We start from the raw sequence: 57,300 nt of genomic DNA, 5'->3' as shown, positions 1-57,300 counted from the left end.
ATTGTGAGTGGGTCCCTAAGCTCAGTAAGTGACAGCAGCACAGAGCATGTGCAGTGAATCAGCAGAAAAGAAGATGGGGAGCTACTGGGGCATCTTTGGAGACACAGATCTTTACTGCTAAAGGGCTGTGGTTGTCTTGGGCTGGTACAGAAGCACAAAACATCATGTACAACATTTCTAGCTACTTCTTTAGTTTAACCTACCTTGTCCTTTAACAAGCATGATTTTATTTGCAATTATCTCTCTATAAAGAGTCACATTTATAGGTCTTGTGTTATCAAACAATCAATGCAATACTTCTTATAATGAAATTTTTGTTTCACCCAGCCCCCCCCCCAAGGTGCAGACATAAAAAGAATATATATTTAAAATGACATAAATAGAAACCTTCTCTATTAAACAGTCAGTTTAGTACCTGATATTCCTGTGTCATCCTATTCTCTTCCTGCAGAGACTCTTGCACATAAAGGTCCCTGGGAGTTGCGAGTGGAGAGTTTTTGTTACTGCATTCCCCTAGAGAAGAAATTCTGTCAGAGAATTCATGCAGGACATTGCCTATATCTGACTGGGCAGCGCAGATTTACTTCTCAGTTGCATTTTCAATTTCCATGGCAAAAAGGCAAAAAATAAATAAATCTTGAAACCAGAACAAATGAATACATGATGCAATGGCAAATGTATAAAACTAAAAAGGGAAAATGATTAGAATATCTAACCTGTAAGGAGAGCTGGTTGCATTTTATCCCCTGCAGGATTCATACACTTGCCCTCATATTCCTTCTCAAGTAGTTCAAGATTTAAAGAGTGTTGCCCTATTAAAGGAGAGGGGAAAGGCTAAAACTAAGTAAGCCTTATCAGAAAGGTCTATAAAAATACACCAGTAAACCCTCAAAGTAATGCTGCTCTGAGTCCTCTGTCAAAAGAAACACCACATTTCTTTCCTTCTATTGTGTACTCATGGGCTTCTGTATCAGACTTCCTGTTTTCAGCTTAAACCTCCAGGGCTAGGGCTTGAGCATGCTCAATTTGTTCCTCTCCCCCCCCCCTCTCTTCTCTGCTGTAATCTAAGCCCAGAGCTATGCGTGAGCAGGAGAGACTCAGGCAGGAAGTAATGTCACACCAAGCTAATATGGCAGCGGCTATCCTAAACAAACAGAGAAAGTGTCTAGAGCGGTTACTCAGATATGGTAAAGCCTTCTGCAGAATAAATAAAGTCTTATAGCTTGCACTATTGTGGCTAATCTATTAACAAAAAACTGCATTGGTAGTGTTTAGTGATGTGCCTGCTACCCATCCGAGCCCAAGCCCGACTTCCTTTTATAGACTAGGGCTGTCCCGCCAATGACATCACAAAAACAAAGAGCTGGGGCGAGAGGCGCGCATCTATAAACACTCAGCCCATAAGTCAGAAGCCGGCATTTGGAAGGTCACGGGCGGTGTGTGAGAGTAGGAGGCATCTCACCTGTGCTGATCTCTGTAGGAATTTGCTCATAGTCACACTGCTGTGGGAAGGTCCCCTCCTCTTGTTTAACCTGGAACACAACAGCACACAAGTCACTTGCACCATATTTCTGGTTACATTTCAGCAATCAGGTCTCTCGAGACAACTGCCTTTTACCCTAACTATAGAAATCCACATTCATGTTTTTATAAATGCACTTATCTCTCAGACACAGTCATTTATAGAACGTCTTAAATCCTGCAGTCCGTACCTTATATTCCTGTGTCATCTTATTCTCTTCCCCCAGAGACTCTTGTGCATAAAGGTCCCCTGGACTGAGCGGAGAGTTTGTGTTACTGGATCCCCCTATGGAAGTTATTAAGTCAGTGAATTCACATAGAAATATATTATATATTATTAATATAATATTTTTTGCCTTAAAGGGGTGGTTCACCTTTAGATTAACTGTTAGTATGATATAGAGAGTGATATTCTGAGATAATTTGCAATTGGTTTTCATTTTTTATTACTTGTGGTTTGGGAGTTATTTATCTTTTTATTCAGCAGCTCTGCAGTTTCAGTAATCTCATTGCTAGGGTGCAAATTACCCTAGCAACCATGCAGTGATTTCAATAAGAGACTGGAATATGAACAGGAGAGGCCTGAGTAAAAAGATGAGTAATAACAAGTAGCAATAACAATAAATGTGTAGCCTTATAGAGCATTTGTTTTTAGATGGGGTCAGTGACCCCCATCTGAAACCTGGAAAGAGTCAGAAGAAAAGGGCAAATAATTCGAAAACTTTAAAAAAATAAATAATGAAGACCAATTGAAAAGTTGGTTAGAATGTTCTAAAACATAATAAAAGTTAACTTAAAGGTGAACCATCCTTTGTTTACTTTGCTTCACCTTTAAATTAATAAAAAAAAAAAGAATGATAAGACTAACCAGCAGGGGGACCGGGGTCCATTCCTCTTTCAGGAGGATCTTCACAATCCATCTCACATTCTGGGATTGTCTCATTCCTGGTGATCTCAGGATTTAGAGTGTCACGGCCTGGTAGGGAAGAGGCAATTCTTATGTTAACTGTAGCATATGACTTACTGTATTGTAGCTACAATCGACTGTATTTAAAGGGTAAGAATAACTTGTTATGCATGACAGGTTATGTGTGCAATTTTCAGATTTTTTTTTAGATAAAAGGAAATGGGTTTTACCCTTTTTGGCACATGTTCAGACTAAAAGTTATTGTGAGGTTAACATCACCAGGTCACTTGCTTTGCCCCATTGAAGCTGCTGCTGCTTGTAGGAAATCCCTTCTATAGACAGGGAATTGCTCCACCACCCATTTAATTGAATATACTGATGGCTGTAGTAACAAAGGGATACTGTCATGGGAAAAAAAAATTTTTTCAAAATGAATCAGTTAATAGTGCTGCTCCAGCAGAATTCTGCACTGAAATCCATTTCTCAAAAGAGCAAACAGATTTTTTTATATTCAATTTTGAAATCTGACATGGGGCTAGACATATTGTCAATTTCCCAGCTGTCCCCAAGTCATGTGACTTGTGCTCTAATAAAGTTCAATCACTCTTTACTGCTGTACTGCAAGTTAGAGTGATATCACCCCCCTCCTTTTTTCCTCCCAAACAAAAGAACAATGGGAAGGTAACCAGATAACAGCTCCCTAACACAAGATAACAGCTGCCTGGTAGATCTAAGAACAACACTCAATAGTAAAATCCAGGTCCCACTGAGACACATTCAGTTATATTGAGGAGGAAAAACAGCAGCCTGCCAGAAAGCATTTCTCTCCTAAAGTGCAGGCACAAGTCACATGACTGGGGGCAGCTGGGAAATTGACAAAATGTCTAGCCCCATGTCAGATTTTAAAATTGAATATAAAAAAAAATCTGTTTGCTCTTTTGAGAAATGGATTTCAGTGCAGAAATCTGCTGGAGTAGCACTATTAACTGATTCATTTTGATAAAAAAAAAAATTCCCATGACAGTATCCCTTTAAGGCATCATTCCCTTAAAAAAAGTTGCTTCTGGCTAGGGGTGCACCGAATCCACTATTTTAGGATTGGGCCCGAATCCTTTATGAAAGATTCAGCCGAATACCCAACTGAATCTGATCCCTAATTTGTACATTTAAATTATGGAAACAAGGGGGAAGAAAACAGCATGTGCAGCACACAGTTAAAAATGCTTGACTTCCTTGTTTGTGTGATGAAAGGTCACGTGATTTTTTGGAATCAGATTCAGTTCAGCCAGGCACTGGCTGAATCCCAAACTGAATCATGGATTGGGTACATCCCTACTTCTGGCTCACTCCCTTCCCTTGTAAACTGCCATAAGAGAGTTCTAGGCCCATCCACTGTGTGAGTAACAGACTCCCTGCACCTCCCCCGGTAAGCTGCTAAAAGGGTCTGGCACAGCGCTTGGGCCATGTGTTGGGTGTGTTCCTGGCCAATACTAAATGGGTTTCCCAGAATCCTCCCTCTTTCCACCCTGGCCTTCTTAGCTCTAGAGATTTGCCAATGGGGCGCTCAAATGTCCCTGGTTTTGCTCTTGTCCCGTTTTCTATACGAAATATGTGAAAACAACAAATAAAGTTTATTATAAGATTGCAATCTTATTTGTGAGGCCAGTGGTTGCTAAATGTGTCTCACTCACACTTGTATTCAGATACTAGCAGTGCTGGAGCAAGGGAAGGGCCACTCCCATGATAGTGTTCTAGTCCCACCCACTGCTTAGGTCATGTGATTAGTGTATTTTTAGGGTTGTAATGAAGAGAGACACTTACCCAGGGGGCTGGGGCTCTGCTGATTCTCCATCTGGTACAGCTGATCCTCCGCTGAGAAGCCAAAAGAGACATCTTTACAGCGATTAAGGACCTACAAAGAGAAACACACTCTCATCCTTCCGCTCTCTAGACATTCCATTGCCCATATAGAACTTTCTTGTCTCTCTCACCTCTCCGGTCAGCAGATGGACAATAGTGTGAGTGAGCGCTAGGATATTCCCATCGTGGATCTGGCGAGGGGTTGGGATGGGATTCCTCACTGGACAGATCCCCTCTGATATGCAGGTACCGACACTCTCTTTGTTTGGCTCCTTCTGCTTCTTCACTACAATATAATCCTGTAAATAGGAAACAAATACATTTTTCAGTGGAACCAGCAATAACCCAAGTGTGCCCCCCTGCAGTGCGGGATGAATAAATCTCACCCCTCATGGTGCAGAATAAAATGTCATTCCTGAACCAACAAGTGTATTTAGTTGTAATATTGGTGTGTAGGTGCATCTCAGGTCATTTTGCCTGGTCATGTGATTTCAGAAACAGCCAGCACTTTAGGATGGAACTGCTTTCTGGCAGGCTGTTGTTTCTCCTACTCAATGTAACTGAATGTGTCTCACTGAGACCTGGATTTTACAATTGAGTGTTGTTCTTAGATCTACCATGCAGCTGTTATCTGGTGTTAGGGAGCTGCTATCTGGTTACCTTCCCATTGTTCTGTTGTTAGACTGCTGGGGAGGGGGGTGATATCACTCCAACTTGCAGTACAGCAGTAAAGAGTGACTGAAGTTCATTAGAGCATTGACTGGGGCTGCTGGGAAACTGACAATATGTCTAGCCCCATGTCAGATTTCAAAATTAAATATAAAAAAATCTGTTTGCTCTTTTGAGAAATGTATTTCAGTGCAGAATTCTGCTGGGGCAGCACTATTAACTGATGTGTTTTGAAAAAAAAGAAAACATTTTTTCGCATGACAAATGGGGATGTGTATAAAGATAAAAGATCCCTGTAGTGACTGTATGCAGAACATAACCAGTAACTCCCTATTCACTGTCTGGAACATGCCAGTCACATGGAACATACAGGGAGTGGAGAGCGATCTATTGGCCACTAAGGCAGATGGTCCCATGGGTGATTGGCTGTTTGTAATCTGTTCTCAAACAACCAATCCAGTGAATGCCCCTGGGATGTCAGCTGGGCACGGGGGTACATTTGTACAGGGTCTGGGCCTATAGGGGGGCCTGGCTGTGCTGCACTTTTCGAATTAGCCGGGTCCCCCTTGACTGGGGGTTCCACAGAGTTGAAGTCCAGAAGCCGTGAACAGAGCGAAGCCACGAAAAGACCTGAAGTTAAAGTCCTGAAGTCACGAAAGGAGCCTAATCATGGAGCACTGAACACCAATGTATTTTTATTTTATCAAACCCCTGGCCAACAATGTATTATTTTATTACTATACAGGCCCCTGGCCTCCAATGTTTTATTTTTTTTTAAATATTCTATGGGGCCCCCGACCACCAATGTTTCTTTTTAACTTGAAAGGGGAGCCCTGGCCACCAATGTTTTTTTAAAAAACTTTTATGCGGGGCCCTGAGCGAAGCCACGAAAAGACCTGAAGTTAAAGTCCTGAAGTCACGAAAGGAGCCTAATCATGGAGCACTGAACACCAATGTATTTTTATTTTATCAAACCCCTGGCCAACAATGTATTATTTTATTACTATACAGGCCCCTGGCCTCCAATGTTTTATTTTTTTTTAAATATTCTATGGGGCCCCCGACTACCAATATTTCTTTTTAACTTGTAAGAGGGGCCCTGGCCACCAATGTTTTTTTAAAAAAACTTTTATGCGGGGCCCTGGCGTCTTTTTTTTTTAACTTATAGGAGGGCCCTGGCCACCAATGATTTTTTTAACTTATAATGGGATCCTGACCACTAACGGATTTTTATAACTTGCATGATGGGGGGTGTTTACTGTTTTTAGCTCTGCCTTTGGGACATTTTACCGTGGCGTGGGCGGGATCTGGGGTGGAGCTTGGGGGCTGGGCGGGACTCTGGATTTCTGATGGCAGCCCTGTATTGCAGCAGTGACACCGTGGGGCTCATCTCCCAGATAACTCCCCGTCTGTATCAGAAACATCATTTTTATTGCATGAGTCTTACGGTTTCCCTTTATAATAATAATAATAATGAGCCGTCCCAGTGACACAGAATTGTCAGGACACAGCAGCTCTACACAGTCTCACCCATGTCCCAAGTACTACAGACACTGCTCTGGGCCCCAGGGAGGCAGAAGTTCATATTCGGGGGGCCCATTAGTTGTGTGTTACCCCCTCACCTCTCCAGTAAGGAAGAAAATGGTCTCCAGGGTGAGATTCAAGATCTTCTCAGCCACCTGCTTTGTGTCCATCACTGTGGCCCCCAGCTTGGCAAGTGGCCCCTTTAGTGGATCAGTCAGACTGCTGAGACCTGGGGAAGGGACGAGTTTATTAATAATTGTACAACAGGAGTAGCCCCCAGGTGCATGATGGGACAGACTGATACTCAGCCCCAGGTGCATGATGGGACAGACTGATACTCAGCCCCAGGTGCATGATGGGACAGACTGATACTGAGCCCCAGGTGCATGATGGGACAGACTGATACTCAGCCCCAGGTGCATGATGGGACAGACTGATACTGAGCCCCAGGTGCATGATGGGACAGACTGATACTCAGCCCCAGGTGCATGATGGGACAGACTGATACTGAGCCCCAGGTGCATGATGGGACAGACTGATACTGAGGCCCCAGTGTATCTTCCCCGGGGCAGGGTGAGACGGGTCGCCGATCCTTACCTGCAGGAGGCGGGGCCCAGGACAGCGGCAGTCACTTCCTCACAGGAACAACAACGAGACTGGAGAAACTGAGGAAGCGATGATGTCACAGCCATGTGACCATGATATGGGCGGTCTGAAAGTGACTAAGTGACACGCATAGCCACGCCCCCTTCTACCGGCACGGGAGCCTATTGATAAGGGAACAGCCGCTCAGCCCCACCCAGAGGAAGGAATATGAGAAGAGCTGCACCTCCTCCGTGTTTAAAATCCATCTTTTCCTTCAAGTGGCGGTATCACCGGCTCAATGTGTCCTGTGTATATCCTTCCGCCTTCCCCATGTTTCCATTCACTCCTCGGCCTCCCCTGTACACATCCGCCTCTCTCTCTCCTTCTTCCCCTCGTGTCCGTGTGTGTGTCAGGCTCTTGTTTCCTTATTGTGCGCTCTGTCTCCCGATGTCTCCCTCCCCTCTGTCCCCGCCCACCCGCACTTCTTTTTATCTTCTTCCACTTCCCAATCTCCTCATCCTTTTCTCCCACATTATTAGCCACTTTTTGCGCCACTCTCGTCCCTTTTCTTCCCCCCTCTCTCCCAGTGTCACCATTTAAGGCCCAGGTGTCAGTGGTCTCTTCTGATTGTTAAAGGGATACTGTCATGGGAAAAAATTTTTTTCAAAATGAATCAGTTAATAGTGCTGCTCCAGCAGAATTCTGCCCTGAAATCCATTTCCCAAAAGAGCAAACAGATTTTTTTATATTCAATTTTGAAATCTGACATGGGGCTAGACATATTGTCAATTTCCCAGCTGCTCCTGGTCATGTTGTAAGTTTCTATATATAGTATATCATTATTAATAATATAAATTATATCAATATTAATAATATACCTCAACCCACTTACTAGGGTTTCTGGTTCTTTTGAGCAAGCAGACAATGAATCCACACCAATGAGCGTATAGTAAAGTGATGTATTGTAAAATAAATCAATTGACTGTTCTACATAAATGATTACACTAAGACTAAACAAAAATTACATTATTTACAGTTACACATTACACAAGTCTACATAGTTGTTACCAAAAAGGCAGGGGAATAGAGTTCGGCTTCATCTCTGCCTTCCCCTCTGGTCTTCATTCCTCACATGTCTTGTCCAAGGCTCCTCTGGCTTCTCCAGCTCTCTAGCTGCCTCCTCTCAGCTGCCCAGCTCCCTCTCTCCTGCCCAGCTTCCCCTCACATTTGTCCAGTGTTCCTTTATCCTGGGTTCTCACCTGCCCCCACAGAAACCCTCCCAATTGCTAAGATGCTGTGATAAACCCCCAACTTGCCTACATCCTGTTGAGCAAGTTTTCTCACATACACAATCAGTTTTATGGTCCCCACAGCAAACATAGACCTTAGTAGTCACAGGAAAACCTTTGTTATGATAATCAGGGCTTCATGTAAGTTCCCTGAACAACCGCTTTCATATTAAATAACAAAATCAAGATGGCAATTTCTTACAATGTGACTTGTGCTCTGATAAACTTCAATCACTCTTTACTGCTGTACTGCAAATTGGAGTGATATCAACCCCCAGCAGCCAAACAAAAGAATAATGGGAAGGTAACCAGATAACAGCTCCCTAACACAAGATAACAGCTGCCTGGTAGATCTAAGAACAACACTCAATAGTAAAAACCCATGTCCCACTGAGACACATTCAGTTACATTGAGAAGGAAAAACAGCAGTCTGCCAGAAAGCATTTCTCTCCTAAAGTGCAGGCACAAGTCACATGACCAGGGGCAGTTGGGAAATTGACAAAATGTCTAGCCCCATGTCAGATTTCAAAATTGAATATAAAAAAATCTGTTTGCGCTTTTGAGAAATGGATTTCAGTGCAGAATTCTGCTGGAGTAGCACTAAACTGATTCATTTTGAAAAAATTGTTTATTCCTATATCAGTATCCCTTTAACATTTGGCCTATTTCATGGTCATTCTTTATTTCTATGAGAACAAAAAGGCTAAATAGATGTAATAATAGATTATAGTATTATAGTATGTAAAGAAAAGAGACTGGGAGAGGAGGAATAATAGTACTGAGAGTGGCCCCTGGTCTAAGGTTTTTGGGTGGTCCCTGGTGACACCGGCTTTGCTTCGGGATTCAGCCAAGATTCTGCCTTTATCAGCAGGTTTCTGATTCAGCCGAATCCTAATTTGCATATACAAATTGTGGGGAGGGAGGGATTTCACGAGACTTTTTGTTACAAAACAAGGAAGTAAACCAATTTTTTCCACTTTTTCCTTTCCCGCCCCTAATTTGCATATGCAAATTAGGATCCGGGTCGGTATTTGGCCGAATCTTCCAAGATGGATTCGGCCGAATCCAAAATAGTGGATTCGGTGCATCTCTACCACCATTCCACCCTGTCACCACATTATACTATATGTGCTGTTTCTCTTCTTGGCCTGTCCCGTTGCTATGTGCTGCGATCTGTCCCGTTGCTATGTGCTGCGATGCCTGGCAGCTGTAACTATTAGATGGAAAGTCTTTAGCAGCTGAAAGTCTTTACAGTATGTGATCTGGGTTTCTCCCACCTCAGCATTACTTCTCTCTTCCCAACTCATGATAAGAGATGTTGAAGCAAAGGCAGGGCCAGAAATAGGGGCACAATAAGCTGCTGCTGGAGGGTGGGAGCAGTCCCAGAAGGAGGAGGACGACTGAGTCTACCAGTCATCATAGAGGCTACTAAACAGCCAATCACAGCCATTTTTTGGCACCCCTGGAATTTTTGCATGCCTGTGTTGCTCCCCAACTCTTTTTATTTTTGAATGTGGCTCACAGATAAAAGAGGTTGAGGACCCCTGGTCCAAGTGATGCCCGAGTCCCCTCCTTCACTAGTATGTAAATTATTTCTGCATCAGGACTGGCTCTTGTTGGTAGCTCCTCCCACAATCACATCTTTTTCTTCTCTAACTTGTAGGTGACTGTTGAAATCTAATTGCTGATTGGTTGCTATTGGCAACACTGTAGAAATGGATTAGTCAGCACAGCTACTCACACCTTTTCTTTTGGTGTCGTGGTGCACGTTCCCCAGTGGCCACTCTCCACTCATAACTGTGATGCCCAGAGATCTGTAATAAAGGCATTTTTGTCTGGAAAAGATTGAGTGGTGCTGTTCTGTTCTACTGCTATTGGCAACACCACCACTGATGTTTTCCACAGCATGGCAAATTAACCCCTAACTGTCTGTTAAAATGTACTTCCTAGATCACCTAGGGATTTTCACTCTGTGTTGAGCCAACTGGCAGGTATTAGCAGTCTAAAAATGCAAAAAAAAAAAAAACACTAAAAGTAGAAAAAATACTAAATGTAAAATACTAAATTTCTCAGAAGCACCATGACTAAGTTTATTTTTCCACACTAACAAGTATCGGCTGTGTAATTTGACATGTTTTGGATGGTTTAAAGGGGAAGTTCTAGAATTCTAGATTTTTTAAAATCACTGACCTGTATTTTTCTAGCCTGCTAGTAGGCAATACACGCAGATATATTATCATTAGCCGACAGGAATCTTCTCCCCTGTCCGAACGGCACAAAAAAATTGTGTCTGTGCCCAGCTTTAGTTACGCCTGTAGTGAAGCTTCTTTTTTTTTCTTGTTTATTTAAAATAACTTTATTTTCTAATTTTTTTTTAATGTAGGGAGGTTTGGGGAGGCTTAGCCCATGTTTTGGATCACATCTCGGTATCACCACTTTCCAACATCCTTCTCATTATAACTTGAAAAAGGAAATTTGATTGACAAGGTCTTTGTCTCACAAATAAACTTTCATTCTTGGTTTAATTATTTTATAGTAGAAATCATTATCACATAAAACCATGGTGTAATAATTTAGAATAAAAAAGGAGAATCTCGAGAGCAAATTCATATGTAATTTGGGCAAAAATAGAGACGCTGGGTGTCCTAATAAAGAATGGAATTGCATTTTCTGTTCATCAGGACTGACAGGTCATTAGTGAAAATTGTGTCTTTAACAAATGAACATTCTGTTTGCAGGTAAATAATGGGTCCAGGTAATTAATGGGTCCCAAGAGATGAAGATGTTTTAATGGCTGGAACATGCAAATTCTTTGTCAGCACAATATTCCTCAGGTTAATAGGTGTACGTTCCATTGTGGCTAGTGATGGGCGAAATTTAGAAAAATTTGCGGATTTCCCGCGAAATAGCCAAAAATTCACAAAACGGCACCTCATCTAGTTTTTTACGCACATTCACATGGAGCACATTCGCCGGCGAAAATCCACCGGGACCGGGATTTTTCACAAATCGTGGGAATTCTTGCCTGGCGAATATATTCGCCAATCACTAATTGTGGCCACCTTTCACTCTAGAACAATCAAAAACATAGTGAACATAGTGAACTTTTTTCATAGTAGTAAAAAGCCTTTATTATCACATGGCTCAAACCAAGTTCAGCAAATTTTCACGCCACTCCTTGGCTTTTTTTTTTTTCAATGGCTGGAACAGACATATGGGACTGTCCTACTAGTGTTCTGCTTCACAGAGGGACCAAGTGGCACTAATTAGAGAAGATTTCTAAAGAAAGTGTCAGTACAGGGAACCTTGAGAGAATTTCATTGTAATCAGATGTTTAATAAACACTGTGTTAAACTGTGATACAACAGGAGTAAAGAATCAGAGTGACTGGGAGCAGAGAGAACAGTGAAAAGGATCTAATGTCTGATTCAATATCATCATGGAAATAAATTAAAGGGGTTGTTCACCTTTAAATTAACTGTTAGTAGGATGTAGAGAGGGATATTCTGAGACAATTTGCAATTGGTTTTCACTTTTTATTATTTGTGGTTTTTCAGTTATTTAGCTTTTTATTCAGCAGCTTCAGCAGTTTGTAATTTCAGCAGTCTGGTTGCTATGGTCCGAATTCCCCTAGCAACCATGCATTGATTTGAATAAGAGACTGGAATATGAACAGGAGAGGCCTGAATAGAAAGATGAGGAATAAAAAGTAACAATAATAATACATTTGTAGCCTTACAGAGCATTTGTTTTTAGATGGGGTCAGTGACCCCCCATTTGAAAGCTGCAAAGAGTCAGAAGAAAAAGGCAAATAATTAAAAAACTATAAAAAAAAATGAAGACCAATTGAAAAGTTGCTTAGAATTGGTCATACTGTGACATACTAAAAGTTAACTTAAAGGTGAACCACCCCTTTAAACTGTGAAATCAAGACTGCTCCAATTGTTGTTTAATTACTGTTTTTCTTCTTTTTCAATGTTTTAACATTTTTAGAGAGAACGTAGTTTTACATTTACCGTATATACTCGAGTATAAGCCGAGGTACCTAACTTTACCTAAGAAAACTGGGAAAACTTATTGACTCTAGTATAAGCCTAGACACAACTACAGCCCTGTCTCCCAGCAGCGCACATTCTGCCAAAGTGACCCCCCCAGCGATCAACCGAACTTCTTTGCAAAGTTGATGGTGACAGAGAATTGCCAAACGGATTACTGGGTGCATTGTCCCACTACCATGTGCAGAGGGCACTGTGTGATATTGCCATCACTGTTATTCTTTCATATAACCAACAGAGGGCGCTGTGTGATATTGCAGTCACTGCTATTCTTTCATATAACCAACAGATGGCGCTGTGTGATATTGCAGTCACTGTTATTCTTTCATATAACCAACAGAGGGCGCTGTGTGATATTGCAGTCACTGTTATTCTTTCATATAACCAACAGAGGGCGCTGTGTGATATTGCAGTCACTGCTAATGTTTCATATAACCAACAGAGGGCGCTGTGTGATATTGCAGTCACTGTTATTCTTTCATATAACCAACAGAGGGCGCTGTGTGATATTGCAGTCACTGTTATTCTTTCATATAACCAACAGAGGGCGCTGTGTGATATTGCAGTCACTTATTCTTTCATATAACCAACAGAGGGCGCTGTGTGATATTGCAGTCACTGTTATTCTTTCATATAACCAACAGAGGGCGCTGTGTGATATTGCAGTCACTTATTCTTTCATATAACCAACAGAGGGCGCTGTGTGATATTGCAGTCTCTCCCCAAGCGACCTCTGTTGGTATAGGAATGATTAGCAGTGACTGCAATCTCAGCTAGCTCCCGTTGACTCGAGTATAAGCCGAGGTAGACTTTTTCAGCACATTTTGGATGCTGAAAAACTTGGCTTATACTCGAGTATATACGATATGTAACTTTATCAGATAGGTAAAGGAAAGGTTAAGAAAGAGAAAAGAACAAAGATATCTTGGTCTAGCGAAAGGGCCGAAAGAAGAAAAAGAAATAGATGAAATTAAAAGTAACTTTTGCGGGAATGTCATGTTTTATAAAGGTTTAGTATTGAGCAGTACATGTTCTAGGGTGGTTTCTGCGAGGTCCCCTGAGTATCATAAAATTACTGGTTTTCTTAAATTCACTCTTGACCCATCTTGTTCCCTTCTAGAATGTCAAAAAATGATCTTCAGGTAGCTCAAGGTTGCTTGTCTATTCTAATCCTTTTAGACCTATCATTTACATTTCAGTTCCATTTTTTTTAATTTCTTGGTATCTGTAGTAACCAGGCTGCATTGTGATTTATTCTTACCTTTCACACTGATCTTTCTATGTGGGTTATACATGAATCAAAACAATCTCGGTTTCAACATTTCAAAATCTGAACTGAACCATTCCTCCCTTTTTTTCTACTGACATCATTAAAGGGATACTGTCATGGGAAAAAACTTTTTTTCCAAAATGAATCAGTTAATAGTGCTGCTTCAGCAGAATTCTGCACTGAAATCCATTTCTCAAAAGAGCAAACAGATTTTTTTATATTCAATTTTGAAATCTGACATGGGGCTAGACATATTGTCAATTTCCCAGCTGCCCCAAGTCATGTGACTTGTACTCTGATAAACTTCAATCACTCTTTACTGCTGTACTGCAAGTTGGAGTGATATCACCTCCTCCCTTTTTCCCCCCCAGCAGCCAAACAAAAGAACAATGGGAAGGTAACCTGATAGCAGCTCCCTAACACAAGATAACAGCTGCCTAAGATCTAAGAACAACACTCAATAGTAAAAACCCATGTCCCACTGAGACACATTCAGTTACATTGAGAAAGAAAAACAGCAGCCTGACAGAAAGCATTTCTCTCCTAAAGTGCAGGCACAAGTCACATGACCAGGGGCAGCTGGGAAATTGACAAAATGTCTAGCCCCATGTCAGATTTCAAAATTGAATATAAAAAAATCTGTTTGCTCTTTTGAGAAATGGATTTCAGTGCAGAATTCTGCTGGAGCAGAGCTATTAACGGATTCATTTTGGAAATTTTTTTTTTCCCATGACAGTATCCCTTTAACCTTGTGAACTGAGCAAGCTGCTAGAGGTTATCTTTGACTCTTCTCTCTCCTTCTTAAGATTTTAAGACCAATAGGTGAGGTTCTTATCCATGCCCTCCTCTCATCCCACACAGGCTTCTTGCTCTTAAGTGGCCTCCATAACTCCTACCTTGCCCCATTGTAGTCTGCCTTAAACCCTGCCTCTACAATCATCCTTCTCCTACCTCCTACTTTTGCATGCTATGAGACATATGAAGACATTTAGAAGAACTAGGTCTTGAGGGATTCAAAGGTAAGACTGGAACTTCCCAAGACTGAACTCTTGGGCAGACAGAAAGAAATCCATTTCTCTACATTATCAGAGTCTATTCTAATCAATATTTAAAAATATTTCCCCATTCTGTAGCTATTCCTCAAATTTTACAAAATTCCCATAAAACTATGGCAGCATAGGTATTCCTCTGTACTAAGCACAATTCAGCAGGAACAGTCCCTAAGTTTGCTCATAGTCTGTACAGAGAGATCCCATAAAACTATGGCAGCATAGGTATTCCTCTGTACTAAGCACAATTCAGCAGGAACAGCCCCTAAGTTTGCTCATAGTCTGTACAGAGAGATCCTATAAAACTATGGCAGCATAGGTATTCCCTGTACTAAGCACATTTCAGCAGGAACAGTCCCTAAGTTTGCTCATAGTCTGTACAGAGAGATCCCATAAAACTATGGCAGCATAGGTATTCCTCTGTACTAAGCACAATTCAGCAGGAACAGCCCCCTAGGTTTGCTCATAGTCTGGTCATGAGCCTCAAAGATGTGTTAAATGACTACACAAAATAAGGGCTATGATACATGTGACTAGTCTGTAACCTCACTGGTTTGGTAACCTCACACCCCCAATATGATCACCAGCCCCACTCAAATTAAAATTCAGGGCTGGATTTAAGGGAGGACATTTGTCATTGGCTATTAGAAGTGCAATAAACCGATTGTCTTTAGTATGAGGGAAATGCTGCAGTAATTATCCGTTTACTGGGAATGACATTTGATCCCCATTTGAACCTTATTGTGGGATACGGAGAGTTGCAAAATAAAAACAGAGAAGGGGCAACAACATCTGTGTATTTTATTTTCTATATTTTTCAACTTCCTATTGAGGCCCATCTACTCAAACTCCAGTAAAGATTTCCATGGATCTATGCGCCACTGTATCACTATTGAAACCATCCAATGGAACTATTTGGGTCATAGGTGGAGGGTGATCTTTTTTTATTTGGGGAGACTAATGGTGGCCATACATGGGCGGACTTAAAGGGGACCTAAACCCCCACAAATGAATTTATGTAAATCTGTTCAGAACTGTGCTCTGAGCTTTTTTAGGATTTAACTTATTTTTTTGTTTTTATCAGTTTCTATTGTTTTAGCAGTTTTATACAGTTTTATACAGTCAGCAGCTCTCTACAATACTCAATGTCAGCGACACTAAGGGGACTATTAACAAGTTTTTTAAATATATTAATAGTAAAAAGATGCAGGTTGAGAGCGTTGCTTTAAATTTATTTTAGTGGGGCATGCAATGTTTCAGGGACAACAAGCCCCACTAAAATAAATTTAAAGTGGACCTGTCATCCAGACACAAAAATCTGTATAATAAAAGTCCTTTTCAAATTAAACATGAAATCCAATTTCTATTTTTTTATTAAAGCATTCATAGCTGCTGTAAGCTCATTTAAAAATCTCACCTGTCAATCAAATATTGTCTGCCCCTCCTCTATGCCAGTGGCATAGAGGCGGGGCAGACAATTACTTTCACTTTCCATTCAGCACTTCCTACATGTCACTGATCTCCCCACATTCCCCCGTTCTCTTTACCGTTTAATTGTGTAGCCAGGGCAAGAAAATGTACATCAGGTTCCCCATTCTGGTGCACAAACAAGATTCTGAGATGATACAAGACTTGTCTTAATAACAGTGTCCCACAAAATGGCTCCTGCCTGCTTGTTATAATTATGAATTCCCAGACTGAAGGAAACAAGATTCAAATAATTTATATAGTGTAATTAAAGTTCATTTTGCTTGACTAATATGATAAAATAGGATTTGGAATGTTTTTTTTTGGTGACGGGTCCCCTTTAAAGCAAGGGTTTCACCCTGCCAGCATTACCTGTGGGCCAGTGAACTTTTTTGCTCTGGATTGTTGATGATGATTGCCATTTATGACAAAAAGTCACATGATTTCACTACCCGTCCCTGATTTACATATGCAAATTAGTATTCGGTTTGGCCAGGCACAAGGATTCGGCTGAATCCGAATCCTTCATAAAAATGCTAAATCCCGAACCAAATTCTGGATTTGGTGCATCCCTAATAAAAATTAATGTAAACAAGGCTCCAGGGCCTGATGGCATACACCCCCGGGTTCTAAGAGAACTTAGTTCAGTTTTAGACCAGCCCTTATTTCTGATTTTCTCAGATTCACTGTCATCTGGTATGGTGCCTATGGATTGGAGAAAAGCTGATGTTATTCAAATATTTAAAAAGGGATTACGATCTCAGTCTGGCAATTATAGGCCAGTAAGTTTGACATCTGTGATGGGCATATTATTTGAAGGCTTGTTAATATATTTAGTCCTAGTGAATGGCATTATGAGCAACAATCAGCATGGCTTTCTGAAGGATAGGTAGCATTTGATTGCTTTTTATGATGAGGTAAGTAAGATTCTGGACAGTGGGGGGGCAGTAGAGGTGATCTATTTGGATTTTGCCAAAGCGTTTGATACTGTGCCCCACAAACGACTGCTTTCTAAACTAAGGTCTGTTGGGCTTAATGAAGTCGTTTGCACGTGGATAGGAAACTGGCTACAGGATCGGGTACAGAGGGTGGTTGTTAATGGGACATTCTCTACTTGGAGTAAGGTTGGAAGATAGCTCATAGTACAAGTTGATCCAGGGACTGGTCCGATTGCCATTTTGGAGTCAGGAAGGAATTTTTTCCCCTCTGAGGCAAATTGGAGAGGCTTCAGATGGGTTTTTTTTTTGCCTTCCTCTGGATCAACTGGCAGTTAGGCAGGTTAAAAAAAAAAGTCAAAAGGTTGAACTTGATGGACGTGTGTCTTTTTTCAACCTAACTTACTATGTTACTATGTTTTGTGAAACATCACCAGTGATTCTGCTTTAAATACCATATGTTGGTTTATTGTGAGTTAGCCAATGATTAAGGGTCCCTTGCTGATGCAAAACGTGTAAGGCTTTTTGTATTTATATATTCATAATGTAAAATAAAATGTTAACAGTTTTTGGCTCCTGGTCTCAACTACTTGGTCATGATTGGTGCCAGCCTGCAACTAAGTATTGCTGGGCCTAGTCCTCTTGCTGAAGGTCTGGGGCATGGACACCCGGACCCACCTCCATATCTGGTATCTCTTAGAGCTTAAGTGAACTGAATTCAATATATTTTAATGTTTTGTGACTTTGAGGGCCGTGACAGATGGGGAGCTTCATCACAGCGGGAAATCTCTGCCCCAAGGGGAATATCTTGAGCCCCATAATATCTGCCCCCCAGATTCAATTAATTCATTGTATCCAAAACACATTACATATCAGGTAATGGCACAAAATAATACCTTGTTCAGCATTTTTGCATTAAATTCCGGGATCACCACATGGATAGTTGTCTTTACATGGTTTATCCCTGGTCAGAGAGGAGATTCCCATTCCCATCTTTTCTCACTTATCCCTGCTCCTATAGCTTGTAAGCTTATGACCCAGGCCTCCCCCAGGTGCCTACATGGTGTAACCCTGGGCAATGCATTTTTATAAAAGAAAATCTTAAGGAAAGGAGGTTAGTGTTTTGCCAACAAATTGGACCCCCACCCTCCACGGTGATTTGGGGTTTCACTGTCCTTTAGATATTTTTTTCTTGTACACATAATTAAAAACGCTTCACTTTTGATATCCACATGCACAGTACATTGCACAATTATTATCTACAAGCCATTCCACTGGCACCTGACATTATTCCTTCCCCAGCCATGGTAGCACAGCAGTGCAGCAAAGCGAGATTGCCACCTACAACAGAGAAAATAAGACACAACTGTGGAGAATTGTAATTGGATCATGTTCATGATTTATATTATATTATGATCTCTACCTGGATAATAAAGTATTTACCTACCAATCTAAACAAATGAATATTTAAGCACAAAGAAGGCGTTTCACTACTCATCCGAGCAGCTTCTTCAGTACAACTGACTGGTGTGGGAAGTTCTCGGCATATAAACGCTTCCACTAATCCAATCACAATGGCACATTGTAACTCTTCAAAGAGGTGAGATCTGAAGAGGTGTAGATTCTGTGTAGTTACTGTGATTCAGTTCGTCCGGGCAAAAGGATTCAGCCAAATCCGAATCCTGCTGAAAAAAGGCAGAATTCTGGCCAAATCCCAAACTGAATCCTGGATTCTGTGCATCCCTAGTTTTGACTAATGTCCAGTCTGGGTAGCCACATGCTTTCAAAGCTCCTCGGAAATCTTTATGCTCCTTGTCCTTGGACTCTGTATCAGTTGTCATATTTTCCAAACTGAAGAAGCTGCTCGGATGAGTAGTGAAAAGTCTTCAATGATCAATGAGCAAGTCTAGTTGTTTTAGAATTACTTATACTAGATATAACATGACCTGGATGAATGAAAATCTTCATAGTCACAAATAAGAGTTTTATAGAAATAACATTTTTATAGCTCATTTCGAGAAGTAGGAGCTTGAGGGCGTATTCCGTCCTTGTTTGTGTCTCCATTGGTGTTTAACAAGATGTGGCATCTGAGCGAAAGATTTGCCACAATCGGAACAGAAGTAAGGTTTTTCGCCGGTGTGAGTCCTGTGGTGAGCGAGGAGACGGGCGTACTGGGTATAACACTTGCCGCACTCAGAGCAGACAAATGGTTTCTCCCCCGTGTGAATTCTCTGGTGTGTAACCAGGGTGGAGTTCTGGCTGAAACACTTGCCGCACTCAGAGCAAACAAATGGTTTCTCCCGGGCGTGACTTCTCTCATGCACCAGAAGATTCGACTTCCACTTGTAGCTTTTTTCGCAGTAGGAACAAGAAAAGTCACCGATGTGAAACTTCTGATGTTTGATGAGAGTTAATTTTGTGGCAAAAAATTTTCCACATTTAGAACACGAATACAATTTCCGTTCTCCCTCTCCACTCTGTGAGTCTGTCCCCGTTTGCTCTTTGGGAGGCCTGGGGGGGCTGAATTCTTCAGTTAAGGAACAAATACTCTTACTAATTATCACTGGGTCACTTTTCTTTTCCGTAGCTGAATTCTCACTGGAGATATTTCCACTTTCAATGGGGAATTCAGAAGCAAAGTGGTTCTCCTCTCGTGGGATTGTCCAGCTGGAGTCTCCCTCTGATGGAAAAAAAAAGAGAGAAATGCAAATGAACAAATGTACAATTCGCTACACAACCAATTTTTTGCTGTTCAAGGAGACATTTTGTGTAAAAAAAAGAACATACCAGTGCATTATACTCATTTAGATATAGAATAATTGTGCTTAAAAAAAAGTAGTGTTTCAGGCTGATTTATTGAATATTTCTGCAAAAACCCCTAATAATTCCTCCCTTCACTTTCACTTGCTGCTCCTGGAATTCCCAGGCTGTGCACTCAGCTCACTGCACTGTAGGAACCAATCAGCAGCAAGCAGGACTGATAGGGAACTGAAGCCTGTCTTTGCTTGTGTGACTGCAGGGCTGTGATTGGCTGTCCCCCTCCTACTGTGCTTCTGGCAGGGACCGTTAGGACACGCCCACCCCTCATTTGAAACAGGAACATCTATAGGGAGCTCCAATAAAGGGGCTATGTTTAAAGATAATATTAATTTTTAGCACCATGTAAAAGCAACACCTTATATTACTCATAATTGCCTACAAAATTAGGTTTTCTTTTCATTTATCCTATATGTCTCCTTTCAAACTAGGGCAATGCTGCATTTCAAACCAACATAGACCTTGCTCATGTCATGTCATGTCATGCGGGGGCATTCCAAAACTCTACACAACTGCCATTCTGGATCTTTAGATCTAGGTGTGATTTGCCTTTACTAATTTGAGTGATTTTTTTCCATTATCCAGTTAAAATTGTTTATTGACTGAAACGGATCCATTTACTTGTAAGTTTATCTGGAGCCGAAAACAACAGAATGTTCAGTAAGAATGGCTGGAAGTCCAGGTCAGTAAGGAGAATTTGCTAGTATTTCAGTCAAGCTGTGTGCAAGGAAAGCATTGTGCAATGATGTTACACAAACTAGATGGGGTGGGGTTTGCACACAGGTATGTGAGTACAATATATCTCACCTGTGCCGAGTTCTGCAGGGATTTGCCGATTCTGCTGCAGGAAGGTCACATCCTCTTGTTTAACCTGGAATACAACAACATCACCAAATTCCTGGTTATATCTCACTCAAACATCAAAAACAGAGACCGACTGCTTTGGGCTCACCCTTACCCATGATGTATTTACTCCAAGTGTGTCTCTGAAATGAAGCAGGTACACAGGCTAGTGAAAGATGCTCAGTTCATCCAACCAAGTCGGAAGCTAATTGGGCATGAAAATCGGACAGATATCGATCAGGCAAGTTTAGAAATTCAGTTGGGCTGTGGAATTAGGGATGCACTGAATCCAATATTTTGGATTAGGCCGAACCCCCGAATCCTTTGCGAAAGATTCGTCCGGATACCGAATCAAAATCCTAATTTGCATATGCAAATAAGGGGTGGGAAGTGGAAAACATTTTTTACTTCCTTGTTTTGTCACAAAAGGTCACACAATCTTCATCCCACCCCTAATTTGCATATGCAAATTAGGATTCGGTACGGCCAGGCTGAAGGATTCGGCCGAATCCGAACCCTGCAAAAAAAAAAAGCCAAATCCCGAACCGAATCCTGGATTCGGTGCATCCCTATGTGGAATCCGGCTTGTTGATGCCGTCCTCATGCTGAGCTTGTATTCACAGCATTGTGATTGTTTAGCCTGAGGATCAATCTTGCCCAGTTCACTGAGGGAAACATATACTCATCTAGCTACAGATAAATCTTTGGACAGAGACGTTTTCTATTTTAGGTACATTACCACAATGAATTTTAAATGAAACAATTGAGATGCAGTTGAACTGCAGACTTTCAGCTTTAATTCAGTGGGTTGAACACAAAATTGCATAAAAATGTGAGGAACTAAAGCCTTTTTTTAACACAGAGACACACGATCTGCTCAAATCCAGCTAAATGCAGTCACATTGATTGGGAGAGTCTCATAATGAGCCAAAACATACAGCCAAAGCAACCCAGGAGTTTATTAAAGCAAAGAAGTGGAATATTGTTGAATGGCCAAGTCAGTCCCCTGATCTGAACCCAATTGAGCTGCATTTCTAGGGATGCACCGAATCCAGGATTCTGCCTTTTTCAGCAGGATTCAGATTCGGCCGAATCCTTCTGCCCGGCCGAACTGAATTTGCATATGCAAATTAGGGACAGGGAGGGAAATTGCATGACTTTTTATCACAAAACAATGAAATAAAAAAGGTTTTCCCCTTCCCACCCCCAATTTGCAATACGCAAATTAGGATTCGGTTTGGTATTCGGCCGAATCTTTTGCGAAGGATTCGGCCGAATCCAAAATAGTGGATTCGGTGCATACCTAAGCGTTTCACTTGTTGAAGCGGCTGCAGTAAAGGCCTGGCAGAGCATTAAACAGGAGCAAACCCACAATCTGGTGATGTCCATGAGTTCAACACTTCAGCCTGTCATTGCCAGCAAAGGCTTTTCAACCAACTATTAGAAATGAAAATTTTATTTTCTGTTTTTTAATTCGTCCAATTACTTTTGAATTGAAGTGATTGTGTTAAAAAAAGACTTTAGTTCCTCACATTTTTATACAATCTTTTTTGTTCCACCCACTGAATTAAAGCTGAAAGTCTGCAGTTCAACTGCATCTGAGTTGTTTCATTTAAAATTCATTGTGGTCATGTACAGAACCAAAATTAGAAATAAAAGTTGTTTCTGTCCAAAGATTTATGGGCCCAACTGTATGTTGGAAAACAAGTGGATGTTTAAATCTATGACCACCTTAAAAGAGTGGTTCATCTTTAAGTAAACCTTTAGTGTATTATAGAATAGCCAATTCTAAGCAACTTTTCAGTTGGTCTTCGTTATTTTTTGTTAATAGTTTTTTTAACTATTTGCCTTCTTCTTCTGACTCTCTCCAGCATTCAAATGGGGTCACTGACCCCATCTAAAAACAAATGCCCTGTAAGGCTACAAATGTATTGTTATTGCTACTTTTTATTACTTATCTTTCTATTCAGGCCTCTCCGTTTCATGTTTCAGTCGCTTATTCAAATGAATGCATGGTTGCTAGGGTCCTTTATACCCTAGCAACCAGATTGCTGAAATTGCAAACTGGAGAGCTAATTAATAAACACACAAATAATAAAAAATGTAAGCCAATTGCAAATTGTCTCATAATAACCCTCACTACATCAAAGGTGAACAACCCCTTAAGTATTTCAGCTATACTAATTTATTGCATCCTGCAGTTTAGTACCTGGAGTTCCTGCGTCATCCTATTCTCTTCCCCTGGCCACTCTTGAACATAAAGGTTCCTGGGACTTGTTAGTGGAATGTTTCTGTTACTGAATTCCCCTAGGGAAGATATTCAGTTAGTGAATTCATACAGCACTTTGCTTCGCAGCAAACCCACCTTTTGGTTGTCAAGGTAATTGATCCCATCAACTAGACTGCATATTCAATTGGGAAAAAAATACATGAAAATAAGGACCCGCGGTAAAGTTGTTTGTGAAGCTCATGTGAGTTATACTAAAACTTAAAGGAAAACTATACCCCCAAAATGAATACTTAAGCAACAAATAGTTAATATCAAATTGAATGACATATTAAAGAATCTTACCAAACTGGAATATATATTTACATAAATATTGCCCTTTTACATCTCTTGCCTTGAACCACCATTTCGTGACTCTATCTGTGCTGCCTCAGAGATCACCTGACCAGAAATACTACAACACTAACTGTAACAGGAAGTGAGGAAGCAAAAGGCAGAACTCTGTCTGTTAATTGGCTCATGTGACCTTACATGTGGTTTGTATGTGTGCACAGTGAATCTTACAATCTCAGGGGGCGGCCCTTATTTTTTAAAATGGCAATTTTCTATTTATGATTACCCAATGGCACATACGACTAAAAAAGTATATTATTATGATAATGGTTCATTTACATGAAGCAGGGTTTTACATATGAGCTGTTTTACTCAGTATCTTTTAATAGAGACCTACATTGTTTGGGGGGTATCGTTTTCCTTTAAAGGTGAATTTCACTTTTATACATGGTTCTGTTCCATGATGTGTCTATCAATAGTTAAAGGGATACTGTCAAAAACAGATTTTTTTTATATTCAATTTTGAAATCTGACATGGGGCTAGACATATTGTCAATTTCCCAGCTGCCCCAGGTCATGTGACTTGTGCTCTGATAAACTTCAATCACTCTTTACTGCTGTACTGCAAGTTGGAGTGATATCACCCCCTCCCTTTTTCCTCCCAGCAGCCAAACAACAGAACAATGGAAAGGTAACCAGATAGCAGCTCCCTAACACAAGATAACAGCTGCCTGGTCGATCTAAGAACAGCACTCAATAGGAAAAACCCATGTCCCACTGAGACACATTCAGTTACATTGAGAAGGAAAAACAGCAGCCTGCCAGAAAGCATTTCTCTCGCAGGCACAAGGCACATGACCAGGGGCAGCTGGGAAATTGACAATATGTCTAGCCCCATGTCAGATTTTAAAATTGAATATAAAAAAATCTGTTTGCTCTGGATTTCAGTGCAGAATTCTGCAGGGGAATTCTAGGACTGACCTGTAGTGGGATTCAGATGTATTCTTGTCTCTGGAGGATCTGTACGATCTCTCTCATATTCCCTCTCATTCCTGGTGATCTCAGGATTTAAACTGTCGCAGCCTGTAAGGAAGAGGTCACCTATTTTACTATTTATCATTTGACTTTGCTATTCCCCACAGAGGGCCTAAACCGCACAAAAGCAAAATGAAAACTGCACATACCGATATTGTGCACATTATAATGCCTTACGTTTGCCATTTAAAGGACATAAGGGGAGGTTCAACTTTAACTTAACTTTTAGTATCTTATAGAATGCTAGTAAAGTAACTTTTCGATTGGTCTTTATTATTTGTTTGTATAGTTTTTTAATTGCCATCTTCGACCCCACGTAAAAACAAATGCTCTGTAAGACTTCACATTTATTGTTATTGCTAATTTTTATTACTCATCCTTCGATTCAGGCCTCTCCTATTCATATTCCAGTCTTTTATTCAAATAATGCATGGTTGCTAGGATAATTTGGACCCTAGCAACCAGATGGTTGAAATTGCAAACCAGAGAGATGCTGAATAAAAAGCTAAATAAACAAATAATAAAAAATGAAAACCAATTATAAATTGTCTCAGAATATCCCTCTCTATATCATATTAAAATTTATCTCAAAGGTGAAAAACCACCTTAAAATGGGTTGTTCACCTTTAAATTAACTGTTAGTATGATGTAGAGAGTGATATTCTGAGACAATTTGTAATTGGTTTGCAGTTTTTATTATTTATGGATTTTGAGCTACAGTATTTAGCCTTTTATTCAGCAGCTTTTCAATTCAATCAGGTAGCTAGGGACACAATTCCCCTAGCAACCATGCATTAATTTGAATAAGAGACTGGCACATGAATAGGAAGGAGCCAGAATAGAGACGAGTAATAAAATAGCAATAATGATACATTTGTAGCCTTACAGAGCATTTGTTTTTTTAAAAGAGGTCAGCGACCCCCATTTGAAACCAAGAAAGAGTAAAAAAAAGGCAATTATAAAACTCTAAAAAATATATAAATGAACACCAATGAAAAAGTTGGCCATTCTATAACATACTAAAGATTGTCTCAAAGATGTACCATCCCTTTAAAAATGCGCAGCTGCCATACTGTCCCTTGTAAGCTGCCATCACAGCGTTCTAGTCCCACCCACTGCTTGAGTTAAAGACTCCCTGCTGTAGTAATATATGTAGACCTATGTAGATATGAATATGATATTTGTTTCCCAATATATGGTGCCTATCTTTGATAATATTTACCAGTGACAGCTGTAAACATTCATTTACACATTCCTTTCCTTCCTACTTCAAATGATTGTAGTTATTTAGTTAGGTAGAAGACATCCTGAGTCGTTATGACCCAAACTCTAGTTACCATCTGGAGACGAACTGTTTGTAGACTTGTTATAGGTAAAAAGAACATCTAAAGCAATTAGCTGGTCTAACTAAAAACCTGTTTAAAGGGCATGTAAAAGCAACAAAATAAAATCCTATTTTTACTTTCTTTAATTAAAAAATGTGTACCCTTTTTATAAGAAACCTGACTGTATGCAGTGACATTCTCCCTTCGTTTACTGCTGTGGATAGGAATTGTCAGACGGTCCCTTACTTCTCTGCAGGGAAACAATCATACTTATGAACAGCAGGGGGAGCCCCCGCCTTACTTCCCAGCCATGCAGAACTCAAGCAGCTTTGTTTGTTTCCCTGTAGAGCAGTCGGCGACAGTGAAGAGATTTGTATTGGATTTTATTTTTGCCTTTACATCCCCTTTACTGTTTCCAGCTGCAGGGACAAAGATCATGGAGCCAGATTTAAACAGATAAACTGGGATTCTATTTGGAGGATTATTTTGCTGCAGCCACTGGTTCTGCAGAGTTGGAGAAAGTTTGTATAAAACAATACAAAAACTATAAAATCCACATTAGATTACATGACAACACAGGACCCAGTGCAGTCTGTATATTCTGATTATTAATCAGTCTTGCTGTATCGGCTTCTGGCAGATATTTATTTGACTTGTGCTGTTTTGAAAATTTATGAGGATCCCTAAGCAGCCCAGACCACACTGAGCATGTGCACAGTCTTGGTCTTGCAAAGATGTATAACAAAGTTACAAGATGGTGACCCCCTGTAGCCAACTTTGAAAGCATAAATCATTTGTTTGATTAGGCTTGTGGTGCAGTAAGTTCATGTTTATGTTTAGTATACAAAATACAGCATTTCTAGCCTTATTCTATTTTTGACTTTACTTCCCCTTTAACTTGTTATCAGCCAATCAGAACCATTCCCCATTTTGGTCAATGAAATAGTAACAGTATAACAATGGAGCTGGTTTTGGCTGAAAAGAAGAAAAGGGAAACGGAGAAGGAAGGAAGTAGGCATGCACCAAATCCACTATTTTGGATTTGGTCGAACCCCCGAATCCTTCACAAGATTCGGCCGAATACCGAACCGAATCAGGGGTGGGAAGGGGAAAATATTTTTTAGTTCCTTGTTTTGTTGCAAAAAGTAATGAGATTTCCCTCCCTGCCCCTAATTAGCATATGCAAATTTTGGATTTGGATTCAATTCAGCCTGGCAAAAGAATTCGGCCGAATCCTGCTGAAAAAGGCCGAATCCCCAACCGAATCCTCGATTTGGTGCATCCCTAGAAAGAAGTATAACCTGTGGGCACATTTTGAAAGACCTGCTGTCTCTGTGCTGGATAATCTGAATTAATCGTTTCATCTCTGGGAACCTTGGTTGCATCCTTTTACCTGGCTATGGTAAATTGCGAAATCTACATTTCACTATATGGATACTCGGATATAATATTACAAATTACAACACCTATCTTACTCAGTGAACTGACAAAGTGTTCCAGTGCCACTCAGGCGTGTGTTTGTTAGGGATGCACCGAATCCACTATTTTGGATTCGGCCGAACCCCCGAATCCTTCGCGAAAGATTCAGCCAAATACCGAATGAATCCTAATTTGCATATGTAAATTAGGGGTGGGAAGGGGAAAACATTTTTTACTTCCTTGTTTTGTGACAAAAAGTCATGCGATTTCACTCAGCACCCCTAATTTGCATATGCAAATTAGAATTTGGATTCGGTTCAGCCGTGCAGAATGATTTGGCCTAATCCTGAACTGAATCCTGGATTTGGTGCATCCCTAGTGTTTGCTGTGTTGTTGGGTTGTGCTGAAGGGAGAGAAGGGCCACTTACCACTGGGTATTTTGCTCCAGTGATTCTCCATCTGGTACTTGTGTCCCTGCTGCTCCATGGTGAAGCCAAAAGAGACATCTTTACAGCGATTAAGGACCTACAGAGAGAAACACACTCATCCTTCCGCTCTCTAGACATTCCATTGCTCATATAGAGAATAAAGTTACTCTCTCACCTCTCCAGTCAGCAGGTGGACAATTGCGTGAGTGAGCGCTAGGATGTTCTTCTCATGGACCTGGAAGTTTGGGGGAGGATTTAGGAATGGCCGTTGCATTTGGCAGGTCCCCTCTGACAAGCAGGTGCCATTGTTGTCTTTGTCTGGGTCTCTCTGCTTCTTCACTACAACATAATCCTGTGGATATACAAAATAAATCTCTATCAGTGGAAGCAGCAATAAAGCTCATGTGCACCCCCTGCAGTGGGATGAATGCATCTTACCCCTTATGGCAGTGATCCCCAACCAGTAGCTCCTGAGTAACATGTTGCTCCCCAACCCCTTGGATGTTGCTCTCAGTGGCCTCAAATCAGGTGCTTATTTTTGAATTCCAGGCTTGGAGGCAAGTTTTGGTTGTATAAAAACCAGGTGCAAACAGAGCCTCAATGTAGGTTGACAATCCACATAGGGGCTACCAAATGGCCAATGACCACAGCACTTATTTGGCACCCCAAGAATATTTTTCATGCTAGCGTTGCTCCCCAACTCCAGTTTCTTTTGACTGTTGCTCACAGGTTCAAAAGGTTGGGGACCCCTGCCTTATGGTGTAGGATTATATCTACGAAATACAACAAATCTGTTTTTAAAAATAAATGAATAAAAGGGGTTCACCTTCCAACTCATTTTTCACCACGCTAATGCAGCTCTGGAAGGAGGGGGGTGGGGTCGACGACCCTGTAAACTGTTCTAAATCGATACATTCAGTTGATACGTTTCTTATCTGCTGATCAGAATACCTGGGTTTTTAATAAAAGAATTAAAGGGGATGTTCACCTTCCAACTCTTTTTTCAGTTCAGTTGGTTTCAGACAGTTCATCAGAAATCCAGAAGACTTTTTCCAATGACTTTCTATTTTCTACGTTCTGCTAATGTTGAAGTGTAAATCTAATTTTTCACCTTCTCTGGGGTCGACTACCTTGTAAACTGTTCTAAATCGACTCATTTCTTATCTTTGTCCCTGCTGAGCAGAAACCCTGAGTTTCATTACAGGCAGCTGTTAGAATTGATACAATAGTTGCTGATACTCCAGAGATGCTGCTGAGAAATGGATCAATTAAATGTTGCAAAATTGTAACTGCACCTGAATTACCGAGATTCCAGACAGAAGCACCAGAGACAGGAACATTTAAAGGGGAACTCCACACAAACATAACTTAAGCTTTTTGAAAAGTAAAAATCATTTCAAGCAACTTTGCAATATACATCAATTAAAAAATATGAAGACTTTTCACAATTTTTAATGGTTTCTGACAGTTCCCTAAGCCCAGCCACCTGATCTCCTGCTGATCTGTCTGACTACTTTGCTGAGCTGTCTGACTACTGTTACTTTGTATCAACAGCCATCTGTCCTCAGCCTGCATCCTCCAAACCCCACAATTCCCTGCACATGTGATTTCAATAAGGAACAGAACATCTCAGTGCAATGCATTGTGGGTTATGTAGTTCTGGCATGCTGTCTGTAAGCTGTGGAGAAGTTGTTACAATTTGTAACATCAGTGTTTAGTCCCTCCTTTCCTGCCAGGAGTTCCCCTTTAACTTTAAATTTTGGTAAAATGGTAAAAAATAGAAAATGGAGAGCAATTGGAAAAAAAATTTTTTTTACGGAGAACAACTCAACTGAAAAAGGGTTTGGAAGGTGAACAACCCCTTTAAAGGAGAACTAAACCCTAAAAATGAATGTGGCTAAAAATGGCATATTTTATATAGTGAACTTATTGCACGAGGCTAAAGTTTGAGCTTGTCAATAGCAGCAATGATCCAGGACTTCAAACTTGTCACAGGGGGTCACCATCTTGGAAAGTGTCTGTGACACTCACATGCTCAGTGGGCTCTGATTGGCTGTTGAGAAGCTAAGCTTAAGGCTCGTCACTAATTATCCAGCAGAAAATGAGCTTCCCTGGCTGTAATATAAGCTGATGCTACAGGTTTGCTGATTATTCAATTCTGATGCTAATTGCACTGGTTTCTGTGCTGCCATGTAGTAATTATCTGTATTAATTACTAATCAGCCTTATATTGTGATATTTCTATTCTATGTGTACTGTATATTGTGAGTGGGTCCCTAAACTCAGTAAGTGACAGCAGCACAGAGCATGTGCAGTGAATCAGCAGAAAAGAAGATGGGGAGCTACTGGGGCATCTTTGGAGACACAGATCTTTACTGCTAAAGGGCTGCGGTTGCCTTGGGCTGGTACAGAAGCACAAGACATCATGTACAACATTTCTAGCTACTTCTTTAGTTAGGCATATGCAAATTAGGAGCGGGGAGGGACATTGTGTGACTTTTTGTAACTAAACAAGGAAGTAAAAAATGTTTTCCCCTTCCCACCCCTAATTAGCATTTGTAAATTAGGATTCGGTTCGGTATTCGGCCGAATCCAAAATAGTGGATTCAGTGCAAAATATACATCTGGTTAGTATTTTAAACATCTTTATTTCACAAATAATAATACTCATAGAGGGAAAATGCCGTTTTTCGGAACATCAAAAAAGAATTTTGATGTAAAATCCGGGAAAACATTACTTAAAATCAGGGAAATGCACCCGCTGAAATGCATTTCAAATAAAAAATGTAAAATGTGGGAAAACTTAAAATCAGGGTATTTAAAATGAGGTTTCACTGTATTGATTTTTAGAGTTTAGTTCTCCTTTAAACTGTCTTGCAAATATCTGCTCCCGTCTTAATCCCATCTCAGTCCTAACTTCTTATCCAGTGGCCTTGACACATAGAGACTGACTGTCAGCTCCTGATATGCCCCACACAAACATCCATGTGTGCTGGCAGTGGCGATGCTGTCAGGGGGGCAGGGACACAGCAGGGTCGCTTCCTCTATAGCTTTAAAGGAAAACTATACCCCCCAAACAATGTAGGTCTCTATAAAAAGATATTTCATAAAACAGATCCTATGTAAAATCCTGCTTCATGTAAATAAATCATTTTCATAATAATAATATACTTTTCTAATAGTATGTGCCATTGGGTAATTATAAATGGAAAATTGCCATTTTAAAAAATGGCCGCCCCCTGGGATCGTACGATTCACTGTGCACACAAACATACCAACAAACCATATTTGTTAGGTCACATGAGCCAATTGACAGACAGAGTTGTGTCTTTTGCTTCAACACTTCTTCCTGTTACAGTTAGAGCTGCAATATTTCTGGTCAGATGATCTCTTCCTGTTACAGTTAGAGTTGCAGTATTTCTGGTCAAGTGATCTCTTCCTGTTACAGTATTTCTGGTCAGGTGACCTCTTCTTGTTACAGTTAGAGTTGCAGTATTTCTGGTCAAGTGATCTCTTCCTGTTACAGTATTTCTGGTCAGGTGACCTCTTCTTGTTACAGTTAGAGCTGCAGTATTTCTGGTCAAGTGATCTCTTCCTGTTACAGTATTTCTGGTCAGGTGATCTCTTCTTGTTACAGTTAGAGCTGCAGTATTTCTGGTCAGGTGATCTCTTCCTGTTACAGTTTGAGCTGCAGTATTTCTGGTCAGGTGATCTCTGAGGCAGCACACAGACCATCACGAAATGGTGGCTCAAGGCAAGAGATGTAAAAGGACAATATTTACTTAAATATATATACCAGTTTGGTAAGATTCTTTAATATGCCACTAAATATGATATAAACTATCTGTTGCTTAAAGGAACAGTTCAGTGTGAAAATAAAAACTGGGTAAATAGATAGGCTGTGCAAAATAAAAAATGTATCTAATATAGTTAGTTAGCCAAAAATGTAATGTATAAAGGCTGGAGTGACTGGATGTGTAACATAATAGCCAGAACACTACTTCCTGCTTTTCAGCTCTCTCACTCTGAGTTAGTCAGCGACTTGAAGGGGGGCCACATGGGACATAACTGTTCAGTGAGTTTGTAATTGATCTTCAGCATTCAGCTCAGATTCAAAAGCAACAGATATGACCCATGTGGCCCCCCTTCAAGTCTCCGATTGGTTACTGCATGGTCACCAGGGTAACCAGTCAGTGGAAACCAAGAGAGTTGAAAAGCAGGAAGTAGTGTTCTGTTATGTTAGACATCCAGTCACTCAAGCCTTTATACATTACATATTTGGCTAACTAACTATATTAGAAACATTTTTTATTTTGCACAGCCTATCTATTTGCCCAGTTTTTATTTTTACACTGAACAATTCCTTTAAGTGTTCATTTTGGGGGTATAGTTTTCCTATAAGAAAATCTCCTCTCGCTGGCTGCATTGCAAAGGGAGGGAGGGAGCACAAGAGCAAGAGGGAGCATGGGAGACTGTCGGGTACTCAGGAGGCTGGAAGTACAGGTAGGTTGTAGTTATAAGTTTCACCAGGAACCTCTGAAGATTTCTTTGCAGGGGGGAGGGGGGGCTGGTCCAGTCTGAGTACTTCTCTGTAACCTGGTGCTGCTCTGGGCACCTCTGAGCTTGTAGCACAGGGGAAGAGCTAATCTTACACAAGGGCACTATATGCCTGGTATACAATACTGTGACACCCATCTGTTGTACCCCTCACCTCTCCAGTCAGGAAGAAAATGGTCTCCAGGGTGAGATTCAAGATCTTCTCAGCCACCTGCTTTGTTTCCATCACTGTGGCCCCAGCTTGGGAAGTGGCCCCTTTACAAAATGAAAGGATAGGAAAGTTGAAAGACACAATGTTACAGCAGCGTGTGACTTATGTATTAGGCATGTGTGAGGAGCAAATATCAGAGAGACGGATTTACATAGTGGGAGCCCCTAGGCCCACTGCTGTCCATTGTCCCTGTCCCCTCCCCTTAAAGGAACAGTACAACCAAAAAAACGAGTGTTTTAAAGTAATGAAAATATCATGTAGTGTTGCCCTGCACTGGTAAAACTGATGTGTTTGCTTTAGAAACACTACTATAGTTGATATAAACAAGCTGCTGTGTAGCCATGGGGGCAGCCATTCAAGCACAGGATACACAGTAGATAACTGATAAGTACTACTATAGTTTATATAAACAAGCTGCTGTGTAGCAATGGATGGCAGCCATTCAAGCACAGGATACACAGTAGATAACAGATAAGTACTACTATAGTTTATATAAACAAGCTGCTGTGTAGCCATGGGGGCAGCCATTCAAGCACAGGACACACAGTAGATAACAGATTAGTACTACTATAGTTTATATAAACAAGCTGCTGTGTAGCCATGGGGGCAGCCATTCAAGCACAGGATACAAAGTAGATAACAGATAAGTACCACTATAGTTTATATAAACAAGCTGCTGAGTAGCAATGGAGGAAATTTAAAAAAAGGCTAATGTATATGGCACAGGTTAAATAGTTTATAAAAAAAACACCATTATATGATACAGAGCTGATCTGTTATTTGTTGTGTAACCTGAGCCTTTTCTCCTTTCAATGGCTGCTCCCATTGCTACACAGCAGCTTATTTATATAAACAATAGTAGTGTTTCTGAAGCAAATACACCAGTTTTACTAGTGCAGGGCAACACTGCATTATATTTTTATTACTTTAAACCTATTTAATTATTTGATGTTACTGGTCCTTTAATGGGGATTTGCGCGTGGGAAATTTAAAAAATTATTGTATCTCCAGAGCATTCCCAGTGTTTCTGAACCAATGTGGATGTGGTTGGGCAGCATGCCGCCCCCTTAAATCCTGCTGACGTAGGCCCGGGCCTTGGTGGCCTCTCCACAAATCCAGGACTGAGAGAGAAGGAGGGAGGATCCCAAGGTTGGTTACAATTAAATATTTAGCCAATAATCATATTTCTGTCTTATTGATTAGTAAAGTCATTAGAGACTAAGGGTTAACTATAGAAGATATTTATGGCAGAGCCATTAGCTTTGAATGTAAGAGGAATGCCGCTCCATTGCACACTCCCAGGCTGACTGATAAGTCTCTATGGAAGCTGGAAGACTAGTGCCCAGGGGCATGATGGGATATTTGTAGGAATAATATCTCAAACCCGCCCAGGTGCATGATGGGATATGTATACGAATGTCTCAAACCTGCCCAGGTGCATGATGGGATATTTATAGGAATGTCTCAAACCTGCCCAGGTGCATGATGGGATATTTGTAGAAATAATATCTGATACCTGCCCAGGTGCATGATGGGATATTTGTAGGAATAATATCTGATACCTGCCCAGGTGCATGATGGGACATTTGTAGGAATAATATCTGATACCCGCCCAGGAGCATGATGGGACATTTATAGGAATAATATCTGATACCCGCCCAGGTGCATGATGGGACATTTGTAGGAATAATATCTGATACCTGCCCAGGTGCATGATGGGACATTTGTAGGAATAGTATCTGATACCTGCCCAGGTGCATGATGGGACATTTGTAGGAATAATATCTGATACCTGCCCAGGTGCATGATGGGACATTTGTAGGAATAGTATCTGATACCTGCCCAGGTGCATGATGGGACATTTGTAGGAATAATATCTGATACCTGCCCAGGTGCATGATGGGACATTTGTAGGAATAGTATCTGATACCTGCCCAGGTGCATGATGGGACATTTGTAGGAATAATATCTGATACCTGCCCAGGTGCATGATGGGATATTTGTAGGAATAATGTCTCATAGCCGCACAGGTACATATCAGGCTGTACTGCTACTGTCCCTCCCCAGGTGCAGGAAGGAATTACGTTCCCACTGTCCCCCTACCCCCGGGGAATGATAGGACCAACCTGCTGTCCTGCCTTGGGGCACAATGGGAAAAGGCCGCAACCCCTTACCTGCTCTCGGATCCGCACAGCGATGGTTATTATGGTACCAATAAGTTAAAGCCTGAGGAGCCGGCGACGTCACAACCACGTGACCAGGGTGACGGTGAAGCACGTAGGGGCGGTACCTACAGGCATCCTCTAGTGACGGCTTTCCCCACGTCACGTGACTGGGAGACCGATACAGAAGAGCCGGAACTGCTGGTGCTGCTGTGACAGTAGAGTCTGAGAGGAGCTGAAGTTCATTGGAGGAAGGTGAGGGGCACTGGCGTCTGTACAGTCCGAGAGCTTTCTGTGCTAATCAATGTGGCATGACGCAGGCTGGGAAGGAAGGGGAAACACTTCTCCCCCATCATGTCCCTGTAGGGAGTAAGGGATAGCGGATATAACCCATAATGCACTTAGGGAGGCACTGGGCAGCACCAGATCAATCCCATCATGCAGCAGGGGACAGATTGCAACATACTTGCCAGGACATTGTACTAATGACCATATCCCTCAGGCCAATAATCCGGGGAGCTTCTTGGCCCTGGAGCCCTATAAGCAAGAGCTTTTACTCACCATAAAGTCTGTCTAAAACGCTCTCCTGATTGGCTTGTGAAGAAACACTCTGACCCAATCACAACTGGATTTATTGATCCCGCCTTGAAGAATTTAAAGTGATACTGACACTAAAAAACAACTCTTCAAAATACGAATGTACATTAAAAGTTACCTATAGGTCATGTTGATCCTTTTTCGCTGATAGTTCTGCTTTTGTAAGTAATTGTCACTTGAAGTCAGGGATGCACAGAATCCACGATTTTGGATTCGGCCGAACCCCCGAATCCTTCACGAAAGATTCGGCCGAATAACGAACAGATCCAAATCCTAATTTGCATATAAAAATTAAGTGTGGGAAGGGGAAAACATTTTCTACTTCCTTGTTCTTTGACAAAAAGTCTCGCGATTTCCCTCCGCGACTAGGGTTGCCACCTTTTTAAAAATCTTTTACCGGCTGCTGGGGGGCGGGGACACAAAGGGGCGGGCCGTGCCATCAAAAGGGGTGGGGCCATGACACAGACACCACGGACGCTAGAAGAAGTAAGAGAAAAAGTGAAAATCATATCATACTTACCGAGATTTTCCTTTCCTGGACTGGAACATGGCAGTGGGTAAATAATGGGTTAATCCCCCTGTCGTGCGCATGTGACAGGATATTAAAAATATAAAAGGCTTACTTCCGCCCCCGGCCGCCATCTTAAATTTCTGGAGTCTCCCCCATCGAGGGTGGGAAGCCTTACCCACTGCCATGTTCCAGTCCAGGAAAGGAAAATCTCGGTAAGTATGATATGATTTTCACTTTTCCTGTTCCTTTCACATGGCAGTGGGTAAATAATGGGATGTACAAAAGCATCTTACAACAATTGCGAGGGAGGGATTTTTTAATTGAGTTATTTAGGTAGTACAGATTGAAGAACTGCAGTTCCAAAACTTGAATCTTTGTTTGAAAACACATCAAACTTGTAGTGATTAATAAAGGTATGGAAAGAAGACCATACAGCTGCTTTGCAGATTTCTTCTGACGAAACCCTGGATTGAAAAGCCCATGAGGTTGCCAAACCTCTGGTAGAATGCGCTCTTATATTAGAGGGTACTGTACTGGATTTCTCCTTGTAGGCCATTCTAATGCATGTCTTTATCCAATTCGCTATGGTAGATTTGGTAGGTTGAGCTCCTGCTTTCTTTCCTTCTGGGATGACCAAGAGGGAATCGGAAAGCCTGATGTTATTCATTCTTTCGAGGTAGACGCTCAGACATCTGACCACATCCAGAGTATGCCATTTTGCTTCCTCACCGGATTTCGGATTCTTAAAGGGATACTGTCATGGGAAAAAATTTTTTTTTCAAAATGAATCAGTTAATAGTGCTGCTCCAGCAGAATTCTGCACTGAAATCCATTTCTCAAAAGAGCAAACAGATTTTTTTATATTCAATTTTGAAATCTGACACGGGGCTAGACATTTTGTCAATTTCCCAGCTGCCCCATGTCATGTGACTTGTGCCTGCACTTCAGGAGAGTAATGCTTTTTGGCAGGCTGCTGTTTCTCCTTCTCAATGTAACTGAAGGAGTCTCAGTGGGACATGGGTTTTTACGATTGAGTGTTGTCCTTAGACCTACCAGGCAGCTGTTATCTTGTGTTAGGGAGCTGTTATCTGGTTACCTTCCCATTGTTCTTTTGTTTGGCTGCTGGGGGGAAAAGGGAGGGGGTGATAATCACTCCAACTTGCATTACAGCAGTAAAGAGTGATTGATGTTTATCAGAGCACAAGTCACATGACATGGGGCAGCTGGGAAATTGACAAAATGTCTAGCCCCATGTCAGATTTCAAAATTGAATATACAAAAATCTGTTTGCTCTTTTGAGAAATGGATTTCAGTGCAGAATTCTGCTGGAGCAGCACTATTAACTGATTCATTTTTAAAAAAAATTTTTTTCCCATGACAGTATCCCTTTAAAGAAGGAAGGCAAAACTATGTCTTGGCTAGTGTGAAATTTGGAGACTACCTTCGGTATGAAGCTGTCTGCAGTTTTCAAGATTACTTTATCTTGAAGGAAGGTCAACTTTCCTTTCTTTATTGAAAATGCTTGTATCTCAGCTACTCTTCTGGCTGTTGTTATTGCCAACAAAAAACACATCTTGAGGTTCAAGTTTTTTAATGGAATCTTGTTTATTGGTTCAAATGGATCATTAGTAAGCGCCTCAAGGACCAGTCCTAAGTCCCATGGAGGAATCTGTATTTTGTTTATCGGTTTGATTTTTCTGAGTCCTAGAAAGAACCTTTTGATCAAAGGTTTCTGTGCCCATGAAGTCTTAGAAAAATGGGAAATTGCCGTAACATGGCTCCTTAAAGTGGAAATGCTGAGTTTTAACTCCACTCCTCTTTGAAGAAATTCGACCAGATTAATTTCAGATATGTTATTAGCATTTATTCCATTTTCTTTGGACCATTCTGTGAATTTTTTCCAGACCACAAAGTATCTTTGTATAGTACTTGGTTTCCTAGCTGCTAGTAGAGTATTAATCGAACCTTCTGATAAACCTGATGCTGACAAGTTCAGCCTTTCAACAGCCAGGTCGTTAATGCCCATTTCATAGGGTGAGGATGAATCATGTTCCCCTGCAACAGCAGGTCTAATTGGCAAGGGAGTCTTAATGGATTGTCCCTGGCTAGGAGCAAAATCTTCGAGAACCATGGCCTTCTCGGCCACCATGGAGCTATCAACACCACTTCCACATGGTCTTTCTGTATTTTCTGCAGAATGCGTGGTATCAACGGTATGGGAGGAAACACATAAGCTCTCCTGAATTTCCACTGGAATGAAAAAGCATCTGTTTTGATCGCATAGGTGTCTTTGTTCCAAGACACATAATTCGCTAACTTCGCATTCTTTCTCGATGCCATTAGGTCCACAGAGAAGGGACCCCATTTGGCCTCTATCGTCTTGAATATTGCTTGATGCAATTCCCATTCTCCTGGGTGTGTTGACGATCTGCTCAGTTTGTCGGCTAGTATGTTTTGAACACCTGGAATGTGTTCTGCCCTCAAATCCATCAGATTCTTCTCTGCCCAAGTGAAAATAAGAGTGGTCAAGGTTAATAAACTTGATGATCTGGTTCCTCCTTGTTTGTTCAGGTATTGTACCACCGTAGAGTTGTCTGATCTTATCAGGATTGGTTTGTAAAGGAGATGGTGTTGCAGGGCTAGAAGGCCTAAGTACACCGCTTTGAGTTCTTTCCAGTTTGATGATTTTGAAATCTCTGAGATTTCCCAACTCCCCTGAGTCGTAGACTCCGTTGTATGGGCTCCCCAGCCCCATTTGCTCGCATCTGTCGTCAATGTTGTCCAACAGTGTTGAAACAGAGAGACTGGTTGTTGCAAGTTGTCCCGCTTTTTCCCACCATCTCAAGGACTGTACTGTCTTTCGGTCCGTCTTTATTAGCTGGTAAGGTCTTCGATAATTGTGATCCCAATTTTGAAGAAAATGGTTCTGGAAATCTCTTGTGTGAAATTGTGCCCACTTTACGCAGTCCTTGGTGGAAATGAGTTTCCTCATCAATCTTTGACAAACTTGAGCTGTTTGGACTGGTTTTTCTAAGAATTTTTTCGCCGAATGCTGAATATCCTTCCTTCTTCTTGAAGGAAGGCTGAGGTCGAACTTTACTGAGTCTATCTCCACTCCCAGAAATTCCAAATGCTGGGAAGGTTGAAGCACACTTTTCTCTTTGTTCACCACCCAACCCAGTTGGTTTAGGTACGAGATGAGAATCCTCATATGGCTTAATAAAGTGCTTCTTGTTGTGGCTTTGACTAAGATGTCGTCCAGGTAAGCGAAAACTTGTATGCCCTTTGTTCTTAAATTTGCAATTACAGGGGCTAAGATCTTTGTGAAGATCCTGGGTGCTGTAGCCAGGCCAAACGGAAGAGTTTTGTATTGGAAGTGCTCGTTTAAGATTTTGAATCTGAAATATTCCCAATGACACTTCCTTAAGGGTATGTGCAGATACGCGTCTTTTAAATCTAGTTTTGCCATCCAATCTCCCTGGTCTAGGAGTTGTGCTATGGAGCGTATTGTTTCCATTTTGAAGGAGGGCACCGTCAATTGTTTGTTTAGACTTCTCAAGTTTAGAATTACCCTGGATTGGCCGCTTTGTTTGGTCCTGAGGAAAAATGTGAATAAATTCCCTTGAATCTCTGATGATGAGGTACTTTTGTTATTACCTTGTTCCTGAGAAGATCTTTTATTACTGATCTCAGAACTCTGGTCTCTTTTTTGCTTCTTATCTTGTCTGATGAAACAAACTGATTTTTTGGTTTTCTCTGGAGATGTAATCTGTATCCTCTTTTTATTATGTCCAGCACCCATTTGTCTGAAATTTCTCGGGCCCATTCCGCACTGAAGTACTTCAGTCTTCCTCCAATGTGCGAAATGTCCCTCGCACCTTCATGCCTTCTTTTCTGATTTGAAGTTTCCTCTTTTTGCTGGAAAGGACTGATTTCTATCCTTCCATTGTCTGAAATATTGTTTATTTCCTGGTTTATACTGCCTTGCTTCTCTGAAAGCATTGGAACTTGATCTGGGTGGATTTTTCCTCTCTCTTCTATCTTGCGGTAAGAAAGATGATTTCCCCGCAGATGCCTTTGAAATTGATGTTATCCAACTCAGCACCAAATAGAAGATTTCCCTTGAAAGGTAAATTACAAAGATTGTGCTTTGACTGAGAATCCGCGTTCCAATGCTTTAACCATAGGCTTCTTCTTGCCACCACTGATACACTCATGGATCTTGCTGCAAGCTTAACCGATTCCATTGAGGCTTCGGCTAGAAAATTGTTTGCCAGCTTAATATCTCGTAAAGCTTCAACTAGTTTCTCCCTTGTGGTACCTGATTTTATGGCCTCTTCCAGATCTTCAAGCCAGAAATTATTGGCTCTTGCCACTGTGGTAGTAGCAATGGCAGCTTTGCAAGATGCCCCTCCTGCCACATAGACTCTCTTGAGGGCTCCATCTTGTCTTCTCTCCATGGTATCCTTTAAGGACACCCCCTCGTCCACTGGTAAGGTAGTCCTCCTGGCCACCCTAGTAATTGTCGCATCTACTTTGGGTGGGTTCTCCCATGGTTTTGCTGATTCTAATGAATATGGGAACATTTTTTTTATTTCTTGGACACAACTTGCTTGTTGTCTGGGACACTCCATATATTATTTATGGTATCTTGAATTACATTGTGAACTGGAAAAAGGTGATTTTTCTTGTTACCGATTTAAACATCCTATCTTGCTTGATTTCACTTTGTTCTTCTAAATTCAGTGTTTTCCTTACTGCTTTTATAAGGGGTTCAATTAAATTAAGTTTAAATGCATAATCTTCCTCCCTTTCTGAATCTTCTGATAGTTCCCCTTCTGATGATTTGTCGTCCAATGAAGGATTTCTCAAATCCTGAGTTGATTCGCTCTGTCTACTTGAGTGAGCGTGACTACTTGGGCCACTCAGCTCCTGACTATTTGATGGCCTGTCTCTGTTCTCCAAATTCTTCAAGACTTTGTCCGTTACTTGACACACCATAGAACTTAACGATTTGTCAAGTGTCGTTTTCATCCACTCCATCATGTCTGGCATTTTTGGATCAGTTCCAGCAGCCTCTTTTAAGCATTTTCCACATAGCCTTTTCTCTGGTAGTGCTATGTCTGAGCATGAGATGCATTCTCGCCTGGCCGATTTTCTTCTGCTTTCCTCCCTGCTCGGGGATCTTCTGCAAAGAAATAAATTACAATATTATAAAATTATAATTTACTGACATCTGTAGGCCACCTTCTGGAACTGAGCAGACATGTTTTTTTCCCCCTCTCATTTGAAGAAAAAAAACTCACCCCCTGGAACCCGAAAGAGACCTTCTGGAGCTCATCCTTGCTCTATTAGTGCAGTTTTGTTCACCAGTCTAGAAAATACGGTCGTATATTAGCATACATACTTAAGGGTTCCAACCTGAAGTCAGGGGAAATAAATACTTACATCAGTACCCTCTGACAGCATTAAGGCATTAGCATTAGCATTACCTGCAGCAGCACAGGGAGGCATAAAATGGACGCTCCTTTTAAACACTGGCGTCCCACTTCCATTGCGCGTTTTCGCGCCGACCCGTATTACTTCCGGGTTCACGCGAGTTCGCGCCTGCGCAAAAACGCAGCGCCATTTTGGAAGTACTGGCGCGGCGTCTTATTGCGCACGGTGCCGAATTCGGCTCTGCGACTGACCGCGCCGATCGGCACAAATGGCCCAAGCTTGTAGCTTATTCTGGGGCACACACAGGCGCCGCCTTGACCCACAGAACTTCAGTGGGCGAGAGGGACCCACTGGCACTTCGGGGGGAGCACGACAGGAAGAAATAAGATGGCGGCCGGGGGCGGAAGTAAGCCTTTTATATTTTTAATATCCTGTCACATGCGCACGGCAGGGGGATTAACCCATTATTTACCCACTGCCATGTGAAAGGAACAGGAAAGGTAAATTCCAGGGGATATTCCAGCAGATTGTGGGCAGGCCGACGGCTCCTTTTAATCGTATTACAAATTTACCGGCAGCTACATTGCCGGTAAATTTGTAATACTGGCCCTGGCCTTGGCAGGTATTTTACCGGCTAGGTAAAATACCGGCCGGGTGGCAACCCTATCCGCGACCCTTGATTTGCATATGCAAATTAGGATTTTGATTATGATTTGGTTTGTCCGGGCAGAAGGATTCTGCTGAAAAAGGCCAAATCCTGGATTTGCCAACCTGCCAGTGTCTCTTTAAATTGAATATCATTGTCGTGGAATTGCGTGGAATCTTCCATTCCTGTGGAAACAGGGGAAGTGCACCTGAAAATGTTCTGCTTTTCCAGCGACACACGGAAGGGACCCACCAGCGACAGTTATAGAGTGTCAGCGAGGGATAGACGGACTTTCCCGGGAATACGTGGGTTATGATGCAGAGGAAGATGAGTTGGACAATGGACATAGCAAACCCCCCCCCCCAGAATCTTTTATTGATTGCTCAGTTCTTAGACTTCCAACACAGTGTAGCCTATTAGTCACCCACAGCCTTGTATAAAGGAACCAGGAAGGGAGGCAAATTGAACCCATCATGCACCTGGGGAGGGCAGAAAGGCAGCCGATTTATCCCAACTTGAGAGAAGGTGGCAGATATGTTGCACCTGAGTTAGTATCAAGCACTTTTTCAGGAGTTTGGCAGTTGTAGTGAAGCAACAATGGTTTTCCATCTGGAAGGGGAGAGACCTAAGCAGTGGGTATCAGCCTGGCCCCCGATAACAGCAAAGCCTCGCATGTACCCGTCTGCCAAGTATAAGTGAATGAACTGATCCATTCCCCACCCAGGTCTCAGAAGATCCATTCCATGTTCCAGAGGCTGCACTAAAGGTGAGGCCCCAATTCGCTTGGCACAATGATCAGCATGGACACAAAGCAGGTGGCTGAGAGAATCTTGAACCTGACTCTGGAGACCATTTTCTTCCTGACTGGAGAGGTGAGGGGGTAACACACAACTAATGGGCCCCAGAGTATTTAATACAAGGCATATAGTCCCCCGTCTAGCACCAGACACTGAGGGGATCCCGTATAAGGCTGGGAAAAAGCACATGTAGCGGTAACGTAAACTAACTACTAACTATTATCTTTGCTACTGCTTTTGGTGGGTTAAATATAAAATATGTTTAATTGTTTCTTAGAAATAGTCGCTTTGACCCCCCCCCCCGTTCTGATAGAGTCGGCCCAGCACTCTGTATGTGTGTGTATAGACTCGCTTAAACTGGTTCCTTACGCCATTTATTTATCCTGCACTGCAGGGGGGCACACTTGGGTTATTACTGGCTCCACTGTATTTGTTTCCTATTCACAGGATTATATTGTAGTGAAGAAGCAGAAGGAGCCAAACAAAGAGAGGGTCGGTACCTGCATATCAGAGGGGATCTGTCCAGTGAGGAATCCCATCCCAACCCCTCGCCAGATCCATGATGGGAATATCCTCGCACTCACTCACACAATTGTCCACCTGCTGACCGGAGAGGTGAGAGAGGCCGGAAATTTCTATATGGGCAATGGAATGTCTAGAGAGCGGAAGGATGAGAGTGTGGTTGTCTTTGTAGGTCCTTAATCGCTGTAAAGATGTCTCTTTTGGCTTCTCAGCGGAGGATCAGCTGTACCAGATGGAGAGTCAGCAGAGCCCCAGCCCCCTGGGTAAGTGTCTCTCTTCATTACAACCCTAAGGGCTAGTCCACACGAGGAGATTCAGGGAGATTTTGTCGCCTGGCGACTAATCGCCTCGTCTTTTGAGCGACTATCTCCCTGAACTGCCTCAGCGTTTTTCCCCATAGGCTACAATGAAAAGTCGCCTGCGCTAATGCACATGCAGCGATGCATTTTCAATAGTTGCCCAAAGTTGCCTCAGTGAGGCAATTTCAGGCAACTATTGAAAACGCATCGCCGTGTGTGCATTAGCGCAGGCGACTTTTCATTGTAGCCTATGGGGAAAAACGCTGAGGCAGTTCAGGGAGATAGTCGCTCAAAAGACGAGGCGATTAGTCACCAGGCGACAAAATCTCCCTGAATCTCCTCGTGTGGCCTTACCCTAAAAGTACACTAATCACATGACCTAAGCAGCAGATAGGACTAAAACACTATCATGGAAGCTTACAGGGGAGGACCAGGGGAGACTGCCCATTTAATTATAATCTGTTGCATCTTAAATACAGTAAGTCGTGTGATTCAAAATAATATAAAATAACAGATAACAAATACAAATTTCTAACAGGCTGTGACAGTATAAATCCTGAAATCACTGGGAATGAGAGAGTTTTGGAATGTGAGAGAGAATGTACAGAAACGCCAGAGAGAAAAATGCACCCGGCTCCCCCTGCAGGTCAGTAATATCATTCTCCCTTATTTGTTTATTTGTGTAATGTGCCTTGTGCCACATTAGCTGCTAATTGACTCATAATGGGACAGAACCTTTGTCCGTTTAAAGGTGACGATCACCCTAACTGTTGTATGTACAGTAGATGGAAGTCATGTAAACTTTCCCATTGCTCCTGCCTGCGTCATAATAAAAACTAATGCAGGCCAGTGATACATATAGACAGAATAATATACCGTTTATCATAAAATATGCAGGCCGAGTTATACAGGGAACTCTGAGTATCTCTCATGTATTATAAGGGATAATGTACCCCCTACTGTAAATGATAAGGATATTAGAAGTCACTGAGGGGTTGTTCTGTGACCATATAAAGGCACAAGGCTGCAGGCTGAGTTATACAGGGAACTCTGAGTATCACTCATGTATTATAAGGGATAATGTACCCCCTACTGTAAATGATAAGGATATTAGAAGTCACTGAGGGGTTGTTCTGTGACCATATAAAGGCACAAGGCTGCAGGCTGAGTTATACAGGGAACTCTGAGTATCACTCATCTATTATGAGGGATAATGTACCCCCTACTGTAAATGATAAGGATATTAGAAGTCACTGAGGGGTTGTTCTGTGACCATATAAAGGCACAAGGCTGCAGGCTGAGTTATACAGGGAACTCTGAGTATCTCTCATGTATTATAAGGGATAATGTACCCCCTACTGTAAATGATAAGGATATTAGAAGTCACCTAGGGGTTCTATGACCAAATAAAGGCACAAGGCTGCAGGCTGAGTTATACAGGGAACTCTGAGTATCACTCATGTATTATAAGGGATAATGTACCCCCTACTGTAAATGATAAGGATATTAGAAGTCACTGAGGGATTGTTCTGTGACCATATAAAGACACAAGGCTGCAGGCTGAGTTATACAGGGAACTCTGAGTATCTCTCATGTATTATAAGGGATAATGTACCCCCTACTGTAAATGATAAGGATATTAGAAGTCACCTAGGGGTTGTTCTGTGACCATATAAAGGCACAAGGCTGCAGGCTGAGTTATACAGGGAACTCTGAGTATCACTCATGTATTATAAGGGATAATGTACCCCCTACTGTAAATGATAAGGATATTAGAAGTCACTGAGGGATTGTTCTGTGACCATATAAAGACACAAGGCTGCAGGCTGAGTTATACAGGGAACTCTAAGTATCACTCATGTATTATAAGGGATAATGTACCCCCCTACTGTAAACGATAAGGATATTAGAAGTCACTGAGGGGTTGTTCTGTGACCATATAAAGACACAAGGCTGCAGGCTGAGTTATACAGGGAACTCTGAGTATCACTCATGTATTATAAGGAATAATGTACCCCCTACTGTAAATGATAAGGATATTAGAAGTCACTGAGGGGTTGTTCTGTGACCATATAAAGGCACAAGGCTGCAGGCTGAGTTATACAGGGAACTCTGAGTATCTCTCATGTATTATAAGGGATAATGTACCCCCTACTGTAAATGATAAGGATATTAGAAGTCACCTAGGGGTTCTATGACCAAATAAAGGCACAAGGCTGCAGGCTGAGTTATACAGGGAACTCTGAGTATCACTCATGTATTATAAGGGATAATGTACCACCTACTGTAAATGATAAGGATATTAGAAGTCACTGAGGGGTTGTTCTGTGACCATATAAAGGCACAAGGCTGCAGGCTGAGTTATACAGGGAACTCTGAGTATCACTCATGTATTATAAGGGATAATGTACCCCCTACTGTAAATGATAAGGATATTAGAAGTCACTGAGGGGTTGTTCTGTGACCATATAAAGACACAAGGCTGCAGGCTGAGTTATACAGGGAACTCTAAGTATCACTCATGTATTATAAGGGATAATGTACCCCCCTACTGTAAATGATAAGGATATTAGAAGTCACTGAGGGGTTGTTCTGTGACCATATAAAGACACAAGGCTGCAGGCTGAGTTATACAGGGAACTCTGAGTATCACTCATGTATTATAAGGAATAATGTACCCCCTACTGTAAATGATAAGGATATTAGAAGTCACTGAGGGGTTGTTCTGTGACCATATAAAGGCACAAGGCTGCAGGCTGAGTTATACAGGGAACTCTGAGTATCTCTCATGTATTATAAGGGATAATGTACCCCCTACTGTAAATGATAAGGATATTAGAAGTCACCTAGGGGTTCTATGACCAAATAAAGGCACAAGGCTGCAGGCTGAGTTATACAGGGAACTCTGAGTATCACTCATGTATTATAAGGGATAATGTACCCCCTACTGTAAATGATAAGGATATGAGAAGTCACTGAGGGGTTGTTCTGTGACCATATAAAGACACAAGGCTGCAGGCTGAGTTATACAGGGAACTCTGAGTATCACTCATGTATTATAAGGGATAATGTACCCCCTACTGTAAATGATAAGGATATGAGAAGTCACTGAGGGGTTGTTCTGTGACCATATAAAGGCACAAGGCTGCAGGCTGAGTTATACAGAGAACTCTGACTATCACTCATGTATTATAAGGGATAATGTACCCCCTACTGTAAATGATTAGGAGTCTCTAAGGAGCTCAGTGATCATAAAAATGCATGAGGCCACAGGCCAAGTCCTTTTAGACAGGTCATCATAGGACTCCAAGGTGACTTCTAATTTCTACATATTTCATAACATATATATATATATATATATATATATATATATATATATATATATATATATATATATATATATATATATATATATATATATGTTCTATATGAATTTACTAAAAGAGAATATTTTCCTTAGGGGAATCAAGTAACAGAAACTCTCCAATCACAAGTCTGAGGGATCATTATGCACAAGAGTCTCCAGGAGAAGAGAATAGGATGACACAGGAATATCAGGTACCAAACTGCAGGATTTAAAACATATTGTGTGTGTTATTACAGGGAGATCATTGCAGTAGTAATGGATAATATTAATTGGCTCAGGAGGGGTCTGTATCTGATGACTGAAACATAACTGGGAATAAGGTGACTCAAGCGCTACTCACTGTTGTTTTTACAGATTAAACAAGAGGATGTGACCTTCCCACAGCAGTACAACGATGAGCAAAGTCCTGCACAGATCACAAAGGGTAATGTACCTCCTACACCTGTGCAACCTCACCTGAGCTACAGTAGTTTAAAGGGGTTGTTCACCTTTGAGTTAACTGTTAGTATGATGTAGAGAGGGATATTATGAGACAATGTGCAATTGGTCTTCATTTTTATTATTTATGGTTTTTGACTTATTTAGTTTTTATTCAGCAGCTCTCCAGGTTGCAAATTCAGAAACCTGGTTGCTAGGGTCCAAATTGCCCTAGCAACCATGCACTGATTTGAATAGGAGAAGCCTGAATAGAAAGATGAGGAATAAAAAGTAGCAATAACAATACATGTGTAGCCTTACAGAGCATTTGTTTTTTAGTTTTATAGATATTTTCTCTATAGACTGATATTGAAAGGGAATAATAGATCAGTTTGGCTCAAATAACAATTTCCTGCACTTGAGATGACAGTTACACCTACATCTGTGATGACAAAACACTAAATGACTTACAACAGAGCCGACCCACTTTCATACTATTATGGGGAAACTAAATCAAGAGATGCAAAACACAAGAGGATCCAGAGTGTAAATCATGTTACATTTGAGAACTTTTTCCATTAGACTTCACAAATGACTATATAAAATGGGAATTGGTATGAAGCATTGGCCTAGGGCAAATTGGAATTATTTCAATATATTATTTACTACCTTTAAGGATTCAAATGCCGGGGAAATCCCTACAATTTCAGTTGAACTTAAAAAAGCCCGTGGTGAAACGTTTTCAAGAAAAACTCTAATGGGCAGATTTATCAAAGGTCGAATTTAGAATTCATGTGAATTTTTTCTTTTACTCTAACAAATTCAAATACAGGTATGGGATCCGTTATCCAGAAACCTATTATCCAGAAAGCTCCAAATTACAGAATAGCTGTCTCCCATAGACTCCATTTTATCCAAATAGTCCAAATTTTGAAAACTGATTTTCTTTTTCTCTCTAATAATTAAACAGTACATTTTACTTGATCCCAACTAAGATATAATTTACCTGTATTGGATGTAAAACCAGTCTATTGGGTTTATTTAATGTTTACATGATTTTCTAGTAGATTTTAAGTAAGAAGATCCAAATTACAGAAAGATCTGTTATCCAGAAAACCCCAGGTCCCAAGCATTCTGGATAACGGGTCCCATACTTGTATACTCGCAACTCGAATGGAAGGTTATTTAAGAAAAAATTTGAACTTCTAATATTCGATCGAATAGGAACGATCCAACAATTCGATTAGAGTTTTCTCTCCGAAAAAAAGGCAATTAACATCTCCAAAAAAACGAACCTCTGCCATTGACTTGTACATGAACTCGGCAGGTTTTAGGTGGTAAATATTCGAATTAGGACTTGTTCTATGGTCGAGGTGTGATAAATCACACATTCGAATAGCGGGATTCAAATTCTAACGTGTGAATTTTGACAGCAAAAAAAAAATTCTAAAATTTGAGTTAGAATTTACTATTTGACCCTCAATACATTTGCCCCTAAATGTTCAGCTGCCTTGACATATTTCCACTAGATACTGTATATCATGAGTTGGATAAATGAGAATCTTAAAGGGATACTGTCATGGGAAAAACAAGTTTTTTTTTCAAAACACATCAGTTAGTGCTGCTCCAGCAGAATTCTGCACTGAAATCCATTTTTCAAAAGAGCAAACAGATTTTTTTATATTCAATTTTGAAATCTGACATGGGGCTAGACATATTGTCAATTTCCCAGCTGCCCCCAGTCATGTGACTTGTGCTCTGATAAACTTCAATCACTCTTTACTGCTGTACTGCAAGTTGGAGTGATATCACCCCCTCCCCCCCCCCCAGCAGCCTAACAACAGAACAATGGTAAGGTAACCAGATAACAGCTCCCTAACACAAGATAAGAGCTGCCTGGAAGAACCAAGAACAGCACTAAATAGCAAATGCCAAGTCCCACTGAAACACATTCAGTTACATTGAGTAGGAGAAATAACAGCCTGCCAGAAAATAATTCCATCCTAAAGTGCAGGCACAAGTCCGATGACTGGGGGCAGCTGGGAAACTGACAATATATCTAGCCCCATGTCAGATTTCCAAATTGAACATAAAAAAATCTGTTTGCTCTTTTGAGAAATGGATTTCAGTGCAGAATTCTGCTGGAGTAGCACTATTAACTGATATGTGTTTTGGAAAAAACATGTTTTTCCATGATAGTATCCCTTTAAAGAGGATGTTCACCTTCCAAACTCTTTTTCAGATCAGTTGTTTTCAGATTGTTCTCCACAAATAAAGACTTTTTTCAATTACTTTACATCTTTTATTTTTCACCGTTTTCCCAAAATCTAAGTTTAAAGTTTCTGTCTCTGGTGTTTGTCTGGCAGCTCAGTAATTCAGGTGATGATTCTAAACTGTTACAGTTTTGCAATATTTAGAAGCACATTGATCAAGGGTCGAATTTAGAATTCATGTGAGTTGCTTAAAACTCCCATGAACTCGAAATTTGACCGATCGCAATTTATTCTAAAAATTGAATTCTGTAAACCCAGGTGCGTAGGTATTCGAAACTAATGTCAGGAAGGCTGCAAACAACCCCAAATTGATCCCTGGACGTCTCCCATTGACTTAAACAGCAATTCGGCAGGTTTTTGGTGGGGAATATTCAAATTTGAGTTCTTAAAGCACCAGTGTATGATAAATCTCAAAAATCGAATTTGAATAACTCCCTCAAATTTGACAGTTTTGACCATAAAAAAAACCTCAAAATTTTGAATTTTTGATTCAAACCTTGATAAATCTGCCCCTCAGTTGATCCATTTCTCAGCATCATCTCTGGAGTATCAGCAACTATTGTATCAATTCTATTGGCTGCCTTTAATGAAAATCAGGGATTCTGCTCAGTAGGGACAAAGCCAAGAAATGTATCAACTAAATGTATTAATGTAGAACAGTTCAGAGGGTCGGTGACCCCCCTCCCTCCAAGAGCTGCTTAAGGGTAAGGGCACATTCGGGGAGATTAGTTGCCCCGGCGGCAAATCGCTGAACTGCGACTAATCTCCCCGAACTGCCTTCCTGCTTCTTCGCTTTCCAAAGTCAGCCGAAGTTTCGTCGTGAGACAACTTCGGGCGACTTCGGAAAACGAAGCACCGTGAGTGCCATCTCATTGGCGATTTATCATTATAGCCGGCGGGAAGGTAGGGGAAGGCAGTTTGGGGAGATTGTCGCCCCGAAGAAGAGGAGATTTGTTGCCCGGGCGACTAATTTCCCCGAATCTGCCCGTGTGCCCTGACCCTTAGAAGGTGAAAAATGACACTTGACACTTCAATATTAGAATAAAAGTCACTAATAGAAAATAGAAAGTAACTGGAAAAAGGTCTTTATTTCTGGTGAACTGTCTGAAACCAACTGAACTGGAAAAAGTGTTGGAAGGTGAACGACCCCTTTCGATCGACATTTCAACATGAATGAATTTTAGCCTCTGTTGATATGTTTCACTTTTGTTTATCCAGTTTGTTAATAATGTGTAATGGTTATGGGGCAGACAAATAAAGAATGTTTGTTGGTTGCTTCATTCTCAGTTCTTTTGTTCTTCAGGTGGAGCTGCCAGTTGGGAAATGGCACAGAGAGAGCTCCGTTCTGCTTCCCAACTTCCCTTCACAAATGATCAAAGTTTAAATGTACTTGGTGAGAATTCAGCTACAGAAAGGACAAGTAAACCAGTGAGGCTTTGTATCAATTACGCTTCCTTCCATGAAGAATTCCCTCTCTTTGAGATTCCCGGAGACCAGACAGGAGTGGATTACACACAGAGGCTGGAGGAGACCAGAGAGGGAGACCGGGAGAAACTGTATTTGTTTTCTAAATGTGCAAAAGGTTTCACCGACAAATCAACTTTAAATAAACATCAGAGTTTCCACAAAGGCCCCTTTACCTGTTCCCAGTGCGGAAAAAGTTTCAAGTGGAAGTCCAATCTTCTGGTGCACGAGAGAAGTCACGCCGGGCACAAACCCTTCGCCTGCTCCCAGTGCGGAAAATGTTTTGCCCACAAATCGACTCTGGTTAAACATCAGCTGTTCCACATGGGAGCCTTTACGTGTTCCGAATGCGGCAAAAGCTTCAGCCAAAAGTCGAATCTGTTAGCCCACGAGAGGTGTCACACCGGCCACAAACCCTTTGTCTGCTCTGAGTGCGGCAAATCTTTCAGCCAGAACTCCAACCTGATTATACACCAGAGAATTCACACGGGGGAGAAACCATTTGTCTGCTCTGAATGCGGCAAGTGCTTCACTCAGTGCGCCAGTCTCCTCGCTCACCACCGGACTCACACGGGAGAAAAGCCTTACACATGCTCCGATTGTGGCAAAACTTTCACTCGGATGACAAACCTTGCTACACACCAGCGCAGGCACAAAACAACAATGTGATTGGACACTTTCACACACCAACTTTCTCTTAATACTCTGCTTTCATTTTAGAAGAATATTTCTTCTTCGTTCTGTTATTATTTATGATTTGTCCAAATATAAGAATAATATAAATATATTTTGGTTGCTTTTTTTTTTGTTGCTTTTTTACAGTTTTGTTCGAAATTGTTATATAGTGATCCTAGAAAGTTATGAGGCTTTTTTTATTTAAAGGGGAACTGTCACAAAAATGAAAATGTAATATAAGCTTCAGCAAACTGAAATAAGACACTTTTTAAAATAAAATCAATTAAAAATTCTGTACCGTTTCTGAAATAATCAAGTTTATCTTCACTATCCCTCTCGCATCTGTTTCTCCTCATTCATTCTTCATTCAGGAGTTGGGTTTCAGATGAATGATCCAATATATCTTATAGGGGGGCTCCTTTTGCCTAGAAGATGTATTAGAGCTCACTCTATTAAACTCACCAGACATCATGTCTCTCTACATGCAGAATTTGTGCAAAAGGCAGTTATTTTGTTACATTTTGTTTGTGCTGGAATCAGTTAATTGAGTGAGCTCTAATACATCTGCTAGGAAAGGAGCCCCCCTATAAGATATATTGGATCTAACTGTCAATGAATATCTGACATGAAACTTCTGGATGGATGGCAAATGTTAGCCGACATGACATGAATCATTTCTCACAGGCTCCTGTCTCACAGCAGTTGGATGTCAGATAATCATTGACAGTTAGATCCAATATATCTTATAGGGGGGCTCCTTTTGCCTAGAAGATGTATTAGAGGTCACTCTATTAAACTCACCAGACATCATGTCTCTCTACATGCAGGATTTGTGCAAAAGGCAGTTATTTTGTTACATTTTGTTTGTGCTGGAATCAGTTAATTGAGTGAGCTCTAATACATCTGCTAGGAAAGGAGCCCCCCTATAAGATATATTGGATCTAACTGTCAATGAATATCTGACATGAAACTTCTGGATGGATGGCAAATGTTAGCCGACATGACATGAATCATTTCTCACAGGCTCCTGTCTCACAGCAGTTGGATGTCAGATAATCATTGACAGTTAGATCCAATATATCTTATAGGGAGGCTCCTTTCCTAGCAGATGTATTAGAGCTCACTCAAATAACTGATTCCAGTACAAACAAAATCTAACAAAATAACTGCCTTTTGCACAAATCCTGCATGTAGAGAGACATGATGTCTGGTGAGTTTAATAGAGTGACCTCTAATACATCTTCTAGGCAAAAGGAGCCCCCTATAAGATATATTGGATCTAACTGTCAGTGAATATCTGACACCCAACTGCTGCATGAAGAGAGAATGAAGAGAAACAGATGCTGAGAGAGGAATAGTGAAGATAAACTTGATTATTTCAGAAACAATGCAGAATGTTTAATTGATTGTATTTAGAAAGTTTCTTATTTCAGTATGAGGAAGCTTATATTAAATTTTCATTTTCACTTTAGTTCCCTTTTGCATATCAGCATGGCGGGACAGTGAGGGGGAGGGGAGGTGGCAGGTTGGTTGTTGGATGGTTTGGGGAAGCCTCTGAGTATGAGGAGTTGTGGCACAAGGTAAAAATGAAGATGATGCGTGGCAAATTGGAAAGTGGGGAGAGAGAATTTTCACATGGGGAGGTGGGAGAGTGAGCGGCACACTTGGGTGGGGAAACAATGGCTGAGCATTGGGATATGGACAGAGGGGAGAAAGGAGAAAAGGCCACAGGAGAGGAGAGTAGTACAGGTGGAGAGGGAATATACACAGCTCCTGCCCCATGGGGAGACCGAGGGAGAGAAGAAAGGAATGTCACATGGAGAGACTGAGGGAGAGAAAGAAGGAGTGTCACATGGGGAGACCGAGGGAGAGAAGAAAGGAATGTCACATGGGGAGACTGAGGGAGAGAGAGGGAAGGAGTGTCACATGGGGAGAAGGGGATGCACATTTATCCCATCATGCACCAGGGGAGACAGGGAGGTTACATGTATGTATAACTTTATTTGTAAATATATACAGAATCATTTATTTTGTGCTACTGCTACTGAAAAATGCCTTACCCTTTAAACAACACAGGGATTGTTTGTCCATATATTACAATATATTTAAGCTGGCTGGAAAATTGAGCGTAGGACTGGCCAGATATGGGATGACTTTGACGTAGTTGTTCAGCTTAAATATATTGTAATATATGGACAAACAATCCCTGTTTTGTTTAAAGGGTAAGGCATTTTTCAGTAGCAGTAGCACAAAATGTCTCTGTCTTAAATATATTGATAATGGGTTGAGTGCAGAGGAATCTTGTATTTGTCTATATGTATTTTGTGGTCACAGCCTCATTGCACCCCCGACTAATGGTTTTAAAAAATAGTAATTTTCTGTAATTTGGATCTTCATACCTTAAATCTACCAGAAAATCATGTAAACGTTTAGGGGCAGATTTATCAAGGATCGAATTTGAAAAACTTTCAAATTCAAATTCAAAAAGACCAACCGAAATTGAATCAAAGGTTTTTTTTGGCCGAATAGGTCCATTTTAGATCAAATTCGACTCATACGAATTGAATCGTACGATTCAAAGTTTTTACAAAAAAAAAAAAACGATTCCTCCAATTGACTCCAAATAGGTCCTAGGAGGTCCCTCATAGGCTAGAACAGCCTATGAGACAGTACATGATAAATTTTGAAATTCGAATTTTTGACTCTTTCAAATTCGAATCGAATTTGGACTATTCCATAGTCAAAGTACACTAAAATTAGCGCAAAATTAGATTTTTTTTTCAATTTGAATTTTCACTTCGACCTTTGATAAATCGGCCCATAAATAAACCCAATAGGCTGGTTTTGCCTCCAATAAGGATTAATTATATCTTAGTTGGGATCAAGTACAAGTTACTGTTTTATTATTACACAGAAAAATAAAATTATTTCTACAAATTTGGATTATTTGGATAAAATGGGAGACAGTTTTTCTGTAATTTGGAGCTTTCTGGATAACAGGTTTCTGGATAACGGATCCCATACATGAACAGCTTAAAAATATTTCTGGAATTAAAAGTCAATTTGAAAATCTATAGAGTTAGAAAATGTCAATTAGTTTTTGTGCTTAGGGACTCGCCAAAATAATAGGTGTAACAATGTGACTATAAGTCCCAGTTCATAATCAGGTGATTCTTTTTGCTTCTGTTAATAGAATAGTTTATTCCATTTACCCACAAAACATTTACAGAATTGTTTTCCTATTTGTAACTGTGCGGAACTCATTAGAAATAGGATCATTCCTGAATCATCACTAAGGGGCACATTTTTGGGGTTTCTATGGACTGTGGGTCAGGTAGTAAGTACAGGGCCCCATCGTGGCACTTGCTAACGTGTCGTATAAATGAAGTGCAACTTATAGGAGGGACCACTTCCCCTTCAATCTGTCAGGCAGAAAGCTGAAGTAGAAACATAGTGAAGTAGAAATAAAAAACCGTCAACCTTCTATTTGGTTTAACAAAATACTAAATACAAAAACTGAGACTCAGTGACTTAATGTTGCTGATTATTCTCTTTTTTTTTTAAAAAAAATATATTTTTATTTCCGAGAATTTTTATGAATATAAAAATTACAATGAAGTTTCATATCCAATCTGGGGGTTTATTCCCAAGTGTCATCTTAAATCCGTCGCATATGCTGTATTAGTGCAGGACAGCTCAAACTTTTATTCAAATCAGATTCTCAGACAGACGATTTATCAATCTCTGTCAAAATCCGAATTCAAAAAGACCAACCGAAATTAAGGCAAAATTATTTTTGGGTCGAATAGGTCCGTATTCGGCCGAATTCGAAACGTTCAAACCGAAGGAATAGCGAATTCTGTGGAATACGATTCAAAGTTTTTCCCCAAAAAACCTTTGATTTTTCAAAGTCCACCAATTGACTCCAAATAGGTTCTAGGTGGTCCCCCATAGGCTAAAACCAAAATTCGCCAGGTTTTAGATGGCGATTGGTCGAAGTCGAATTTTTAAGGAGACAGAACATGATCATTTTCGATATTCGAATTTTCAAATTTTTTGCAAATTCGAATCGAATTTGGACTATTCCCTAGTCGAAGTACACAAAAATAGCTCGAAATTCGAATTTTTTCAATTCGAAAATTCCCCTCGACCTCTGATAAATCTTAACCGACTGTAGCCTGTCTATAGCTATGCCTGTTAGCTTCTCACTTGTGAATATCCAGCCGATTTTATTTTTAAAAATAACGTCGTTTATAGTGGGGGATTTCCAAGATTTTGCTATCGTCTGCCTGGCAGCCAAAAATATGTGGTTTACCGTTTTTGGGACCTCTTTGGGAGGAGCTTCCATTAAAGCTTCATGTGGGTTCTTGTGTAGATTTAATTGTAACACTGAATAGATTAAATGATAAACTCTCACCCAAAATCGAGTTACCCGTGGGCATGTCCAGCAGATACGCCCCATTGTTCCTGGTGTGGTCCAGCCCCTGAAGCAGTGAGCATTGGGTAAGCGATATATTTTTGCCAATCTTACTGGAGTTAGGTACCAGCGCGTTTGGACTTTATATCCCACCTCTGTTAAAGGATCAGTAACAAATTGAAAAAAAAAAAATCTTTAATATAGAACGAAAAAAAAAACCTTTTAAATCGCTAAGTCTTTATTAAAGTGGACCTGTCACCCAAACATAAAAAGCTGTATAATACATGTCCTATTCAAATTAAACTTGAAACCAAAATAATTTTTTTTATTAAAGCATTCATAGCTGTTGTAAACGCATTTAAAAATCTCAGCTGTCAATCAATATTGCCTACCCCTCCTCTATGCCTTAGGCAATTACTTTCACTTTCCATTCAGCACTTCCTAGATGTCACTGCTCTCCCCACATTCCCCCCAATCTCTTCACCATTTAATTGTGTAGCCAGGACATGGGGATGGACATCAGGTCCCCCATTCTGGTGCACAAACAAGATTCTGAGATGATACAAGACTTGTCTTAAAGGAGAAGGAAAGTCTTCAGCTCTAAGGGGCAGATGTATTAAGGGTCGAATATCGAGGGTTAATCAACCCTTGATATTCGACTGGCAAACTAAAATCCTTCGACTTCGAATATCGAAGTCGAAGGATTTTGCGCAATTCGTTCGATCGAAGGAATAATCGTTCGGTCGAACAATTAAATCCTTCGAAATGAACGATTCGAAGGATTTTAATCCATTGATTGAAGGATTATCCTTCAATCAGAAAAAACTTGGAAAGCCTATGGGGACCTTCCCCATAGGCTAACATGGACTTTGGTAGCTTTTAGGTGGCGAACTAGGGGGTCGAAGTTTTTTCTTAAACAGACAGTACTTCGCCAAAAAAATACTTCGAAATTCCACGTTTTTTTTCTTCTATTCCTTCACTCGAACTTCGTGAATGAGCCCCTAAATGTTGCCAATGAACAGAACATATATTTAACAGCAAACATTACCCAATATAAGGGCTGCAATCGTTTTTAAAAAAAAAGGAACATCAGCCAGATTGGCCAATTCATTGGGTTAAAGGGGACCCGTCACCCAAACAAAATTATCCAAATCCTATTTTATAATGTTAGTCAAGCAAAATGAACTTTAATTACACTGTATAAATTATTTGAATCTTGTTTCCTTCAGTCTGGGAATTCATAATTATAACAAGCAGGCAGCAGCCATTTTGTGGAACACTGTTATTAAGGCAAGTCTTGTATCATCTCAGAATCTTGTTTGTGCACCAGAATGGGGGACCTGATGTCCATCCCCATGCACTGGCTACACAATTAAATGGTGAAGAG

At 40.9% G+C, this 57,300-nt stretch overlaps 3 protein-coding genes across 7 annotated transcripts in view; 1 reads left to right on the top strand and 2 right to left on the bottom strand.

The window, feature by feature from the left end:
• The window catches only part of LOC108707635 (oocyte zinc finger protein XlCOF7.1-like), an 11,040-nt gene extending 3,501 nt beyond the window's left edge, over positions 1–7,539 (bottom strand). Inside the window, exons 1-9 of one of the 3 annotated variants that reach the window (XM_041582793.1) lie at positions 7,079–7,537; positions 6,580–6,710; positions 4,420–4,587; positions 4,250–4,340; positions 2,390–2,497; positions 1,713–1,807; positions 1,463–1,532; positions 717–812; positions 416–513 (exon numbers count right to left, since the gene is read on the bottom strand). In XM_041582793.1, the coding sequence (XP_041438727.1) occupies positions 416–513; positions 717–812; positions 1,463–1,532; positions 1,713–1,807; positions 2,390–2,497; positions 4,250–4,340; positions 4,420–4,587; positions 6,580–6,651 (798 nt within the window). In that variant the 5' untranslated portion in view covers positions 6,652–6,710; positions 7,079–7,537. Of the gene's footprint in view, positions 1–415; positions 514–716; positions 813–1,462; positions 1,533–1,712; positions 1,808–2,389; positions 2,498–4,249; positions 4,341–4,419; positions 4,588–6,579; positions 6,711–7,078 lie in introns of all 3 variants that reach the window. The other 2 variants (XM_041582795.1, XM_041582794.1) reach the window with 2 other exon arrangements.
• Positions 7,540–18,514: 10,975 nt separating this feature from the next.
• Positions 18,515–34,633, bottom strand: LOC121400084 (oocyte zinc finger protein XlCOF7.1-like). 2 transcript variants are annotated; one of them, XM_041582798.1, is made up of 8 exons: positions 34,502–34,633; positions 32,271–32,371; positions 27,735–27,911; positions 27,560–27,656; positions 24,334–24,435; positions 23,002–23,099; positions 20,757–20,820; positions 18,515–19,812 (listed from the first exon to the last, which is right to left on the bottom strand). In XM_041582798.1, exons 2-8 carry the CDS (start codon positions 32,340–32,342, stop codon positions 19,142–19,144), a joined length of 1,281 nt encoding a protein of 426 aa, XP_041438732.1. In that variant the 5' UTR covers positions 32,343–32,371; positions 34,502–34,633; the 3' UTR covers positions 18,515–19,141. The 2 variants fall into 2 exon arrangements, with proteins under 2 accessions (XP_041438732.1, XP_041438733.1); XM_041582799.1 differs by lacking the exon at positions 24,334–24,435.
• On the top strand, positions 34,608–51,608 carry LOC108707642 (zinc finger protein 585B). Of its 2 annotated transcripts, none has more exons than XM_041582796.1 (8): positions 34,608–34,744; positions 42,407–42,554; positions 42,927–43,094; positions 43,174–43,264; positions 43,839–43,946; positions 46,761–46,858; positions 47,022–47,091; positions 50,661–51,608. In XM_041582796.1, the coding sequence occupies exons 2-8, from the start codon at positions 42,474–42,476 to the stop codon at positions 51,488–51,490; spliced, it is 1,446 nt and encodes a 481-aa protein (XP_041438730.1). In that variant the 5' UTR covers positions 34,608–34,744; positions 42,407–42,473; the 3' UTR covers positions 51,491–51,608. The 2 variants fall into 2 exon arrangements, with proteins under 2 accessions (XP_041438730.1, XP_041438731.1); XM_041582797.1 differs by lacking the exon at positions 34,608–34,744 and adding an exon at positions 35,789–35,809.
• The last annotated feature ends 5,692 nt before the right edge of the window (positions 51,609–57,300 follow it).

This window comes from Xenopus laevis, chromosome 2L (genome assembly GCF_017654675.1).
Source record: "Xenopus laevis strain J_2021 chromosome 2L, Xenopus_laevis_v10.1, whole genome shotgun sequence".
NCBI lineage: Eukaryota > Metazoa > Chordata > Amphibia > Anura > Pipidae > Xenopus > Xenopus laevis.
The sequence above is the reverse complement of the archived record's forward strand: the minus strand, read 5'-3'. Positions and strand labels throughout refer to the sequence as shown.

Excerpts from the sequence above, each read along its gene's own strand:
- LOC121400084 (XM_041582798.1), bottom strand. The coding sequence starts at position 32,342 with ATGGAAACAAAGCAGGTGGCTGAGAAGATCTTGAATCTCACCCTGGAG. Across the intron at positions 20,821-23,001 it reads GGATGACGCAGGAACTCCAG|GTTAAACAAGAGGATGTGAC; the intron begins GTACTAAACTGC and ends GTTGTATTCCAG. Across the intron at positions 19,813-20,756 it reads CCCTGCAGAACTCGGCACAG|AGGGAGACTCCAGCTGGACA; the intron begins GTGAGATATATT and ends TTTTTCCATCAG.
- LOC108707642 (XM_041582796.1), top strand. The coding sequence starts at position 42,474 with ATGATCAGCATGGACACAAAGCAGGTGGCTGAGAGAATCTTGAACCTG. Across the intron at positions 46,859-47,021 it reads GGATGACACAGGAATATCAG|ATTAAACAAGAGGATGTGAC; the intron begins GTACCAAACTGC and ends TTGTTTTTACAG. Across the intron at positions 47,092-50,660 it reads TCCTGCACAGATCACAAAGG|GTGGAGCTGCCAGTTGGGAA; the intron begins GTAATGTACCTC and ends TTTGTTCTTCAG.